Here is a 68,795-nt window from a genome sequence, read left to right as displayed (position 1 = left end):
TTTACCAGTATAAACAGCAGCCAAAAGGAAAAAAAAAACTGTTTGAAAGCAAAGATTGATGTGATGTGTCACACGGGGTATAAGGCTGGGAATAAGTCTTCTGTTGGGCTGTAAATGATAGCATAACCAGAGGAAATGGTGTATTGATGTTCACATAATACAAGCCACTGACCCCCTGGACAAAAGAGAGGCTTTTTGTTTTTTTTCAAAGGTTCTCAAGGTCAAATCCGTAACAACTATAACACCGCAGGGCTTTTGTTCACCAGGATATTTTATGGTGGTCTCAGAAAGCAGGAAATGTGCAGAATGTTGGAACTTTTATTTGCACTACACTTGATACTGTGCTGTTCTCTACACTTAATGACACCTATACCTTACCCTAAATATAACAAAGTTCCATGTTACCGCAGGTTGCTGTACTCAATGGCGCACGCATCAAATACGTAGATTAAAGTTTCTTTGTCTTGCTAAATGACAACAAACAAGCTTCCATTTAGCATTTAAACATATTTTCAATCCATACACATTAGAAAGTGCAATGTTAACCTTAAATTAATATAGTAAAGTGTACTGTCCCAAATCACCATTTCTTTTTGACAAAGAAAAACTCCAGAACGATGATTTATTTTGTTTGTTTGTCCCCATAACATGTAGCTGCTATTTACCTTTTATCATCCACTTTCTTATGTCATCACAATTAACACTGCTGTTACATAGCGGTTGCACATGTGTCATGTTAATTATGTTTTAACACAAACATAATACAACAAAAGTGTTAAAAAAAAAAAAAAAAAGATTTTGTCACCATTATCACCATAATCACTTTACTTCATTGTGGTTACATAACATTTGTTGCCTTTAGCCTGCCTTTTATGACATGTTGTATTTATGGCCACTTCAGGTCAACAGTGTTGGATCAGCAGGTCAGGGTCCAATAAGAGAGTTTATATTATACTGTTGCACTGTAAAATGCTCAACGTGGCATGGTTTCAACCACTGAAAACGCTTTGGTTGCACGCTGTGTCCTTTGTTGTATATCTTGAGAAAAATAAAACAAATATTATATTGCATGCACTACTTGAACTCAGAATAATAATCATGATTGTCTTAGTTCAAACATTCTTCCACCAAAGTTACATTGTGCACCTTTAACTTGATTGATATAATTAAGCATTACTTAAGAATGGAAAATATATCAGTGATTAAGAGCTTTTCCCTCATTGAATCAGCCCCATTGAAGCGAGCTCAAAACAAGACAAAATCCATTGAAACAATCAAAACCAGTCTAATTCCAAAGAAAAAGTGTTACCACTGAATTTAAGAGGAATATTCATAACATTTGCTTCATCATTTTAACTTCTGTGCTGTTTTTAAGTCCATAAATCATCGGCAGACTCATTCTAATCATTTCTGCCGTCAAATCCTGATCATTACAACTGTGTGGCTGCATTAGCATGTGGCTGCATTAGCATGTCGGTACTCAAGAGCATGTTTAAAGGCCAATAACAATACAAATAATGCATCATATGTGTCCTTTTAAGATAAGGTACTTGACATTTATTTATTTAAATTAGGATATTTTGTGGTTTTCCCCAAAGAGTATACTGTATTGTAATAGCTAGACTTTGTGACTAAAAAGAGAATGCAGTGCGCTGTCTGCATATAAAAATGAGCATTTTATTAAGAATTTTATTTACGTCACCGTCTAAAAATGTGCACTTGCTTAAAGTTAACGGGCTTGAGTTAAGAACTAATTGATCTCAGTATCCCAGTAGATTGAAATCCAATTTAACATTTAATCATGCCCAAAAAAGGCACAAACCATTTCAATACAAGATTAACTTTCCCAAGAGAATAATTTTACTTCTTTAACTGGGTACTTTTTTCTTTTTTTTTTAGTCTGATACAAAAATAAAAGTACATGATGAAGTCTTTTATTTATCAAAGTTTTTCAAGTGTCAATATTATACAAGATAAGCAATTTTATTAATAAATGCATGTTTTGTACTACGTTAGCATACTCTGCTCACAGTCAGATCCGGATAAATTGCCTTTCACGTGTTTCAAACGTCGCCGTGTCATCGGCGGTGCAGCAAAGATGTGGCATTTGTAATATTTAATTGCTAATATGAAAACCACCTACACGAACCCCAGCGTTTATTTGCACACGACGGCTTCTGCTCAACACGGTGACACGTTTCATATTACGCCGTGGCACCTCTCACAGATGTCCTAATAAATCGTGACAGAGTTCAACAAAATGTCACGGAGCATTCGTCGCCCCACACTTCAGGCGCCTCGCTCACTTCTGGACCACGGCAAAAATATGCAAAGATTCAGTTGTGTTTATGTCACGCAGAAAAACCTCTGGAGCTGTGCGCAGTGCGGGTCGGGTCAGGGCAACGCTGTTTCCGCTGATGTGAAGAAGGGGAACGGGCAGTGAAAATGGCTAAACACGCACTCAATATGTACAACAAATTTACTCGTTTATATTTATTTTTTAACACAATTTTAGTTGCATTTTAACTCAGTCTAGTTATTTGTTCAAAGCGTCATGTATTAAATAGTTTAAAGCTCAATTTTGAACCACATTCAACCCCCTCGGAGCAGGTGAGACAGTGGTAAGACGGACGTGCTTAGGGAAATATATGGTAATGCAAATAGTTTTAAATGTAGTAGAGTAACAGAATTGTACTCAAATACAAGTACATGTTTAAAATCTACAAATATAGTCAATTGATTAGTAATTGACAGCTATTTGGAAGGCTTAGATGTTACTTGAATGTGTAGAGATTGTCATTTTATCCATTTTTTTACTTTATGATTTGCAACTTTCCACCCCTGCTATTGTATTACGTACATCTAAATCAGGATGTACATACTAAAACTCACCGAATGATATTATTACAACATAACCTTATGAACGCATTATTAGGGCAGGGCAGTGTGGGCATAAAAGTCAAATCATGGTCTCATTACGGTGACAATCTGCTACAAATGTTCTCGTGAATGCAGCTTAAAGATCTCTAGATTTAACCAACTGCATTTCAATGTGACCTTTCTGACAAAGAAGAGTCATGATGACATCGAAATCGTGATCTGGCTGCAGGAAAATTCTGATATATCAATTTTTTTGGCATATCGTTGCCATAATAACAATCAACAATTCAATACACAATATGTTATCTTTTGAATAGTGAAAAGTACTGGAATCAGCTCTTTTATACAAGAAGCTGAACCCCATAAATTTTAGGATTATAACGATATGCAAATCTGTCACTACACTATTATCACGATATACATCTTATGGTACAATATCTATTGCGATATTGTTGAGAGGCTACTAAAGACAGTTGAAATGCTACTTTTTCCTTTAAACATGCCTTGACAAGCGAATCATTACTGTCATTTTACAAATAATTAAGATATAAAAGTATTGTCTGCACTGAAATGTGGCAAAGGATCATGGTCTGTGTTGTTCCTCATGATTTATTTTTAGCTGTTTCTGCATCAAAACAATGAATATAAATAAAGAAGCTTATAATTATTATTGATGATTATTGTGTGATGTTTGATGATACAATATCATGATATTTTGGCTATCGTTACACTTATCATAGACTGATTGTTACGCTGACTATACAGGTTTTTTTTTGCGTTCCAGTATTAGCAGCTAGTATTTTTTGAGTTCCATGAATTGTTTTTGGCAGAGAAAACCCATGACAACAGCCACTGGGGAACATGCCAACCAAACATGCAAAGAGCTGTAAGAAAACCTTTTCACGGTGACAGGTTTGACATTGCCAACAACAATTGTTACCTAAAATAATTTAACTTGCACGCCCACTCGAAACAACAATGTCCAACACATTGCTTGCCCAAATGTTAGCTTTAAGTGAATATCTTTACATTGTAAATACCTCTGGCGGGCCCCTGATGGACTCTCATTCAGGACGGCTGTGAGACTGTCCAACCTGGGAGCGGGGCCAGTGTTTGTTTTACTTTGCTGCGATGTTTCTTCTCTGCTCTTTTTTCTGTTTTTAGAAATGCACCCGGGTCCTTTTTGTGTTAATCGCCCGGCAACAGGCACATCACTATTTGTGCGTCCTTTCAGTGGGAGCGGAAACAACGCATCCAGCTCTTTCTTTTGGACGGGTCTCGGAGCATCCTACCTGACTGACTTACCAATGAACCCCCCTAAGCCCCTCTCACTCCCCCCTCTTCTCTGCATCTATCTCTCCCTTCTGCCTCCCTTTCTCTCCTCTGCTTCAGATGTCACAAACCCGAAACAACAGCCCTCACATCACGTGCAGCGCTGACACTATTAGCTCACACTTGGACATGAGCACATTTGGTGTAAAGGGGGCTGCATCTGATTTTGACTGGTGTAAAAATGTGAAAAATAATATATTTCTCACTTTCCTAAACCTAATCCTAATTATTTACTTTATGAGCATTTGTTCCAAAATTTCAGAGGCCAGAGCAAAGTTTTGCCACCACAGTAATGCTAACAACGGCTAGGACAGCACACTTCCTGGTTCTCAGATGATAAAACATCTTATAATTTAATGCAAACAGCACACAGTGGTCTCATTTTGATTCTTTGAGCTGATTTTACAATATATCTGTACTGGGTCATGACACGTTTTGCTCAACATGGACAAAAATTGGGTGCAGCCATTTTAAGATGGAGTGAATTGAATCATATTTCTTTCTGATAGGGTTTATATTTTGGAGTGAATAACTAAATTTTCCCACTACAATTAGACTGTTTAATGCACAAAGTTAGTATTCAGCATGTGTGGGTAAATGAAAGTAGGGTTGTTATGATGACAATGCACTGCTGCAACAAAATGATTTACTTATTTTCATTTATTTAACTATCATTTATGAGAAATACAGTCATCACATTTGTGTTTTTTTGGCAGACCTGTATGTGTTTGTAGTGGTTAGGGGCAGTGATTTTATCCCACGGTTGTGCCCACCGTTCTAATTTACTCTTCCCCTGAAATACTTCATTTCCACTTTGACAAATAAACAGTGATTCTCATGTCCTCCTCGTGTTGCAGTCGGTTGTACTTGTGTCACCATTTTGTCTCCTTCAGTCAAGCGCTGATCTGCTGGAGCGGGGTGTTGTGCCGGTGGGACGGGGGGGACGGGGGGGGGGGGGGGGGACAGGGGGGGGGCACTGTCTGCTCTGTTACCACCTCCTCCTGCTGTAATTACAAGCCTGAGTGAACACGGCCACACCATCAGGTGCAGGGCGTCTTACCACCACACCACTACTCTCACTCGCCCCTTGCTCTTTCTCCACTCTATCTCTTTCTGTTTTGCTTCTCCTCTTTCTCCTGTTTTTCTCCTCTCTTCCTCTCTCTCCTCCCTTCCTCCTTTCTGTTTCTTTCTTTCCCCCTTTCTCTTTCTAATCTCACTCTTCTCTGCCCCTCTCTCTTCATTTTTTCATCTCTGTTTTAGCCCATCTCTCTTCACTCTTTCTTTATCTTCTCTCTTCTCTATCCATCTCTTTCTGCACTCTCTATGTTCTCTATATGTTCTCTCCATACTCCCCTTCCTCTGTCTTCTTCTTTCTCGCTATCTCTCTCACGCACTTTTATTCCACTCCTCTTTACTATCCTTTCTTTCTCTTCCTTTTGCCTATGCTCTATGCTTCTATGTTCACCCTCTCACCCAAACTCCCTTTTATTTGTCTATAAAATCTCTCTCTCTCTCTTTGTTCATTCTCCTCCCTTTTTCTCTCTCTCTCTCTCTCTCTCAATTTTACTCAATTTCCTCAGATAAGATAAGATATTCCTTTATTGTCTCACATGGGATTATATTGGACTCTTTACTGAATCTGCCCTCACTCCCCCAATAACCTTCCTCTTTCTGTCTCTTCCCTTTTATTTTCTCCATTCTCCTCCCTCTCTTTCTCTCTCCCTCTCTCACCCATACCTCCTTTATCTATCTTCAGTCTTCCAACTGTCTCTCTTAAATCCCTCTCACACCTTTATTCCACTGTCCCTCAATTTCCTTCTTTGTTTTTCTTTTATTCTCGCTCTGGCTCTCTCTCTCTCTCTCTCTCTCTCTCTCTCTCTCTCTCTCTCTCTCTCTCTCTCTCTCTCTCTCTCTCTCTGTGTCTATCTCTCTCTTTCTCTCTCTCTCTCTCTCTCTCTCTCTCTCTGTCTCTGTCTCTCTCTCTCTCTCTCTCTCTCTGGCTCTCCCTCTCTCTTTCTCTCTGGCTCTCTCCCATACTGCGAACCTGCAGGCCAATCAGCCTGCTTGGATCTGAAATGCTACCTTTGGTTTTAGTATCAGTAGAAGGTTAGCTCACCACTCATTGGTTTTCCGTCTGGGCAGGAGCTTGTCTCCCTCTGTGATTCGCCCCTGTTTTTTTGTTCTCTGGATACGATCAGAGCCTATAGAGAAAGGACATAAAGATGCAGTGATTCAGACGGCTGAGCACAGAGGGAGGTGGAGAGATGTGGGCTTTGAACGATAATGGGAAAAAATTAAACTGATTTTGAATCACTTGGTATTGCGTCACTGAAAATGTGAAAGGGGAAAGAAATGTCTCAACACAGACACTTTCTATTTCACTAAAACACTGATATTTTTTTCATATGCTAAATCTTTATTTTTTTTTCCATTCTTGTCTCTTTCCCCCCTGCAACTAAATATTCTACTCCCGACCTGCAGGGAAGACCTATTTAATCCATTTGAGAAGTCATACGTCTTGTTATAACATGTCAAGAGTTGAAAAGCAAAACCAATGTGAGCTTTATCTACAGCCGGACCCTTTCTGACCAGCTGATGTCACGCTAATACTACAATATGGTAATAAATGATCTCGCTTTTTGATTCTGTTGTACTTTTTTTGGCAAAAACAAAATATTTAACATAAACATAAATAATACAGACTTTCAATCATTGCCATTTAACACTAAATATAACACAATTTCTTCCTCCAAAGTCTGAACTCTGCGCCGAACCTCATACTTTTACTGGAGGAAAAATATAGACTCTAAATACACATACATTCTAGTTTATATCTAAGTAAGTCTTGTTGTTGTTAAATGCATTTATATACAATTTTCTTACATAGAGTATGTTAAACACGCTTTAATCCTCACACCAACTCAGAAACTTCTCCTGTGAGACTCTTGAAATGATCTGCAGAGGGTGGAAGAGGGTGTCTGTGCTAAGACGGCTCATTTGGGATGTTCACAAGAGTTTTTCATTTTGGAGGGATGGAGAAGCTAAGCAGATTATAAAGCACAGTTTTCATTTCATCTCTCATTCGCCTGACGTCCCTGTTTGATTGGCTGGGACGTCCTTATCATGTTTGTACAGGAGCTGAGCAGACAGGACATGTGCCTGTTTCGCCGAGGGAGACAGGGAGGACACGCAAAAAAAAGATGGAGGGTCATTACAAATAGTTTCACAGTTCTCGCAGTTGTAAATATGTGTGTCAAATATACAGTACAACTTTTCAGATTATCTCTTTACTTTTTGTATCGATATTAGATATTGTTTTAAAAAAAGTACTGTAGGAGGTAGAGCGTTTAGCTACCAAGCTCCTGTGTTATGGAATCAGCTCCCGACCCATGTTAAATATGCTGACACAGTCTCTTCATTTAAGTCCAGGCTTAAAACGTTCCTCTTCGAAATCGCTTATGGTCAGAGTAGTTAGGAACAGAAAGATAAACCCACAGCTTCAGCTACGCTACCCTAGGAGTAACTATGCTGGGGAAGTATGACAGCTTGAGCACTATCCTCTTTTTCTTCTGACTACTTATGCTATCAAACAATATTTATTTTTTGATTCCACTTGCAAACTGTTCACCGCCTTCTTTTCTTTCTCTCACTCCTGAGGACCTGTGGACCCAGATGCCCCTCCCCTGGTGAAGTGGTCCCTGCCCTGTGTGGACGGTCCCTCATCTGCCTGAAGAGTGGCTCCAGTTCGCCTCAGTCGGTCCCTCATCTGCCTGAAGAGTGGGTCCAGCTCGACTCAGACGGTCCCTCATCTGCCTGAAGAGTGGGTCCAGTTCGCCTCAGTCGGTCCCTCATCTGCCTGAAGAGTGGGTCCAGCTCGACTCAGACGGTCCCTCATCTGCCTGAAGAGTGGGTCCAGTTCGCCTCAGTCGGTCCCTCATCTGCCTGAAGAGTGGGTCCAGCTCGACTCAGACGGTCCCTCATCTGCCTGAAGAGTGGCTCCAGTTCGCCTCAGTCGGTCCCTCATCTGCCTGAAGAGTGGGTCCAGCTCGACTCAGACGGTCCCTCATCTGCCTGAAGAGTGGGTCCAGCTCCAGTCTCCTCGTGTCCGTCCGTCTGTCTGTGAGAGTCGGATCTCTCCTTCACTGGAACTCCTCCAGGTTTCTACGCTTTTTTCCCAAAGAGGTTTTTTTTGTAGTTTTTCCTGGCCGAGAAGGAGAGTCTAAGGACAGAGGACCCTGGGACATCGTCCCTCGCCACCACAGACATTGTCTGACTTCATCGCCACCACAGACATTGTTGATTCATTTCTCCCTGTGGCCCTCAGAGGCAACTGTTGTTGTGATTTTGGGCCTTACAAAAATAAATTGATTTGATTTGATTTGATTTGATCTTGATTGTCTAAATCCAAAACATAAAAGCAAGATTTAAAAAAAAAATCAGCCATTCATGTTATCATGGATCATTTTGTTGCACTGAAATACCTTGAAATACCTTGCATCTTTACAGTGCAGAAGAATGAAATAAATGCCGGAAATTTCTTCTACAAACTCAACAGATCCAAAGCTTAACTGATAACGTGAGTCCAGCAGGGGCAGCGTCATATTTGGGGCCTGGTTGAGATCCACCACAGTCCTCTTCATGAATTAGTCATGGTTTCTGAAGAGTAACTCAATTACAGGAGGAACAGGTGTGGAACAAAAGGAGCCCACTTAAAGGAAGTTGTCCAAGTCATTGAGCCTCATTGAGAGTGACCCGCACTGGTCCATAATAGGCGTCATTGAAGTAGCTCAAAATGCCAGAGTGAGAGAGGGAGGAACGGCAGAAGTTGCTGATGTAAAAAAAATCTTCATGAGAAAGCATATAAAACCTGCAGACAAGAGGATGCGACTCTCCCGAAGCCGCTGGCGCTCAGTGGTGGGAATGCTGGAGTTGGGGAGGATCGACTTTGAGGTGACATTGACGCTATAGATGAGCGCAAGCATCGTGCGCTCCTCGTTACGTCCCGCTCACTCCAGCGCAGACGGCGGCAGCTCCTTTCCCGTCTTCCTCTCTGCCCCCTCTCTTTCAGCACCACCGCTTTAAGGACAGCACCTCGCTCTCCGCGCGCACTCCGCCTGTGGATCATATCGTTTTGTGGCTCGTTCGCTTTTTGCAAACTTTAATTTTTTTCCCCCCATCGAAATCTGCACAGGAAGTAACTTTTTAAACACATTTTCACTGGGAGTAAATCTGGCAGAGAAAAGTACAGAGCTGTAAGTATGTGGGAAAAGACGCGCATTCTTCTCTCGGCTGAAAGGCATTGACTGGAGTTCACTAAGGAACAGGAGCGGAATTCTGAAAATTCTTTGGCATTACGCACGGCGCGGAGCTTTATGCCAACGCACAAGACGCACTGGGATAATTACCACATTTTTCAATTATTGAAACAGTTTTACTGGTAACCAAAATAATTGAAAAAAAAATGAAAAAGGTTCAATTTTACGCTCTAAAATACTTCAAACTCCACGTGAATAAAAGAGAGGATCGGCATGTTGTATTGTATTTAGGGTGTTTACTTTCCAAATGGATAAATTGGATGATAGATTACGGGGTGATTCAGCTAAACTGATGATGAAATGCAATTCAATTTTACTCATAAAGCACCCATAATCTTATGTGGGGCGTAACGTGCGCGTGCGTGAATTAAATATACATGGTACATTAGGCAGATAAAACATACATTATAGATTGTATACTGATAAATACGATAACAGTAATTAAAGTAAAACACCTCAAAAATTGGCATTTAGTTTGGAGCCAGGTTGAGGCAGTAAAGGCCAGTGACTTATGAGTGATTAATGAAACGTCGTGGTCGCGTCTGACTCTAAATGTGTTTAATTGCTCGGCTCTTGTCGCGCGGCAGCGGGAAGTGGGCCATTGAATTTAGAGCAGAATGAATCAAGGACAAGAGCAGCCTCTAAATTCCAGCCACAGCTTCCACTCGAGGCGCTTCACAGTGACTCCTATTGAGCTTTGTGTGGTCTAGAGTTCACCGCTTTACTGCTCTCTGCATGAACGAAATATTACTGTTTGTCTTTCCTTAATAAAGGTCAAAATGATTTGAATCAATGCAGTAAACTGACCTGATCTTTATTTTTATGAATTGTATTATTTGCTATTTTCATTTAGCTTAAAAATATGCACAACATATTCAGTAACTTATTTTACTTTAATTAAAGATAGACGCAGTTGACAATGCCTTTGGCCCTCTTTGTCTTCTAACGGCCCTCTCTCGTTGCCAGGGTGATCTTGTCATTCATCTGACCTGAAGTTTCCGGGACGGAGCCGCTGTCCCTCTTCTCACGAGGTCAGGGCTACTTGTTGCACACGCACTCTGACCATGGCGACGAACGGAACCAAAGCCGCGGATGGACACGTCTTAACGGAGACGGTGACCGACGCACCTGACGCCACCAACACCAGCAGCAGCACGCCAAACGACAAACCGAAAACACTGGTGGTCAAAGTGCAGAAGACGAAATCGGATCTACCGGAGAGGGAAAAGTGGGGTGGAAAATTGGATTTTCTGCTCTCTTGTGTGGGATACGCAATCGGACTGGGAAATGTCTGGAGATTTCCGTATTTATGTGGAAAGAACGGAGGAGGTAATCAGGAATATTTGCCATTTTCAAACAAGTGCAATGAGCTTTTCAATTTGATCATGGATAAGAACAACTACCACGTGGCCCGTTACAACAGGCCTAAATCCAATTTTGTCCCGTGCGTATTTACGCACAGGCCTCGCTTTTGGAGCGCCCCGGTCCATTGTTTCCATTTAAGATATGTGTGGATCCCGTTCTTTGTTCTCTTACACGCCTTTACCTCTGATCTCTCGTTTAGGGGCCTTCTTGATTCCATACTTTTTGACCCTCGTATTTGCTGGCATGCCCCTGTTCTTTCTGGAAACGGCCCTTGGGCAGTACACGTCCATTGGAGGGCTTGGTGTGTGGAAATTGGCCCCTGTGTTCAAAGGTAATGCATGGTTCACTCTCTATGAGCTAAACAACACAAATGCAGCATTATTAAAAAAAGAAAAAAAAAAAAACGCCACCTATTTTTCAGGTGTGGGTCTGGCAGCTGCTGTCCTCTCCTTTTGGCTCAATATCTATTACATTGTTATCATTTCCTGGGCAATTTACTATCTGTACAACTCCTTCACCACTGTGAGTATGCCATAAATATTGCTTCTCTTGTCTGGGAAATCCTTCTCACCACCTTAGTGTCCATAAAATGTCTGTGTTGTATTTTTTAACATAGTAACCTTTTGTCTCATGTGGCAGGCGTCTTTCTTTCCCAGCACTTGTTACATAACAGACATTTATTACTTCCTTTCCCACATAATTAGCGCTTTACAAGAGGTATTGATAAATGCATTTGGCGATGAGGCATTCAGTCGACTAAGAGAGCATGAAATCCCAATGTCCCGAATGAGCATTGTGGACTTGGCCGGTGGACAGACACGCAGAATGGGACTTAGCTGTGGGAGAACGCTTTTGCTAAAAAGGATCTTGATTTTTTTCCCCCTCCTTTTTCTTAAATTTTTAGGACCTGCCATGGCAGAGCTGTGGCAATCCCTGGAACACAGATCGCTGCTACACCAACTACAGCATCACGGACACAGGCAATCTGACCAGTGCAGTGGTGGAGTTCTGGGAGTAAGATCTCTAAAGTCTGCATATATATTCAGATTGGATGTTTCAGATTCAGCAATGTGATGATCTCACAGCCATTATTCCTGCATCATAAGTAATACACAAAACCATTATATTAGTGACAAAATATTATACCAGTACATTAGTGACCCAAATTTAATGAGTCATACAAGCCTAAATGTAAATAATTTGAAACCTAGAAATGTGGTATTTTTCAGAGAAATCAAAGGTAAAGTGAAATCAAAATCTCAGGGCGTGAGCAGAAGTCCATTATCCTGCAATAACCGGACCCAAAAATCTGCATATTAACAACTAACACCTCCCCACACTCACCCACAATCTCAATTTAAATGTGATGTCATCTGAAATAAACCAATCCAATTTCACAATAGTGGTAAAATGTTTGAGTCCATGCATGGGTTGGTTTGCGTGACTAGCTGTGACGGTTTACTACAAAAACCTTGGGATAATATTGCTGAATCTGAATATTTGTACATGCATGCATGCCACTGCTTATCATGGAATATCAGCTAAAGCCCCATAGCATGCAGTAATGTGCCACTGGTGTGTGCCCACAGACGTAACATGCACCAGCTGACCGATGGCCTGGAGAAGCCCGGAGAGATCAGGGTCCCTTTGGCCATCACACTGGCCATTGCATGGGTGCTGGTCTACTTCTGCATCTGGAAGGGGGTAGGCTGGACTGGAAAAGTAAGTCTCAAACCACACAGAGTAGATAAAGCAGATCAAGTGTTCTTATAATGGCATTTAATGGTGGCGAGCACAATTATATTGTAATTCTAGTATTATGATTTAAAAAGTTTTGTTACATTAGTAACAATTTAATGCAGTAATTCTGTTACCAAACCAGAGCAAATGTCTAGAAACCTTGTAATTATGTTGGAGATCATTTTGTTTGACATTTGTTTCTTTGGAAGACTTAGATCAGGGGTGTCAAAACTCATTTTGGGCCACAGGCCAAATCTCGACACTCAGGCTGGGTCGCAGGCTGAACAAAACCTAAAAAATAAACCAATAAAAATTTAAAAGAGATAAATAACTTTATAAAGCCCAGTAATAGTTAAATGATAGTTATATGTGGACACTGTTGCAGCAGGTGATATACTCCATATTCATGCATCAGCAGCAAGAACAGGAACATGGACTTGTGATATGATTTTGATATTAAATTTTCATATCACAGACCTTGATGGAGAGGTATCTCCGGACTGTGTGGACTGTAAGGTGCTGGTTCAGGTGTGTAGCTGTCACTGCTTGGTGTGCCGGCCAGAGTACTACCAGTACTAGGCCCGGATTGATATCCAGATAGTTTGGGAGAATGAGGAGACACAGGGACGGGCTTTTGGAGCTTTATTGAACCTCACAGGTGCACATAGATTGCTTTCTGATTCTCTGATGATCGCTCGCTCGCTCGTGTGTCTGGATAGGCCAACTGGATGATAGCTTAATTGCCCGATTCGCCAACTGGTACCGCTGCTGATACATCTCTATCTTCAAAGCACAAGTTCACGGTGGAAGCTTGCTCAAGAGTCGATCCACATGGGAGCCACACCGGCTTTCAATCCCGCCGTCCGGGACTAGGGTCTTTATGATGCCCACGAGTGATTGGATTTGGAGGGCAAATTGTGCGAGTGCCGCCACATCCCCTCGTCGAATGTCAGGGTTAGGGTTAGGTTAGGTTAGGTTTAAACTGTCCGTACGGAAGTCTCAAGTGATCTGTTTCTTCAATGGGCATAGGGACGTCTCCCTTCGACTGCATGGGCAGGTGCTCGAACAGGTCAGGGAGGTGAGGTTCTTGGGGGTCACCTTTGACGAGAGGCTTAGTTGGCGTCAGCACATTGATGAGGTGAGTGGTAAATGCAAAAGGGTGAATAACTTGCTTCGTTGTCTATCCGGCCAGGACTGGGGGGCCAGCAGAAGGTCGCTCCTGGGTATTTATCGGGCCGTCATGAGGGCGGCTATTGATTATGGCTGTATAGCCTACATGTCTGCGGCTGAGACTAACTTAAAGAAGCTTGATGTGGAGCAAGCCCAGGCCTTGCGCATCTGCTGTAGGGCTTTTAGGACCTCCCCTGTCTCGGCGCTGCAGGTTGAGTTGGGGGAATTGCCGTTACGGCTCCGGAGGCTAGAACTTCTGTTGGCTTACTGGGTGAATGTGCAAGGTCATACGAGCTCTCACCCGGTGAGGGACTTTCTCAGGGTTGATGGGGGGCAGAGTGAGGCTGGCGGTATGGTTTTTAGCCAGGTAGGAAATGCGAAGGCGCGGCTTGCGGGGGTTGGTGATCTGCGTGTGAGCCCGTCGGTGGCTTTGTCTGCCATAGCTCCGTGGAAGTTTGTCCCGGCTCCTGTTGATGTTAGCTTGCATGGCAAGCTTAGAGGAGTCGCTGGGAGGGCACCGCAGTTTGCCGTTCAAGCGCTCATCGATAAGCACTCAGGTGATGTGTTTATTTATACCGACGGGTCTAGGGATCCTGAGAGTGGGCGTACTGGCGCCGCTTATTTTGTGCCTGACCTAGGGCTCGCGGTCAAGAAGGGGTTGACAGATCGCCTTTCTGTTTTCACGTCGGAACTCATAGCGATACGGTTGGCATTGGAAAGGGCGGAATCTGCTTTGCAGTGTTGCGGCATTGTGGTGGCCTCTGACAGCCTTTCTGCATTGCAAAGCATTAAATCTGGGAAATCGGATTGCAGACAGGATGTGTTGAATGGCATCTTCTGTCTGATGCTCTCCCTGTCCAGGAAGGATGTGAGGGTTTCCTTCTTTTGGGTCCCTGCGCATGTGGGGGTGGATGGTAACGAAATGGCTGATGCACTGGCTAAACGTTCCCTTGGGCGGCCATCAATTGATGTGGCGGTTGAGTTAAGCAAATCTGAAATCAAGCCCGTTATCAAGAGTCATGTGGTCGGCCTTTGACAGGAATTTTGAAGCCACTGTGTTACTGGACGGCATCTCTATCACGTACAGGGTAGTGTGGGTCCTTGCGGGTCTATGGGCAGGAACGCGTGGGAGGAAAGGGCCTTCGCCCGCATGAGGATTGGCCATACTGGACTCAATTGGTCACTGAGTAGGATAGGCAAACACCCGACCGGTCTGTGTGGTCACTGTCGGGTGCCAGAGACTGTCGAGCATGTGCTGATTTGCTGTGAGGCTTATGATAGAGAAAGGGCCGGGTTGGCCTTGTGGTTTCGGAATAATGGGCGGGAGTTCAATCTGCGGAACGTTCTGGCGATTCAGTCACAGGGTTTGTGTCAGGCTGTGGTTGCTTACTTATGTAGCACAGGGCTGGGTAAACGTTTATAGAGGTGGGAGGTGTTGGAGACTGAGCCGAGGATGAGGAGCAAGAGGATGTTCTAACGCGCTTTGACTTCATGGGCCTAGAAACACCAAAGTGATGGAAGAAGGACTTCTAAAGGATAAAACGACAAAGACGTCCCATGACCTCATGGGCTTTGTAAAACAACAAAGACGTCCCATGACCTCATGGGCTTTGTACTTCCAAAGCACCGAACGTCAAAGAGGGAGAGGAAGATGAAGAAGAGTCTCCCTGGAATAAAGCCGGTCACAAAGACATATCATGACCTCATGGGCTTTGTAACACCAAAGCAATGGAAGGAGTACTTTTACGGACTACGACAGTCTGAGGACTACGAAAAGTCTGAGGAATAAAGTCTGGCGGTATTGCAACAATTGGCTGCCAACCGCCATAAAACAACAACAACAACAACAACAACGAGTGTCCTTAGAGATGGCTCGCTGCTGGTCGTGTGCAAGGACGCGGCTCAGCAACGGAAGGCGATTGGAACTAAACGTCTGGGTGGAAAGAACATTCTTGTGTCTGATGCTGAAAGAAACACGGTCAGAGGAGTTATCGTAGGTGTCCCTACGGCGACGTCTGTGGATGAAGTTAAGGAGAATTTGACTGGAGCTACGGTGGTGGACGCTAGGCGGTTGAAGGTGACCCGGTCTGGGGTAAGATGTGACAGCTTGTCGGTAATGGTAACGCTTGAAGGGAGGTGCCTGCCTAGTAAGGTGTTCATTGGGTTCATGTGCCATGACGTTAGGCCATATGTTCCACCGCCCCTGCGTTGCTTTAAGTGCCAGCGCTTTGGGCATATTGCAGCGGTCTGTAGAGGGAGGCAAAGATGTGGTAAATGTGCAGGAGATCACGAGTATGGGAAGTGTGACGTGGGAGCAAAACTGAAGTGCTGTAACTGTGGGGAAGAACATAGCTCTGCCTACGGGGATGCAGGTTTAGCAAAAGAGCTGCTGAGGTGCAGAAAATGAAGGTCTCTCAAGGTATATCCTATGCAGATGCAGTCAAGAAAGTTTCAAGTAACAGGTTTAGAGTAAATACAGAGAGAGGAGCCAGCGCTGCTCCCAGCCAGGGCGAAATGAGAGAGGCCAGCGTGGCTCCCAAGAAGTGTGAAGGTTTCAAGAGTGGAGGTCCCAAGTGTGCAGGTTCCAGAATTAATGAGAATACCCTGGTTGTGGATAGAGAGGATTTTGTACTCTTTATGGTGGATGTTGTAAACTGTGCTGCTCAGACTCAAAGCAGAACTGAAAGGATCAGGATCATTGCTAAAGCTGCAGGGAGATTCCTTGGAACAAAGGAGCTTGATTGGACAGATATAGAAAACAGGCTAAAGGCGCTAAATGGGAGTCGGAGTGATGGGGGTCTGCTTTTGGGGAGTCAGAGTGATCAGAGTGACGAGATGGGGGTGGGGGTGGTCTCCTGTCCTCGCCCAGTCTCGTAGACGCACGGCTACCAAGCGGCGACATCAGTGGGCATATTAAAGCCTATAGAATGAAGCCTAAAGAATAAAGCTGTACGGTGGAAGCACCGAACGTCAAAGAAGGAGAGGAAGATGAAGAAGAGTCTCCCTGGAATAAAGCCGGTTGGTCTCTGAAACAACAACAACTATTCTAGTCACAAAGACATCATGACCTCATGGGCTTTGTAACACCAAAGCAATGGAAGGAGTACTTTTACGGACTACGACAGTCTGAGGACTACGACAAAGTCTGAGGAATAAAGTCTGGCGGTAATGCAACACTTGGATGCCAACCGCCATAAAACAACAACAACAACAATAAAGTCTGGCGGTAATGCAACAATTGGATGCCAACCGCCATAAAACAACAACAACAACAACAACAACAACATATATAATATATATATATATATATATATATATATATATATATATATATATATATATATATATCTCAAATTAATAGTATAGATTAGAATTGTTTTGCAGGCCGGATTAAAACCTTTGGGGGGCCGGATGTTTGACACCCTACTTAGGCAATATTGCCTACATATACAAGAGTTCCCAAACTTTTCTGGTTGGGACCCCCAAAATAACCATGAAACTGACCACTAACGCAAAATGAAATAGATTTCTGTATAATAGTAATAATGAATAATTTGAAGTTTCAAACCATTCAATACTAGGTTTAATTGTATTTATTTTAGTAGTTTATTGTATTATCAGACCCACTAAAACGGACTGTTTTAATTAAAATAAATTAAATGCAGTGTCATAATTTTAACACGGCATCTTGAAATAAACTCCGGGGGGTCCCAACCCTCACTTTGGGAACCACTGGTCTACACCACTAGAAAGGAAAAAGGAGGTGGAGCGTCATCCATGTCAATCACCAAACCATGCAGATGATTGGTTGCTGATAATATGTGCCATTTTGTAAGCAAGTTAGCAATACTGATGGCACAGTCTGTGTTCAACCTGTTTTTCCCTGAAGTAAAACTATTTTATAACCTAAACACCCTTTTATTTATAATGTATGATTTATTTTGTATTGATGATGTTGCAATTAATATTCATTGTAAACAAATTCTAGTATGACTGCATTTATAATAAATAAAACAAATGGAAATCTCTGTAGGCCACTGCTTGGCCACTCCGCTGATGCTCTCTCTTTAATTGGGAATATTTGACTGTGCCATTGTACAATCTGTGCCGCTACAAAATCATTACGAGCCCGCTTTTTCTCCCCTGATCTGATTCTCGCTGACTTTGATAGCAAATGTGTAAAATTAGTCACAATAAGGCGAGAACCATGCAAAGGGAGTGTGCTGAACCCAAGCGTAGTGGGGTCAGCGTGCCTTGAGGGAGTAGCGGACTAGGTCACTACAAGTGCGCTACTCATGCATGAAGCGAACAACTCTTCCTTTTGTCTATCTTGTTTTTTATGCCTTTGAGGAAAATTGTATCATTTCAGTTCATTATGTCATGTTGTTTGTCTGTGCAGGTGGTGTACTTCTCAGCCACCTATCCTTACTTCATGCTCGCAATCCTGTTCTTTCGCGGCATCACTCTTCCAGGAGCGATAGACGGAATCAAATTCTACATCACGCCCGAGTTTAGCAAACTTAAGGAGTCTGAGGTAAGCTGATGTTTTTGGCAAACACAGGCATCCATACATATCTAGCCTGTCTACAAGAGTTTCAGTAACAAGCTTGCTTCCTGTAATAAACGCTACATTTTCTAATCCGGCAGGTGTGGCTCGATGCTGCCACGCAGATTTTCTTCTCCTACGGTTTGGGATTAGGCTCGCTGATTGCTCTTGGCAGCTATAATACCTTCAATAACAACGTCTACAGGTGAGCAATCAGAAATATGATGACATTTAAAGCTGTTACCTAAATACACATTGCAGTTTACAAAAATGCAAAATCCTCCAACAATTTGACCTTTCTACTTAGAGATCATACATTTAGAAAATATAAAACCCAGAATTAATCTATGGCTAAAATGTTATTCAAATATGAGATGCAATATACAAAGTACACAATGATTTCAGATTTTCTATGAATTTTCCTGGACCTATCAACCACTTTCTAATCTGAATACAGTGTTCACAACTGGAGCACCGCTTTTACAAACACGTGTAGACTATTTATGTTTGTTGTGCCAAGAGAAATGTACAGAGTAGCATTAGGAAGGGAATCTGGTGTAAGACTTTTACCATCGAAATACAATTAACGAGTTAGGATGCATATTTTTCTGCAACAATTTGTATTTTTCATCTCTAAACGTCATTCAGTTGAACCTAAATATGCAACTTGACCTACATATGTACAGAGAATTATAATATTTAGATTGCAGTATAATGCATTTCATATTATGTAAATGTATTCTTCATGGATTACAGTTTTGGTATGTTGCCAACATGGTGTCTAGTCTATAATGTGTAACCAAATGAACAAAGAACAACATATTTGAATAATCTTTTCTTTGTCAATTTAAAAATGCATATACAATACAATATAATACAATACAATATACTTCATTGTCTCTTGAAATGAAATTGGTCTTGAACTCATACTGTAGTGCTCTAGTTTTCTCTTCTTGCCACATTAAATCTCCTTAGTAAGTACTGACGTTGGTACACGTAGGTTGTACTCCAGATGCCCTACCCGGTCCCACCTTTTTTATATAGTTTAAGACTGGTAATGCAATAGTGTTTTTCAAATGTTGTAACTTGATAGATTCCCTCTCTCCGATGGGCCAATATTCCTGTTTTTATGAAGAAATACCCTCAAAATATCTCAAAATGTTCCACTTGATCATGTATTTTGGTGCATTCACTCTGGTCCTTGTCTGGTCCTGGTTTGAGCTATGTTTTGCCCTGCAGAAGAAGTGGTTTAGTCCTGGTTTAGCCATGGCCCAGCCCAGGTTGAGCTCCAGATTTAGTTCAAGGTTTAGTCCCATTTTAGTCCCACTTTTTGATATGGTGTTGGTGATCTATTGGTTATCTCACCTTAAGTATTCAACCACATCCCCAGATCAACATATTGGACATAGATTGACTTGACACAGTAAAGAATACACCAGTTGCATAATAACAATTACAAAAGGCAAAAAATAAATAGTATTGAGACTCTAAATACAAAATTAAGTAGCGGGTCAAATGTACAAGTAAAATAAAATGATGAATTTTGCTTTGACCTGTCTCAATTAAAGAACCAACCTATAGATACCCCAGCAACAGAATGATACTCTTCAACATAAAAACACTACACTTGTCGAAACGATTGTAATTGATGTAAAAATAAACCTCTTGTAGTCTTAATGCATTCAGACTGGTGTGCTGGATTCAAAATGGCGTCCGCCTCCCTCTCCCTCCCTCCCTCCTCCTTCCTGCCCTTCACCAATGTGTGACCGACTGATAAGACGTTGATACCGGAGTGACAATGGCGGCTTGTGTCCCCTACAGAGACTCCATCATTGTGTGCTGCATCAACTCCTTCACCAGCATGTTCGCCGGCTTAGTCATCTTCTCCATTGTGGGATTCATGGCCCACGTGACAAAGAAAGAAATTGCAGACGTGGCCGCCTCAGGTACCGTAATTGCAATCAATGTTCAGCTCGATGGCGCCGCGAGGACACACAAAGGAGGCATTTGGATGAGTGCAAGGAGTCATTTTTGTGAAGAGGGAGATAATGTTCTATATTCAAGTTAAGTTCAAGCTTTTGTGTTTGTTTGAGGAGTGGTTCACAAATAGTAAGTGACAAAGTGGACCATAGTACAGTTGTTTTGATATAAAAGAGACTTATTTATATATCCAAAGAAGAATAGTTTCTTAGTCATGAAGATGAGGGCCACGTTCATAAAGTTTACATGGTCTGGTAGTTACATTCTTCTATAAAAAAAAAAGGGAATTAAAAATGTATATTTTCATACTAATAAAGGACCTTTACCTGATTTTCATTTATTCTAGTCAAGATAAAGGCTCTTTACATCATGCATTGTATGATAAAAGCAGCTAAATAAGCTGCTAAATAAGCCAATAATAAACCATTGAGACTATAATATATGATATAGACATTTAACAAAGTTTTTTGAGATTCTGGTGACAGGGTCACCTCTTTTCATCCAATCAGACACATTGTTTACTATCATCACTATTATATTCCAGACCGGTTGATTCCCACTCATGGTGCATCAAGTGTGACACAAAAGTAAAAAGTATGCAGCGATTGGAGAACTGTCGCGGAATCATTGTAACAAAAAAAGTGTGCCATAACTCAAACATTGGTCATTTGGTTCTGCCTGTAGTGGCATATTAGTTCAATTATACTGATTCTGATACTCTTGAATGTAAATCTATCTACAACCAGACCAATGTCAGCGTTAAAGTCTCCTCTTGCTGTGTCTAAATGGTTCAATATTGTAACATGTCCCTTGTGTAGGTCCTGGATTGGCGTTTTTGGCGTACCCCGAGGCAGTGACGCAGCTGCCTATCTCCCCTCTGTGGGCCATCCTGTTCTTCTCCATGCTGCTCATGTTGGGGATTGACAGCCAGGTAACAACCATTTGGGCCTTGGGGTACAGTTTATGAACATGTTCTAAAAGCCTCTGTTTCCCTCCCAATTTAGTGATTGACAGCTTTCTTTTCTTATCTTAATTTTGAGCTTGGGGCATTCAATTCATTACAATGTATTTTTTAAAACATGCAACTACAACAACAAAGAAATATGTTGAAAAATACAATATACATAATATCCGAATATATATTGTATATTTGTTAGTTTCCCTTCACACATTTGGAGGTTTAGGTAGGTTTTTATCCCTCATATTTCAGGCGAAGTATATTTTTATTTCAAGCAGGGCCGCTGCTAGCCCAAAGCAGAGATGTTCACTGGTGCCCCCATGCCCCCAGCCCAATAATGCATGGGGGATTGATGTACAGTATGTAATACAACCTCAAGTTTCTAAAATAAATTAAATGTTATCGATAATGCATGAATCACAATCTTAAGTGTGGTTTGGGGAAAGAAGTTTTCAACAAAAATTATACAAATACAAATACAAATTTCTTTGCTCCGCCCCTGCTCCGCCCCTGCTCCAGCCTCACTTTGAGCCCTTCTGCTCTTCTGTAGAGCAGATCAAGGCTCTAGAAAACATTACAGGATGAAAACTATTGACGCTTTCTGTTGCATTAATGAAAACATGATTTATCTGTAAGTAGTTGAACCCCTTTTTGTTTGCGTGTGCCGCGGTTTCAGCCCGTCTTGTTTCAGTCTCGCTTTTCACACAGTTTCAAATTGAATACGAGCCCAATCTTCATCACCTGAAGACCATTTGCTCCTTATGGTTTGTAGAATACTTATGCAGATCAAACTTGCTGTAGAGAGAGAGAGCGGCAACACTCGAGTCCTATTTTGATTTGAACTTATAAAAACTACTGTAGCCTCCCAGTTGATTTGCAAAAGGAACAGTGTAGCTGCCGCACAAATAGTCTATTGTGTCAATCAATCCAAACTCCCTGGTCAGGTTTGTGCCCCTAGCACTGTGCGTTATGTGCGTAATGGGAGTAGAGACACGGTTTTCAAGATGAATTGTATGATGTTCTTGCATATTGCCTTTTGTCTGTTGTGAATAAAGATATATGAAATATGACATTAGGCCAACAGTAATAAAACACATTACATTCTTCTTCTTTTCCAGTTCTGTACAGTGGAGGGCTTCATCACAGCGCTGGTGGACGAGTTTCCCCGACTGCTCCGAAAACGCAGAGAGATCTTCATCGCTGTGGTCTGCTTCATTTCCTACATCATTGGACTGTCCAACATCACACAGGTAAGATTGACATTGATTTTCACGCGGGATTGGATAGGAGCTGAAAAAGGGGAGAGAGAGTCCATTTACAGTATATTATTTGATTGAGAGGCGAAGGTGGAATGCTGTGACAGCGACAGATAAGTGACAATTAGTAGGAAATACAGGTTAGATGTTTGCTGTTACATTGTTAAGTATTGTCTAGATTATAAATTTACAGCTAGGATGCACTGGGTCTCAGCGTTGCCGGGACTTATTGTCACATTAAAAATCAAACCAACCCGGGGCCCTATGTAAAAAGAGCCCCCCCTAGTGCTATTTCTGTAGTCACATCATCACAGAGATGGAAAAACAAAATGCGAGTCAGGCCCAATCTGAGAAATGTGATTCATATTCCCTGTGAAAAGATAAAGCCCAGTCTCACTGAAACTAGTCTGAAACTTGCTGTGCTAAATGTCAGATCCTTATGTAACAAATCTCTCTTAATTAATAATTTTATTTCTTCTTATAATCTTGATTTTATGTTTTTAACTGAAACATGGCTCGACAAAAACACAGGAAATGTAGTTCTGATAGAATCTGCTCCACCCAACTTTAAGTTTGAATCTGAAACACGAGAAAACAAAAAAGGGGGTGGAGTCTGTGCTGTCTTTAGAGATGAAATAATTACCCGCAGGTTGTCTTTTGGGGTGTTTTCATCATTTGAGTATGTATCCTTTAAAATGGAGCTAAAACGGTCTCCATCCATTCTCTTCATTGTTTTATACAAGCCTCCCCAGCACTGCCAAAGTTTTATTGATGATTTTACTGAGATGCTTTCAGTCATATGCACAGACTTTGATGGTTTGGTCATTACAGGTGATTTCAATGTGCATGTTGATAATATTTGTGACAGAAACGCTAAAGAGCTTGATGCTGTCCTTGAAACCTTCAGTCTTACTCAGCATGTGAGAGGCCCCACCCACAGCAAAGGACACACTCTAGATCTCATAATTACAAAGGGGGTAAATATTTCAAATGTTAATGTGATCGATGTTGCTCTGTCTGATCATTTCTGTGTCTTCTTTGACCTGTCTGTTTCTCCCAAACCTCCGGTTGGTCCTGCAGTTGTTCAGAGGAGACACATAAGTGATGGCACAGGTGCACTGTTTATGGAAATGATAAACTTTGAAAATGTCTCATGTTCTAATGTAAATGATTTGTTGAACTCTGTTACATCTAGTGTTTTGAATGTTCTGGACACCATCGCCCCTATAAAGGCTAAAATGGTTAAAAATAAGCAGAAGGCGCCGTGGAGAAATGATGATTCGGTCAGGGCACAGAAAAGGGAGTGCCGCAGGGCCGAACGGAAATGGCGCAAGTCAAAGCTCCAGGTTCAAAAAGAGATTTACAAAGAAAAGCTGAATATGTACAACCTAATCTTATGTAGAACTAGGGAAAGATATTTTTCTGAAATAATTGGAAGCTGCAGTAACAACTCGCGTGTCCTGTTTGCCACAGTAAACAGATTAACAAACCCTCCAGCTCAGCTGCCGTTAGAACTCATTTCCACATCCAAGTGTAATGAGTTTGCATTATTCTTTAATGACAAAGTTCAGGGCATTAAAAATGCTATAAATCCCACAATGCAAAAAATTACCCTAAAACCACCAAGACACTTAAGAGCTGACTCACTTTGCACCAGTAACTGACAAAACTGTCCATGAGATCATCACCAGTCTGAGTTCATCTACATGCTGCCTTGATGTGTTACCCACCAAATTTCTAAAGTCTGTGCTGAACAGTTTGTTAGCACCACTCACTCACATAGTTAACATGTCGCTTCAATCTGGAACATTCCCAATGTCTTTGAAAACTGCGGTCATAAAGCCTCTCCTAAAGAAGAGCAGTCTTGATGCCGCAGTACTGAGTCATTACCGGCCCATCTCTAATCTGCCATTTTGGGGCAAAGTCCTTGAAAAGGTTGTTTACCAACAGCTCACAGATTTCCTCTTAATAAACAACTCATTTGATGTTTTTCAGTCAGGTTTTAGACCTCATCACAGCACTGAGACTGCTCTTGTCAAGGTGACAAATGACATCCGCCTGAACACTGACACGGGCAAAGCCTCAGTCTTAATTCTGTTAGATCTGAGTGCTGCTTTTGACACTGTCGATCATGGGATCCTCTTACAGAGACTAGAGGACTGGGTGGGCATCACTGGCACTGCCCTAAACTGGTTAAGGTCCTATCTGGAAGACAGGAAGTACTTTGTTGAAATTGGTAGCTGTGTCTCAGACCACATGACCCTGACCTGTGGAGTGCCCCAAGGGTCAGTCCTGGGTCCCCTTCTGTTCAACCTCTACATGCTGCCGTTGGGTCAGTTGATACGCAGTGAAAATGTGTCCTATCACAATTATGCAGACGACACTCAGATCTATGTTTCACTATCGGCAGGTGAATATGGACCAGTAGATTCACTCTGTCACTGCATCCAACAGATCAGTTTGTGGATGCAAAACAACTTTCTCCAGCTGAACTCAGACAAGACTGAAATAATCGTTTTTGGCCCACAGAAACAAAGAGAAAGTGTTAGCGGTCACCTCCAGAGTCTCGCTCTAAAACCTACAAACCAAATTAGAAATCTGGGGGTAATAATGGACTCAGACTTGAACTTTAATAGCCACGTCAAATCAATAACATCAGCAGCTTTTTACCATCTAAAAAACATTGCCAAAATCAAAAATATAGTGTCAAAACCAGATTTAGAGAGACTTATCCACGCGTTTGTCTCCAGTAGATTAGACTACTGTAACGGCCTGCTCACTGGTCTCTCCAAACGAGCTGTAAAACAGCTGCAGTACATCCAGAACGCTGCTGCTCGGGTCCTGACTAGAACCAGGAAGTATGATCACATTAGTCCTGTTCTCAGGTCTCTGCACTGGCTCCTGTGGCTCAGAGAATAGACTTTAAAGCAGCTCTGCTTGTGTACAAGTCTCTCCATGGCCTAGCACCAAAGTACATCTTGGATATGTTAGTGCCATATGAACCATCTCGGACTCTGAGGACCTCAGGGACCGGCCTCCTGCTGGTGCCCAGAGTCAGAACAAAACATGGGGAATCTGCGTTTCAGTTTTATGCAGCTAAAATCTGGAACAGTCTTCCTGAAGATGTGAGACAGGCTTCTACTCTGACAATGTTCAAATCTAAGCTAAAAACTGTTTTGTTTAGCTGCGCATATGACTAAAAGGATTTTTTCTTTGCACTCTTCTCTTTTGTTTGTGATTTTATTAGTTTAGAAAATCAGTTGGATTGATAATTTTTAATTTAGTTAATTTTATTGTATTTCTGTAATTTCTTTGTGATTTGAATGCATTTTTCCTGCTGTGAAGCACTTTGAATTGCCTTGTGTATGAAATGTGCTCTACAAATAAACTTGCCTTGCCTTGCCTACATTAAAAAAGAGTAGTTGTTAGACTGGTACATGAGCAAAATATCATTTGTGCAGTAATGTAGTTAACTGTACTCTTGGGTAAAAGTCCATATACAATTATTTCAGATTGCTCCATTGCTCCTTCAGATAAGATTTAATGTTTGTGTCTATCCTTTGGAAATACCAGAACATGTGCAATATTTTGTCATGTTATGTTTTATAATGCAAAAAAATACCTTGGCTCATTGGCCTTGTGTGAAAGTCTTATTTTCGAAGCTGTTATGTCATAATTCAGGCCAGTGTTACAGTAGAATCATTATCTCCTCTCCTCCTCATTTTGATTGACACAGATTCCCTTAATCTGTAATAGAAACCTGCAAAAGTAGGTCTTTGGTGGTGTCTTACGTAAGCTCATTATGTTATTAGGCCATATTTCAGTGTGGTAATATTCTTTCACAGTTTCTTAGATAGCCTATAAGTCTACAAAGATATGCATGTATTAAGATGTTTAATGCCATATTCTAATATTATCTACACAGGTAGAAAAGTCAGACAATTTACAATTTTCTATCATAATAAGTTATGGATCAGGTCCAGGTCTAGGTACTGGATATTCACCATGGCGATATTGATCTGTTGTGTAGATACTGGTGAATATATATTTTTTTGCCATCTCAGACTTTCTTTACCTGAGAGTCCTTAATCCTTTCCAGTGACATTTTAAGATACACTATGTATGTTTTCTGGTTGAGGGTCTGTCACCTGCTTGTCTCATAAAAATGTTATAATACAGTTTGCCTGGAATGGAACTATCTTAGTTTATTTTATGGACCATTTAGGCAAAAGAACGTCTCCATGAAGAAAATCCGGAAAATCGGTCCTAAACACCTAAACACAAACCAAATTGTATTTATTTTGCATTGACCACACTTGCATATTTCAATCAATTTCACCATCATTTGAGCCCCAAAGCCTGTGGCGTGTATATAAACTTGCAATAATTGTTCATGAGCCAGCAGTTGCATAAGCATGTAGGCCAAGGTCATATTTGTCCTGGCACGACGACGCAGCTAATCTAATCTCTGCTGCAGGCCAAAGGAGGGAGATCACAGAAGATATACTCTCCACGCCGCCATTCTACGCATCCACATAATAACAGGCGAAACGTGGACTTCATCGTCTCATTTCAATCATGAAGTCTATACTCTTTGCACAGTTAAAAGCAAACTCATTTCAACATGACATTTTACAGCTGCAGTTAGTTTCTGTGTCGTCACATAGTCTGGAGTTTGGTGTATACTTATCGTAGAAATATCTATCAAATTAAGGTTGTCATCTAGACAATGTTTAAATGTTAAAAATCAAGACGTTTTTGACTGTCATCCGAAAGTAATTGTCAATCTAAGGAGCTGGTCTGAGAAACTTGACTTTATACTGTTTATACTTGCATTTATTTATTTTTTCATGGGTAAAAATACTTGGCTTTGCTGGGCCATTGTCATGTAGTTTAATACGTTTTGTGTCATTTTGTGGAACATTCCTGGTGAAATTATAACATCTTCATGGAAAAAAGGTGACTTGGTTTGCACCTGTACTAGTCTTGTCCAGTCTCGATTTATTTCCAGTTTTAGTTCTAGGTTGTTAGGTTTAGTGCCAGTTTTGATTTTTTCGCAGTGAGTCTAATGAGTCAGTTTAGAACATGCAGAATTGGCTTGGAAATTATATCTTTCTTTCAATGTGCTAAATTCCTTGCAGTTTAGTGTTGAGATCTTTGGGTTCATTTAAAGGAATCATTAAAAAACTCTTTTAAAAGTCTTTTTTTTTTCTAAAAACTTTGCACTGGGAAAAACTTTATGAAGGACTTGATTCAAATCTTCAAACCTTAAGGTGGAACCGCATTTACTTTTTGAAGAAATGTCTCATCTTAATACGACTTAAACTTACAATAAAACATCAAACAAACTCGTGACTACCTCTATAAAAAGTACTCTCAAAGCTCTCTCTTGCGTAGCCGAAATCTGTTTCCAGACTGTTCCATGAGTTTGTTTCGGTAATCGTTCATATAAAGGGATTTGGTCACGATCGTCACATCTTCATAATTGCGTTCATATTCTCTTGTGTGTGTGTGATCTGTGCAGGGCGGGCTGTACGTTTTCAAACTCTTCGATTATTACTCGGCCAGTGGGATGTCTCTGCTGTTCCTCGTCTTCTTCGAGTGCATCTCAATCTCATGGTTTTATGGTTAGTTTTCATATATCTCAATATCTATCTCTCATTCTGAGCATTGCAAGCATTTTTTCCCACTTTGACTTGCAGGTGTGAACAAGTTCTATGACAACATTGAGGAGATGATTGGGTATCGGCCCTGTATGTGGTGGAAGGCCTGCTGGTGCGTCTTTACTCCTCTCATTGTGGCTGTAAGTTTGATACTTATTTCAGACATCAATATTTATTTATTTAACCCTTTACTTTTACTAATAACCTGTGTGTGTTTGTTCTCCAGGGTGTGTTCCTGTTCAGTGCTATTCAGATGGTTCCTCTTACCATGGGAGAGTACGTGTTCCCGGCCTGGGGGCAGGGAGTGGGCTGGTTGATGGCGATGTCCTCAATGATGCTCATCCCAGGATACATGGGCTATATGTTCCTCTGCCTTAAGGGCACGTACAAAGAGGTGAGACTCACTTTATTCACCTCCACTTTGGACTGCTCATTTTGACATTTTCCGGCCAATCCCATACGATTTGACAATACTTTGCAAAGACAATTGGGTCTGTGATTTTATCCTGTCATGCCTGATATCTGATGGGCGTGACTTACAGGTGGATTAACCAATCAAAGAAATGCATGGTCCATCTAAACAAACATGGCGGCGTACAAGTAGAAAAGGGGGAAGATAAGAGATCTATAGTGGCCGTGGTTGGACTGTCCCAAGTTAGATTTTTGTTTTGGCGCCCTTTATGATTCCAAACCTTTCTGCATTCGAACAATCCATTCCATTTTGCTCCAATAGCTTTTAGTCCTTGCACTGGAAAGTTACCCCTCTATATCTGTCTTGTGCAGACGACATAATAATGCCCATAATATCTCCATTAACATTAAGAGCGACTTGATAAGTTGAATGGCCTTCTCCTATGCGCACGCTCTTTATGACAGATATAGCTGTTGAGGCGGCAAAGGCAGAGTAAATGGGCCATAATTACAGCCGGGGCAGAGAGCTGTCGGGCCGATGTGCAGGTGTCAGTTCCTGCTGCGTCGCTCTCCACTGATCGTCTAATTGTAGCAATCAGAGGCTGATTAGGCCGTGACAGATTTAAACCAGAGCCCACAGCGCCAGTCCACCACCAACGTAATGTAGTCGCTATATGTTGAATCATTTTTATCAATTTCAGCAAACTTAATGAAGGGCTGCAAGATATTTCACAGTCAAACTGAAATCGCAGTTTGAATGGTCGCAATTAGCAAATCTGAGTCATTAATTAGCTAACATTATATCTTTAGCAAAAAATGAAACATCTAAATGAAATCTTTATCGTTTCGACCTCTCCAATTGCGTGGACATGGGATTCTTGTATTATTCTAATATATGAATGCTCTTGGACAACTGGTAAAAGAAAATATTGTTCAGCTCAACATTACATTATGTTATTATTATTATATTAGTATATGAAATTAAATCATGATAGTTCTTATTATTTCGTGTATAATCCCAGAAAAGGTTACATGTCGTCAGAGTGAGTCCCATGAATGAATAAAACTAAAATACCAATAAAATGGTACTAAAGAATGGAAGGAAAGGTAGAAATAATATGTATATGATGATGATGATACTTTTTAAGAAGTCAATTAGGTTTAAAGGTTCTTTGCAGTTCTGCCAAAATCTGAAGAGCAAACTTGTCCCAAAGCCCCAACCTTAACCAGATTACCCATTCTTATAGCTAACTCTAACTGTAACCTGATTTCTAAATAATATATGGCCTAAAATAAACATTTACGAGCATAGCGATCAAAGCAAAGTGACTGTTGTGTGGCCTAAATGGATTGGGTAAAACATTTTGCAGTTATTGTCACCTCGTTTGAGTCCCGGGCTTCACCTTTTGCCCAATGTCTCTCCTCTCTCATCCCCAATTTCACGCTACACTGCCCTGTCCAATAAAGCCTATGGGCCGAGAAATCTGGACACCCCTGTACGCTAGTAAACAGATTTTTTTTTTGTATCGCTCAGGTACTAGACAAAGTAAAACAACTGTTTACTAGTACAAGGACGTTCACATTGTTTTGTCTCTCTCCTCATTTCATGTTATGGCTATCCTGCCCAATAAATCCTTCAGGCTGTCAATCAAACTGACCATTCTAGAGATGCATTAACTAATTTACCGTTGGTGTATACATTTTTGGATCAATGGATGCAAAAAATATTAAAGGTGTACAATGTAATCTGGTGGGTGGTCCTCAACCTGCTTGTCTCCTAATGTTCTACAGTAGGATATTGAATAACATTCTAAGAGCAGACTCGCCACTCCACAGATCTGGCATTTAACGGTGCCTTTTGCTGCCAGCTTCTTCTGTCTTGGAGGCAAAATTTAAATGCCATACTATAGAATATTCTATAGTATGGCATTTAAATTTTGCACCTGTGAGTATTGGAAGAGGCAGGTTTCTGAGTGTGAACGCGCTGGTGATGTGAGCGTTCATGCAGCACTCATTTCTACATCTTTAGCAGCTGTCATTTCATATTTCAGTCATATATCAAGCTCTGTAGACTCATCAAACCATAAATCACACAGTACAAAAGATACAAGTGTAGTGTGTCAGAGGCACTCGTGGCCCCGGGCCCACCATCCGTCTCCACTGTGTGCAGCTGGTGTTTACGCCTATAGCTTTACCGTTTGACAACACACTTTCAGCTGTGACACTGAGAAACTGGCTCCAATTCATTTACACCTCAGAGAGCAGCTTCAGAGGCTGGGAAGAGAAAGTCCCAACAGAAAAAGATGGGGCTATATCTGTTCACAACTAGAAAATATATTGAAGGTATACTACACCAACTTACATTCATATGCAACTCTGTCTCATGAACTCTGTTATAAAAAGTACTCCGGCGGGAGGGAGAGGGGTTAATGTTTGTCCTGTCTGTGTATTGTAAATTGTGTAAGTACTGTATACTGTCTATTGTATTGTATGTGTAACGATGTCTTTGTCTTCGACCACCTCGAAAATGAGATAGCACATCTCAAGGGGCTTTCCACTAAGAAAATAAATGTAAATACAAAGACCCTAGAGCTTGACACACGGAGCATAGAGCCTGGTACACGGAGCCTAGAGCCTGACACACGGAGCCTAGAGCCTGACACACGGAGCCTAGAGCCTGACACACGGAGCCTAGAGCCTGACACACGGAGCCTAGAGCCTGACACACGGAGCCTAGAGCCTGACACATGGAGCCTAGAGCCTGGTACATGGAGCCTAGAGCCTGACACACGGAGCCTAGAGCCTGACACATGGAGCCTAGAGGCTGACACATGGAGCCTAGAGCCTGGTACATGGAGCCTAGAGCCTGACACACGGAGCCTAGAGCCTGACACATGGAGCCTAGAGCCTGGTACACGGAGCCTAGAGCCTGACACACGGAGCCTAGAGCCTGGTACATGGAGCCTAGAGCCTGACACACGGAGCCTAGAGCCTGGTACATGGAGCCTAGAGCCTGACACACGGAGCCTAGAGCCTGACACATGGAGCCTAGAGGCTGACACATGGAGCCTAGAGCCTGGTACATGGAGCCTAGAGCCTAGAGCCTGACACACGGAGCCTAGAGCCTGACACATGGAGCCTAGAGGCTGACACATGGAGCCTAGAGCCTGGTACATGGAGCCTAGAGCCTAGAGCCTGACACACGGAGCCTAGAGCCTGACACATGGAGCCTAGAGGCTGACACATGGAGCCTAGAGCCTGACACATGGAGCCTAGAGGCTGACACACGGAGCCTAGAGCCTGACACACGGAGCCTAGAGCCTGACACATGGAGCCTAGAGCCTGAAACACGGAGCCTAGAGCCTGAAACACGGAGCCTAGAGGCTGACACACGGAGCCTAGAGCCTGACACACGGAGCCTAGAGCCTGGTACACGGAGCCTAGAGGCTGACACATGGAGCCTAGAGCCTGGTACACGGAGCCTAGAGCCTGGTACACAGAGCCTAGAGGCTGGTACACGGAGCCTAGAGCCTGAAACACGGAGCCTAGAGCCTGACACACGGAGCCTAGAGCCTGGTACACGGAGCCTAGAGGCTGACACATGGAGCCTAGAGCCTGGTACACGGAGCCTAGAGCCTGGTACACAGAGCCTAGAGGCTGACACATGGAGCCTAGAGCCTGAAACACGGAGCCTAGAGCCTGACACACAGACCCTTGAGAGGGCCTCAGCTGCCTGTTTAGTTGCCATTTTGAGCACTTTTCACCATTATATTGCTAACATATTTTGGTTGTTAATTGTTAATTGCAATGACAATGGTGAAAATGCTTCATCACTTTGAAACCCATGGATGCAGTATCAGAAGTACTCTCGTGTATTCGTGTGTACTCTTGTGTGTTCTGCTGCTCGTTGACTTCATGAGTTCTGGTTTAAATGCCGTTCCCGTCTCTTCCTCAGCGTCTGCGGCAGATGATCAAACCAGTGGTGCTGTCTCGGTCTCAGGAGAACGGTCCAGAACAGCAGCCGGACCAGAGCCAGAACCCGCCCACTGAAGAGGCCTACATCTAAGCCCCACCCCCTGTCTCTGAGACCACGGCAACACGCTCAGCTTCTGTGATCCAGGTTGGAGCGACCACCAGACTGCCACGTCTGCTTTCATTCACCTACCTCCTGGGGACACGTGAGACCAACCTGATTACAGTTTCAATGTGTATTTGTAAAATACAGATCTATAAAAGCTATGAGGAAAAAGTAAACTACCCAGCAGAGTTGTTATGTGATTTTATCAATTTCATTATGCAAAACGTCTTTAGGAATGAAAATGTCACTTAGGAAATTACTGTATATTCGAAATATAATTTAAAGTGCAGGCCCATTCAATAGTATTGTGCTACTTTAAGGATATTAACCTACTAAACTATATTTACTGTACAAAGAAACTGTATGGTTGCATTTGCTTGTTCATGAGATAAACTCTTTACAATGAATGCAGTGTAATATATGAAGAATTTAAAGGGAAATTTGATACAGAAAGGTTTATGGGAATGTGCAAAAGGTAAAGGCCAAATCTGCCCTGGTGTATTGTTTATCATTCAGTCATAAAGATGTTTACCGACTTTGGAGAAGCACAAGTAGATGCACAGTGTGTCTTTGTCTTTTTAAACCTGTGACCGCAGCAAAAATACCTTTTAGAGATTTAGAGGACATTAGGGTGGAGAGGTCACGACAACAAACGACAAAGCACAGCAACTTCAAACCTCAAAAAAATGCATATAAAACATACTGAAAAATTCTAAATTCTGGGGTAGAAAAATCGGAAATAGAATTATTGAATATAAAATTATAGTTTTGTCTTGCTAATGTTTGGTTATGATTCACATAATCCCAGGAACTATTGGGAAAAAATAGAAAATATTGTAATCCAGATTTATGTAGACCCAATCAAAGATAAGCATGAAAGTGATCAATTTATGGACTGAAGTTCTTTGTATTTGCTGTTGTGACTTGCCAGTAGCTCCACCTGGTTGTTACATAGCAAGAGACTGTTATATTGTTTCTTCGTTTTTCTAAAGCTCTTTGTACGTTGCCGAATATTTTTTGTAGAACCATTTGTAGCTCATTTTGTATATGTGAGCATGACAAGGACCAAAATTATAACATGAACAAAATCAATCAAGCAACCACCCCCTTTTTTCACAACAGGGTTCCTTCAGTTACAAGCACAATTTACACGATCCTATACACAAATCCCACATTTTGCACTGTGCGTTTTGCCTACAAGAATCAACTACAACTGCATGGGTTTAAAGCAGGTTAGGCTAGTTTCAGGGTTGCATGAAGTTTAATTGTAGCAATATTCTACAACGCTATAGTAGTACATATATGAGGAATAGAACGAGGTTATAGTATGGCTGGGAATATATCATAAAGCTGTCGCATTACAGTCAGGAATTTAACTGTTTAGTAAATATAGACAGTAGAAGAAAAGTGGACCATGGGATCGGCCATTTTAGGTCAGCCGTGAGGCAATGACAAGGTTTTGTACAGCTATTTACACTAGGCCTGTATTCTTTCTTAAATGTTCTTTTTTAAATCAACCATTTTACAAAACATTTCTGCATGATTAGCGAGTAACACGTGTGATATCAGCTTATTTTCTTGCCAAGTCGTGCTCTACTATGACTGTTAGCTTGACTCTATCCGGTTCAAGGTGCAGGGCGGACTTAATTGTAAATAGATGAAGCTTGTTTTTGCTTTAAGCCCGAGGTCGATGTGTGACCGGTTGGCGGCTGCTCTGCTCTGTACTTTTGTGGCTGTGACTATATATCTTACACGAGAAAGACAAAATATTGACTGCGTTTGGATGAGATTTTGAGGAAAAAGAACCTTAACCAGCCAAGTAAAAATAGTTCCGGATCACTGTTTTATCAGATCGTGTCGTTTCGCTTGATATAGGGCTAATTTTGTCGCTACATACGCCAGTTTATGAGCAGCTTTCTTTATCGCCACGACTAAATTGCAATGACTGTTAGCGTTGTGCTAGTTCCTCGCTGTCAAAGGTTTAGGTCATCGTTTAGGTTACTCAGGTGCAGAGGCCGTAGAGCTTTGAGGAGTGTGAACTGTTCATGAGCTGGGTGGGATGGGTCCTTCAAATGTCTTTTTTTTCCAGCTCCAAACATAATTCCTGTGGCTGTAGATATCAGCTGTTTCATTGGAGCGTCGTCAATGAACTGGTCGTTACGTTTACCATGAACTATAAGGGCTCGCGGCTCGATGGACAGAGCATTTACCCCTTAACTAGAAGCTCCTGGGATCTGGGTTTTACTGTATATCTTTATCATTGCGAGAGTTGTCGTTTACAAATAGCGTTGTCATTGTTGAGTTTTGCAGTTTTTATAATAGTCCTTTGGTCCAGTGCCCTCTTCTACTGTCTATGTGCGTAATCCATGTCTCAGGAACAAAGGTGGAAGTGACCAAACTGTACACACTAAATCTACAATTATTACATTTTAAAAAAGCACACCAAACATTAAACAAAACTTACCACACGTTTACTAAATCGCATATCAAACTCCTTAACATTTTACATCACCTTTTACAAATAACCTGGGCTCGGTGTCACAAAACATTGACTAAAGGCCAACAGAATGTTGCCAGACGCTATATGCAGGGCCAACACCGCTAAACTACCCTTTAGAGGGAACAGAAAAACCTATTATGACATATCAAGAAGAAAGAACGTTATTGCTAATGTTAAGAAAGCTGCTGTTATATTGACAGAGCTCAAAATGATTACATGGATTCTGTGGCAGCTCTTCGCGACAAAAAACTGGACTTTTATGTGAATTCAAAAGTGTGCAATGACCTAGGTTGCTGGGTGAATTTTTGTATAGTACCATTCTGCAGTTTCTCTTCGAAAATGTTGTACATGTACTTGTGAATGTCCGTACCACCTGAAATCATCTTTATTGTTTTCTTTTGTCTAAATGTTTGAACAAAAAGTGATATATTATTTGCTGTTTATTGCAATAATAATATCTCAGACACTAAAGCACATATCTCTATCAACTATGAAGAATATAATAACCTTAGAGTAATAATAAAGAGGATGATTATAATAATACTGTAATAGAGATGTCTAGTCAGAGCATATTGTTTTGTATATTTCTAGCTGTTTCTTGGGCCTAATGTAAAATATTCTATGTAAAAAATATAATAAATGTCTTTAGATGGTGTTCTATGAAAAAGCATGATTGCAATATATGTTATCTGCAAAAATAAAGACTTATAGTTTATATCATTGTGTCACGTTATTATTGAATTGAACTAATGTGATTATTGACTGCTGATAATAGCATTGATGTTAACTAATCTTGTGTACATTCATTATATGTGACTTTTAGTGTTATATGTCTGTATTTCGCTTCATTTAGAGAGAGTACATTCCAGCACTCAAAAAACAGTCCCTCTGCGTCAGAACTGAAGAAGCTACTTGGATGGGTGGCAAACTGTATTCAGTCTGTAAAACATAATCCAGTTTAACCTTCTTTTGATTTAGTGTGTTATAAATGTACAAGATGAGATACGCTACATGCATTCAGTTGCACAAACACATTAAAACTGGGGCTAATATTGGATCTAAACATGACAAGGCCATGGACTAAACTAGGACTAGAACAGGACCAAACCAAGTCTACATCAGGACTAAACTAGGACTAGAACAGGACCAAACCAAGTCTACATCAGGACTAAACTAGGACTAGAACAGGACCAAACCAAGTCCACATCAGGACTAAACTAGGACAAGAACAGGACCAAACCAAGTCCACATCAGGACTAAACTAGGACTAGAACAGGACCAAACCAAGTCTACATCAGGACTAAACTAGGACAAGAACAGGACCAAACCAAGTCCACATCAGGACTAAACTAGGACTAGAACAGGACCAAACCAAGTCTACATCAGGACTAAACTAGGACTAGAACAGGACTAAACCAAGTCCACATCAGGACTAAACTAGGCTCAAACCAGGTATAAGTGTCCTGATCAAAAAAGCATCATAAGGTATTAAATATTTTGGTAATTATTTCTGAAAAGGCACAGAAACCCGTCCAGTGATCAAGGCTGCTCCAACCATTTTAATGTCTCTTCCAACTCTTCCCATTTTATGTTTGCATCAGTCCTGTCCAGCTGAACAACATCTTTGATAATACATTGATGTCTGCTGTGCTAGTATTGTATTTATAAATCTAGACAGTTGTACATAATTCAGAAATGTAAATCAATATGTGTATCATTTCATACAGTAATCATCTGACTTAGCTTCCCATACATCTAACCAGGGCCGGCCCAGCCTATAAGCGAACTAAGCAGCCGCGTAGGGCCCCGAGGCGTTAATAGGGCCCCCAATCTGGCAACCCGTCTTATAACCCGTCTTATGCGAAGTGCAAGCGCAGCGTGTGCCACTAGTGTAGTAGCGCTGCTGGCGCGGCAGCGCACACAGCGGTAACATATAACGCACAAACCGCATTTATTTGTAATGACATTCTGGCAACCAAACCTGCGCTGATTGGTCAACTTCATTGTGCGCGAGGAGCTCGAGAGCAAAACATAAACACAACACAACGTGGTCCTCATGTCCAGAGGAATATATCCCCCCGATGCCGAAAAACGAAAGAAGAAACTTCTTGACGATGTAAAGAAACTGCAAACTCAACAACACTCTCCAGGTATTGAACTTCTCTTACAAAGAGACGGTTAATGCTGCTGTTTGAAACAACACGATTCTGTCACGTTAGTTCGCTCAGGCTGGAGGCGACGAGAGCTCTGCCCCGCGCACAATATGTGTCTGAATGAAAGATAATAAGCTTAACATTTACACCAGCCCGGTAGTGTGAGCTGCAGGTGAGGCCGGTGAGGGGCCTCTATGGTCCGGGTCACTAAGAGGCGGAGATCCGGTCCGGACGAGCGCCGTCTCGTCCAGAACCTCTGACGTGAAACTTTGGAGTGAACAGTGTGCGGCCCCTGTCCCGGGCCCCTGTCCCCTGTCCCGGGCCCCTGTCCCGGGCCCCTGTGCAGCCTCAGTTAGAGATGAGCGGGTTTGAGTTTGCGTCCCTCTCTCACATCACCATGTGTGAGATCAATCGTGACTCGTGATGTCTGTTTTACTTTGACTTCTTAAAGTGCAATGAGAGGAACGTAAAGGTTTATGCACGTAAGGTCCATCAGCCAATCACATCGCAGCATTGTGTCATGCAGAGGAGTCCAGTGTGTGGTGTTCTGATCAGAACAAACATTTATATTGTAATTCACTTTTAATAGAGCAATAAAACATTTAAATTTATTTAAAAAGCATCATTAGACTATTTGTTATAAATTATAATAAATTGATAGTGAAACATAACCAGACATATTAAAATTACATCTGTTATAGAATAATACTATATATTTTTATACAAAAGTGGCAAAGTTGCAGAAACACAGTCTCTTCACTAAAGCGAGGTTTGGACCTTCACTTCTCGTTCTGTTCATTCTCTGGGAATAACATGTTTGTTTTATCAGTGTTAATTGTTAATCAAGCAATGCTTATGCCATTTGTTTAATTTAATATAACTTGTTTTGTCACTTTGGCAAGAAGGAACAGTTGGGAGCTGTAAAAGATAAATTAGTAAGGATAACTATTACTTTTACATTTTCAGTTAAAATGAATCAATTTGACCATAATTATTTTTCATAGCCGATATTGTATTAAGTAATTAAGTACTAATGTATTAATAACTGGCTTTAGTCATTTTCTCCTGGCACAGTTTCATCACATCATCATTTTATAGCATTACAACCTCAACATTTTACTCTTACTTTAGCCGGCTGGACCACATTAAAATGCACCAGAAGACCCAAAAAATGTCTGAAAATCTCTGGGGGAGGGCCCCCAGACCCCCCCCTGTTCATTAATTTAAACTGCTAATGTGGCTGTAGACCCTTAACGCCCACAAATACACCCAAAAACATATCTGGGACGTGTGTTATTTGTACAGGGAGTCGAGGTGATGTCAGCGGAATACCAAGTTGCATTGTGGGATTTAAGTTATCAATATTTGAGCTTGTGAGGTGTTGAGAATGAACTAACTGGCAAACGGATGCCCTGGAGTTTTGGTGTGCTTTGTTTGCGTTGAAGAAAGTTCCCATATGTGAATTGTTTACTGACAATGGCAATAAAACTGATTCTGATGACGTGGTGAGGGGCCCCCAAATATGTTTTCGCTTAGGGCCCCCTGAAGGCTTGGGCTGGCCCTGCATCTAACTGTGTTAAAAAGCTGGATATGCACACGACTTTCCGCCTGATAGCCTTTAGGAGCAGCAGTAAAGTGTTATGTGTGAAACAGAAGAGCCAGCTGAGCCGCTGAAGTGGCCTGTATCACCACCAGCCCATGCACCAGTCACATCTGCTCTGCATAACTCAGCAGGGACTGTTCAGTGGAATTCAACTGAGATAATGACATTGCACAGTATGGCACGCATTTAAAGTATGATGCAAATAAAAGCTGGACTTCCTGTCTGTTTCTTGGATTTAATAGCGCTTTTTTGGATCCTCAAGAAGCTTTACGTTGGCTTATAGAAGATCCTGTATCAAATTTCTAACCAGAATAAAGATCAGACAGTTGCTTCCTCATGGTTCTCATCCAACAATGTGTCTAATCTGATTTAAATATGGCTTCATATCCGGTTATTATAGTTTTCATCATGTAAAATGCATATTTAAATAGGTATGGGACAGCTAATTAGTCCCTTATACAGCTGCCTTTGCAACACTATTTAATAAAAAAGGTCCTGTGAGAGTAGGGCTGTGAAATGTATCGAATCGAGGGTTCAGCTTGGTTGTATTGATTGAGAGACGTGGAGCTAATCCTCTGTCAGTTAAAGCATATAAGCAAATATGATAAGAACCTTTCAGTATTTCTTGTATTTTCAACAAATTTGGGTTTGTTTTTAGCGTTATTCCAATTTCTTTATTGTAAATGTATCGCAAACTGCTCATGTTCTCATGGTCATTCTATTTATCAGTTCTACTCTACTATTACAAGTACGACTTTGGATATTTTCCCAAGAGAGTGCGTTCTCTGCGTTTAGGTTCTGACCCTGTGTCTTCGTGCCAAGGGGTGAATGATGACAAACAAGATTCCCCTTTACCCCGGCAACAGATATCCTGATATCAGCTCTCTGCAGACACACACACACACACACACACACATTCTGCCCTTATCGCTGATGGCCACACGCGGGATTACTGGCCTCGCTGCTCTGACAAAAAAAGCATTAATATACACTTTTAATTCCCACAGCCACCGATTTGCTAACCACTGCCCCATCATTCCCATCATTCCCATCATTCCCATCATTCCCATCATTCCCATCATTCCCATCATTCACACCCGATGTAGCATGAACAAACGGTAGAAGTGTGTAACCGAACACATTAAAGAGAAAGGTGAAGATATGAAAGAGCTAAAAAGCATCATGAGAAAGGTGAGTTATCTTGTTTTCAACGCATAATGAAGCTTGTTCTCCCATTCGTTTTGATTTTATAATTTGTTGAGACTGATCAAATCTATTTTGTCCAGGTACCACTTTCTTGCGGTTGGTTTAAGAGTCGTGCTAATCAAGTCTGTACTGATAGTACTCGAGTACTCTGGACCTTGTGTTGGCTCCGTCTACTTGTTTTCACTGTCACAATACTATAAAATTGCTCTTTCTGTGATGAATTCTAGAAACGGTGATGTACTATCTGTGTGATCATGATTTATTATAATTAAGCCAGACTTTGACCTGTTTCTTTCTCGTCTTTCTGCGTCTCATTTGTCCTCACACAGGAGTTTGGTTTGATCCTGAGCCTCACGTGTGTCTGAGCGTGGATCACTTCCTGGTCACTTCCTGGTTTTGTTCCGCTCTCTGGTCCGTTACGTTCACAATTCAGACGAATCGCGCCACAGTTTGTTTCAATTGGACCAAGACCAACTTTCGCAACCAGACCAGAGTTCACTTCTTTGGCCCGGATCAGAGTTCAATTGCCAAAATTACCAAAATGAACCTAACCAGCCAGGCAAACGAATCCTGATTCCAATCCATGTGTTATTGTGAATGTCTTCACCTAAAAGGCATATTCCAGATTCAAACCGGGTCTAAAGCTGAGTCAAACCATAACTAAAGCAGGGCTAAACTATCACCCTAATGTACTACAGCATTTAAAAGAGTGCAGGAGCAGACCACCACCACAGCAGCCGTTCTAATCAGCTGATTGACAAACAAGATAATTGATTAATTTGGCTTTTACTTGCAACCGCAGTGGAATCAATACTGAAATAAATTACCACGTGCTAGAGAGCGCTAATAGCTTTTTAAGAGACCCGGACAGCAGAGTAGACCTGATTATCATTATGTAGCATCATAAGCGGTGAGTGTTTAAAGGTGGGCTGACAAATGTAACAACAAATTTGACAGATATTAGATATAGAAATAACAAAAAAATATTGACAATGGATAATAAAAGATGCCTTTACATATTGTACAGTTAATCATTAAAATGTACATCTTTTGTAAAGCCTCTTATTCTCCAATGTATGAGACATAAACAGCTTTAGTTTTGTTTGATGAATGCCCAATGCACGGACTAGAAAAAATATGTCATAAAGTTGGGCGTGTCTCCTTTTCAAACACAATTCTTAGTTTGTATTTCAATTCCTTCATTTGCTTCCTTGTTTTCTTTCCTTTCTCTACGTCTCCTGTGTGTGTGGTTGGACTTAGTGAGTGATTGCTGTGCCACATCCTCTCCGTCTTGTCTCTGGGCTCGCTCGCCACGCCACATTTATCACCAAATGTAGCAGGAGCTGGAGAGGGGCGCATGGCTGAGTTTATGGGGCGCCCTCCTGCCTCTGTGCCTCTTCCAACACGCCATACAGCTCTTTTATGGGAAATGTGCCCAGGCTGGTGGTATATAGGGAAACAGATCGTGGGTTTCTCTAGAGAAGGTGATGTAATGCAAACTTCCTATTAATTATGTAGATACAGTGATTGGAAAAATGCTGAGGTTGTAGTGAAAAAGATGCATTTCATTCACAGCAAAAGACAAAAAACACCAATTGATTGAAATACATTTGTGGGTAAGAATGGAGATTTTGCTGTTCCTTTTTACACCAGAACTAGTAAAGAAAAGATTTGGCTTCCAGAGTACCACCAGAATACAACATTACAGTACGCGGTAGTTTTACCTAAGAAATTACTCAAGGAGGAACTGAAGAGGTGTTTGCGCACCACCTAAAGTAATTTGCATACCACTTGTGTTACATGTACCACAGATTGAGAAACGCTGCCTTACCTTATACCTTAACAAAACTAAAATAACTAAATGCAAGCTAAATGGCACAGTGCGGAGCAGGAACAGCCATGATGTCTCCATGGAGAAAAAATATTTGATTCCCCCTGCAACCTAAAATGTATGATTTATGATAAATAAAATAAACTTAAATATCATTTATTTTCTGCTATCTCATTACCACACCAACAGAAGAATGAGGACTGGAAAATAAAGTGTACATTTACCCATTCAAATGCCAAATATATTCGGAATAGTTCTTAAAACTTGCTAAAACCTCTTGATGGTCACAGATAACAGCTCTGTGCTAACTCGTGTAATTGAAAGGGTTTTAATGAGTTTTCCATTAAAGTCCTCCAGCTCAGGTCGAACCTCGCGTCTCGACAGGAGCACTCCAACACTGCACTTGACACCAATTTCAGCTGAGTGCCTCCCACGTACCCGGCAAAAGCCTCTAACTCAGACAGTCCAGTTTGAAAAGAGAACAGGACAAAGTTATACAGGTTTTGAACTGCTGTGGGTCATCTGAAATACACAAAGGTGAATTGTCTTGACTTTAAAGACGTTCCTGATTTTCAAACTGTAAACGGTGGAAGTGATAAGTAAATAAAAGTATCTTTTAGCAAACTTAGCTCTCACTAACCAGTAATATTCACATGCAGGGATTTTTGGATACGTGCACAGCTATCGAACAGCTTTTTCAAGGGACAAAACAGAGGTCCCATCCCAAATCGCAGAATTGCTTTGTAAACGACCCTTTATTCCTGAGTATCATAAAAAATGTTTTACAATCAAATGCGGACACCTGACTTTGGCACAAAGCGCTGCTCTTTGGGGAAATCAAATATTTTTTTCTGTTTATATATTTGGACCTCAAGAACTCCTGCCATGGACACAATAACTGAACCAACAATCAAAGACTAGATCGAAATTGTAGCTGACGGAAATTGTAAAAACTTTAAATTCAGACTTAATTTGATGACTGACCTTTTTGACAGACTTTGGACCAATGGGATTGACTCTCTTGACAAAATGTTCTGTCATTTCATTGGATGTCTTGTGTTACATGTGTTTTTGCTCACTATCTTTCTGTGTTGTGTTAATGTGTGTAGATTAAATCAGATATTAAAACATTTACAAGATAAAAACTAAATGTGAACCTTTAAAAAAACATACACAGTAAGGATCACATGTTCGTTAAGGTCGAAAGTACAGATTCTCAAGTAAATCTCCATGAAGACGACAGAGAACACTGCAAACTAAATAAGGTCTTTGGTGTTTGCTAATTGTGAACATTCAAATCGCAATTTTGTTTTGACTGCAATTAATCCTGCAGCCCGTCTCTCTGCATGCTTGATGGTAGATGATTGGCCGTGACAACCCCAGATGTATAAAATACAAAATGGAGGAAGCTGTAAGGCGGAATATGAAGCTATTAATTCCGACTTGTGTGACTAATTGATATGTGTGCACTGGATAAATGACAGGACCTGCACTGCACTCCATAATTAATGCGTCTTAAGATAGAGCACCTTCCCCACCTTCTTCAAACGTGTTCAGACTGGAGAAGACACAAAATCATTTCAAAGAGACACAGAGAGATATGGAGGGAAATAAATGATATGGTTCATGTGGGGCCTTGGTACATAGCATCATATGTCAAACTGCCACGATCCTTTACACGAGAAGAGCTGCGGGTCTGTGCCATGATGATATTTACAGTATAATCACCCACAGTGACAGTTCAAATGCAAGGCCATCATTCAACATTATCAGCCCACTGAGCTGAAACAGGCTATGTATATGTATATATATATATATATATATATATATATATATATATATATATATATACATATAGATGGATAGATAGATATACAACACTTATATGGCTTTCATTATAGAGGATTTGCACTGATCAGAAACGTACGCTGTGGTGTTGAGGCGTTTGTTGACTGGTTCTAACCCTGTCTCCTGGGCATCATATGGTTTGATACCACTTTATCATAACTGCAAAATTAAATTTAAATCTTTATTAGCCTCAATTATTCTGGCCTAACTAATTAGTTGAGGAGTGGCCTGAATCAACTCTTTGTTCACCGTGAATATTAAGACTACTAAAAGTGTAAGAATGAGGGGTCACACTGGGTTGCTAATAACAGTGTAGTTATTCTAGCGTTACACAAGGTTTTGTTTTATTGTCACATTGGAATAAAGAAGGCAGTATACTATGGAATGACATGTTTGTTTATTAGTGGGTCATATTTTCTCTGTGGAGCCTTTTTTTATTTATTTACAGGCACAGTTAACGTTAGTTCTTCTCAGGACCCCTGGTCTCATCCCATCACGCCAGATTGATATGCTGTATTCTAAGTTCTACACCCAAATCATTCTGGAGAGGCTCGAACTGAAATCGATCGGGACAACTCAACTCCAGTTGAGGGAAAGGCACAGATGTACAAAGGGCCTCTGTATACACCTTTTGGGGAAAAAATAAATAAATTGCGTATTTATGTTAAAATATTCTATCCGTCAGCACCGCTATCTTTGTTTTGGTTGGGTTGTTTTGGCTTCCGCCCACAATGCTGCGCTGCGATTGGTGCAGTTCCATGTATTTTCAAGAGTTTGTAACTCACAAAATGCGCAAAATTTCATCGCAACATTTGAAAATTGCTGCATAACAAATCCACAGTAACAGTAATACTTTATGGTAAGTTTCATATTTTATATGTAAGAATCACAGCATAAATTATTTTCCTGACAAAAAAAGGAGGAGAGAATATCCAATGCTTCAAACCAACATTCTTTTGACGGATCCACCGCTGGTGCGGTCTTGAAGTAATGCAATGACAATGTTATTGGATGAAACACAAATGCTCTTCCCGCATGCCTGTAGAGTGCCCTGCATGGTGGCACAGACATATTAGCCGCAGAAATGGCAGAGACAGATTACAGATTAAGCGTGCCTGCCCCTCCGCGCCTCTCCTTTCTCATGGTAAACGCTGCTTTGCCACAGTGGGAAACAGTGAGTCAGACTGGAGCGGGGAGCACACAGCGGACTGTTAATGTGCCGGTTTACCATCTGAATGAGTGAAGGCTTGGGAAGGTGGAGAGGTCCGCGCACAAAGAGCCGCTTCACACAGCCGTGCACTCAGCCTCACTTCCACATGTCTAAATATTTGCTCCGCACCAAACAATGTGTGCAGCCAAAGTTTAGACGTTACACCGTGACAGCGGCTACAGAGCAGGGACAGGCTGTTACACCAAACACAACCAGAAAGTCACATGAACAGTGCAACTCTTGAAATAAACAAAACAAAATAACTTTACCTTTTTATCCTTGACTGTTCTGGAGTTCATGTGGTGGTCAAATTAGTTGGTAGCCAATGGAGAAATTGGCCTGTGTTTACTGTCTACCGGTCGGGGAGTGGCCCAATAACAATATTCAGGCGATATAGTCCAACAGAAATGCACTAGGTACAGTAGCCTATTTGGCCCTGTGCACAATAGTTGGACATACCCAAATGCCATTGCTTTTTAAAAGAGGATCTTACAGCCCACATGCTGGTGTGATGCATCATTAGAAAGCTTAGGCCTTCTAGGCCTTCTTCTGCAAATGTGCTATGATACTGTCAGGGCTTCAGAACTTACACTACAGAAGTCTAAACATACAAAATACATCCTTTTTTTAGTCTCGCCTGAATATTGTCAATTTGTAAAGCCTAAGCAAGACATACTTCATTGTGTGCTCATGCTATTCTACTGTACTTACTGTTTATCTGGTTGACAACAACTGTAAAGTTTCAAATCTCTAGGAATAGGCATTTCACCTTGGAGAGACTCAGACAAACACAGAAAGGACCGTTTAGCAAGCTTTATCACGAACGTTACTTGACGCTCAGACCCCGGCGGAAGACATTGCGATTATGGGCACTCCATAATCTAATTGTATTAGAAGTCTCCCCCCAGGGCTTGAAGACTGGTGGTGGTAGATGTGGTGAGAAGGTAGAGAGGATGATTAGGATGAGAGGAATGCATAGGAGGAGGAGGAGGTGGTGGAGGAGGTGGTGGGTCGCAGTACGGTCTGAAACGGCCGAGCCGACTGCCTGAGGGTTTAAATGGGACCGGCTGTGCGCTGATTGGGAGCAGAGGAGGTGCACCGTGCCACGGGGAGGAGTGACTTGGGTGCGTTGATTGAGGATGGGGGAGCAGGTGCGAGGGGCGATGTCCCGGGAGTCCCCTGTCCTTAGACCTTCCTTCTCGGCCAGGAAAAACTACAAAACCTCCTTGGGAAAAAGAAGAAACCTGGAGGAGTTCCGCATGAAGGAGGAATCTGACTCTCACAGGTGGACGCCCGGCTTGGGTGCGTTGATAGAGGCTGGGGAGAGGTGCCCCTGGCATGGCTGTCCATGCAGATGGAGTTAGGTCTTCCAGGTGAACTTACGCAGGCTTCATTTTTGTGCTGTGGACCTTTTTGTATCAACAAGTATATTACAAAATAGTGGATATTGTTTTCTGTGTATTATTACGGACATAATGAGTACAGCTACTGATGGAACCCTTGAACCCTGTTGAGTCTGTCAGAACCAGAATTTTTATCACAAACTATTGGTAATTGCTCATTGGGGCATTGTATTTCAGTGCAAATCAATGACACATTCGTTTTGTTGAGAAAATAATCTTGATTGAATGATCTATAGCTTGTTGAAATTCACAATTAAAATAAGAGTTATGATTAAAATCCGGTTTTAGCCTATGCGGGGGCTGGTTGGTCTGAAGAACTTTTAATTATGAGACAAATGTGTAATGTAATAAAAAGTGTAGACCTTATGACTTTATACCCTTATTAGAAAGTTTTCAGCATTTTTATCTTTAATCAGTTCATTATGTTGGATTTTACCATAAAACAGCCAACGTTTAATGTTCCAAGCCTTATTAAAGGTGTGGTGTGTCATCAAAACTACAAATTCAAAATGTTTAAGGATGAATTTAATTGTCATGTAGTCTGTGTTCCCTGTATCTGTCCAAATGCTTCAAAATGTGTCAGCGCCTCAGTGAAAACATGTACACCCCTGCTAACAATAACAGCCTTCTCAATATTATCTACATTTCGATATATTGCCCACCTCTAATTTGAATATATGGACTTTTCTTCAACCTTAGACTGATCTTTCACCCGTCCCTCAGGGCAGCAGGACCACAATGCAGCGCTCTGGGACCCATCTTGAATTATAGGATCTCGGTAGCTTTGCGGGATGTTTGGGGGAAGACCAGAGCGTTCAAAGGAAACACAGAAATGGGTGCAAAGTTGACAAAGAGATGCCCTGGTCCGAGTATCAAAACCTTTCTTGCTGTGAGACGAGATTGACAGTAAAGTCTTCAAATGACTAACTTCTCATCTTCTGATTCTTCTACACAAACATTTACTGTTTACTGCGCAACGGATTGCCATTCCAGAAAACCTTTTACTTCAGACTCACTCATTTTTTATTATTGAAATACAAGTGATTATATCAGTTTATGTAGAGCAACCTCTTCTGACATTTTGGATTCAATGATTTTACACCTCTGATAAGCCTTTTGTGAATGATCTGTAACTATTTCAGTAAATATGGCCTTTTGTAAATGTGAACATAATTAGTATTAGTTTATAATGGCAGTTTAAAGGTGCCACCTGTTTGTGCCTTTGGAGAGATGTCTGGCATTTAACTTAATATTGTATTTATACAGTTACAGCTGTTTTTATTGCTCAAAAATAGCTTGAAAAACATACATTCTTACCATGAGCAGGATTGTCTTTCCACAGATTAGACCTGTAAATTGGCCTGATGGCATCACACCAAGGAGATGACTTAAATGCCATATTGTGGTACATGCAAAACATCTCCATGGAGACAAGCAGGTGGCATATAGAAAAATCCCATAGTGCACCTTGAATGGACATGCTTGATGATAGTGTTAATGTTGTAAACTACAAGGAAATACTTTGTTGTTACTTTGCATGTTTAATAATTAGAAAATTAACCGCATCATTGGGTGAAATTCCCAAAGGGCCGAGTTTAGTTTGAGGCTGTTTCAAAGACCCAAGTGGCATTAGTCAGATAAATGAATGCGCTAAAGTCAACACCATTGCCCCAGTGCACCGCCGCTCATGTGGGACTCTAAAGCCCAAACTGTTAATTACATCAGCGGCCAGAGTTCAGCCCACAGCAACAGGACACGACCAAACAGGCGTCCTTGAATGGAATTGTGGTTGTTATTTGTGATTGTGCGCAGTGGGGAGTCTGATTGCAGAGTGATGGAGAGGCTTCACTCTCTTCAGTGCTCACCTTCAACCAAACCTCAACGACTGATTACAATTACAGTACAAAGAGTTTTAAGAATGAGCTAGTTATTTATAGGATTAAAGTACTTATGTTGACAAAGGGTTTGTGAGAGTTAGACAGAAACCTATTTCCTCCTTTCGCTGTGTGAAAATCAGGTATTCCAGCTTTTCCAGTAACAATTACATTGTATTAACATTTAAAACATGTCCAAAAAAATGTACTAAGTTGTCATACATAACAAACTCATTATTTTAAAAAAATACATGAATTGACTAATAAATAAATAAATTAAGATTGACTATAACATACATTTATTTTCGCAGTATAAACATTATTCTATTTAGATGTTGATTATTTGTATTACAAGGGAAGTCTGCAGCAAGGAGATTGTGGGTTCAAACCTTAGAGCCATTTGCTATTTAAAAAAATCTCTGGATGCCATGTGAATGTCTTATTATTGTAGACACGAATGCTCCTTGGGTGGCTCCAGTAGACTATATATGCAAGGTTTATAGATCGCTCTAAATGCATCATAATGAATGAATGTGAGAGTGAATGGTAGCCAGACGCCTGTCACTGTCACTCACAAACCCCAACAAAAATGAATAAACTAATTAATCAACTAACGGTGTCTTCATTCATTAACTCTCTGGAAACCTCGAACTGTAGCATTTTTGCGCCCACTTCCAAAAATCTCCAAGCAATTTGTCAATGCGTTTCCTACAAATCAAAAGTTTGATGCCAATGCTTTCAAAACCGGGATTAATACATAACAGATCTGCATGAGCCGTGGCAGAAACACTGTAGCACTGGCAGCGTGCGCTAATGGCCCAATTAATCATACAGGGTCCAAATCGTCAAAAACATGCCACCGATTCTGCCTCTCGCCGGCCCTGGCTGCCTCCCTGCTTCCTCCTCTACAGCAGAAACATCTCCAGGCAGCTCGACAATCCCCCCCGAGCGAAACACGCCGTGGCAAGCTTTGACAAATGTAGTTTTGACTGAGCACGAGGCATTATGTTCGCCATCAGATTTAAATACAGCCTATTTATCCCGGCCAGAAAAGCACAGCAACAGGACCAGGGAGGGAGAATGTCTGAGAGATTGAGACTTTGAGAGGAGGAGGAGTGAGCGAGCTGGAGGGCTGTGGCAACAACGCGGCGAAATCGTACCATGACAACTGGGCCGGCGCGGTGTTCAGAAGTCACATAGCGAGTTGAAGTGTGGAGCAGGAGAGAGAGGAGGAGTCATGACATAGAGCACCTTTTCTCATGCAAATGTGGGCGGCAGAAAGGAGCTAGTCGGGCTGAATGACACAAACTGACATCATGCAAAAGGTACATTGGGTATGTGAGCCCATGATTGAAACGTGCATAGTGTGTGGTCATTGGGCCGGTTCAAAGCCCGGTGCTGCCCGGTTTCGAGTGGTTAAGGCATCAGCACATGTACGCCAGGCTCCAAGTGCAGCCGGCCGCAGCGTTCCAATCCCGATTCTGACAATGTACTGCATGTCCTGCCTTCACTCTCATCCCTCATTTCATGCTCACCTTTTCTATCTAATAAAGCTTTTGAGCCAAAAAAATATTTTTTAAAAAGGGGGCATTGTTAAGCCTCCTGTTATGTGTTTGACTGCTATTGTAACTTCCCAACATGGCTGCATTGGGTCCGTGTCTATGATCTGAGGCCCTTAACATCTTTGTTCCTAGTTGGGTGCTGCTGTCTGGTTCCTTAATTGGCTCACCACACCTGGGGACACATGTTGCACTTGTTGAGGGCGGCTCCTTAGTGGCTAGTTTGCCATTTTGTGTCTCTAGTTTATCGGGGCTGTGGGTGCAGCGCCTGAATATGTCTATTTTAAGACACTTGTTTGTTTGTTATGTGTCTCCTTTTAAGCTTGCATTTTACAAGCATTTAACTTGTTATTATGTTCTCTTCGTCATATATGTGTTTTGGTTAATTTTCCTTAACATTCCTGTTAGCTAACCCTGATATGTTGCGAAATAGTGAAATATGTGTGAGCGCTCATAGAAAGAGGACCTTGTAAACAGGCACAATGAAACAAATTTAAATGAAGCAAAATACAACTCCAGAGCTGTTTTTGAGGAGGGAACAACATTGTTACATAAAAAAGAACATTTTGCCTGAAATGGTTTAATTCATGTTAGCAATAGCAATTTGGTCATTCATCATTTCCTGATCGGCATAATGCTAGTTTAGAAGTATATGAACATCACTTTTTTTCTCATGGTAACAACGTATCCATTCCCAAAAATCCAACAACTTGTGAGGCTTTCAATAAGATGCAGCCTCGTTTTTTAACACTGATAAAATTGCAGGCATCATAAGTATCCACTATACAAAGCTCCTTTAGTGTTAGCTGGAGGCATTTGCTGCTACAGATATGGGTGGAGCCGCATTAGGCTTTATCCTGCGAAAGTAATTACCTCATTTATGATAATCAGTGTGTTTTTTACTGCTAAAGTTGAGCAGCCGTGCTCCAAATATAGTCTGCCTATGCAAAAGTGACATTTGGACCAGAGCTAATCTTGATTCTTTTATCTTGTGTTTTCACTGTGTCAGAGCATAAAGCATCGCAGCTAAAGGCCAACGACATGTGAAAGAGCGTATTGAAACGGGAAAATCAAAAGTGTTTTACAGTGCAGCGCTGCGGGCATTGATTCGTGGCCCCGTTTTTTAAAGTTGGTGAATGCCCTCGGAGCTGGTGGGAGAAAGGCGGAGGAATCGGCCGTATTGTAATCTGCTGATCCATGATGCCTTTGTGCTGGTAGCTCTTTTTCCATCGCCTCCTCTCGCCTCAGCTCCTTATCTCCCACTCTGGCTTCTTAGTCTTCATCAACTACTGTTTTGCAATGGCTGCGACTTGTAGAATTGGGTGGGTAAGCTTTACTGTTACTCGCTCTTCAGGAGTAGCATGATTACTGCATTAAGAAGCTAAACGGTAGGGTATTTAAAACAGGTTTAGTATGTAGTGGTATTTAGTGTGTGTGTGTGTGTGTGTGTGTGTACACCAAATGTGAAAGTAATGTTTTCTGTCATAATTAAAATCAACTAAACTCAATCAAATTAAAAACAGAGCTTGCATTAACCTGGCTAAGTTATTTACCAATTAGGATTTCGTCAGGATTGTTCCACAGTATGCCGTTAAATTAATTTCATTCATTTTCGTTTTAAATGCATCCAATTACAGGGTTTTTTATTGCTAAAACCAACAACAAAAACACCTGGTGTGTCACCTGCTGTTCTCCATGCAGATACATAACTGTAATGCCAGGCTATCAAACATTCCAGGAATAGTAATAACATCTCTTTGGGGGTCGAACTAAATCTACATGCATATGGTTTTCATAGTAGATTAACTCCAGATTAGGAGGACTACATAGAATCTGACTGTCTTGTCCTTGTTCCACTGGTATTTGCGTCAAAGGCATGAACAGGTCGGATCTTGGACAAGGACATTTTGACCTGCTTATGTTTTTAACAATCAGCTTCCCCCAAAATATTGTCCACTATTACATTTATACAGTCATGAACAGCATAGACAGATGTGTTCACAGTAAAAAATCTGGTAAAACAGATTAGAGTGTTCACTTCAGGTTCCCTTGACATCTGAGTTTCTGAAAATACAGTCCAAAGCGGTATTATTTCTCCCTGTGGCACTGTGTGAAACTTCCATTCCTCAAATAGTAGGAATGGATAGTAAAGTAGACAGTTTTGTTTATTCCCAGCCTCCCAATGGCCCTACCGTACTGACTGAGAATGATTTAAATGCACCAGAGAAAATATATAGTGTTCATCGGTGCAACAAATCAACAATCACACATCTATTTTTCAACCACCTCCAAAATATCTCCAAAACTCTGTCCATTCTTGACCCGTTCCGATGGACTTTTCCCTGGGATCTCCACCAAAAACATCCATAACTGCATAATATTCTGCTCTGCTGCACCGGGACAAACCTGGTTGATTATATTGCGGATTTAACTTCTGTAATTGTTTTTAGATTATTGATTGCTTTGACTGTAGCATTCAGAGATTCCCTGAAAGGAAAAGTGCATAATCAAATCTACTATTATTATTATTATTATTACTACAGCATCATGCACAGTAGGGCGCAACTACTATTATTTTACTGTAGTCGATGAGCCAGTTATTCATTTTTAGTCAAATCATTATTCATATTGACAATTGAGGCTTGTGAAATGCATTTATAGCCAGACTAAGGTAAACATATGCCGACTGGAGGCTTTTAAATAGAGAATATTCCCCAAAAAAGTGATAAAAAAAATATCCACATGTTTTCTTTTGCTGTTTTGATTTAATAATGTTTCGGGTACTTTCATACTTTATTTGGTCCAAAATTGAGCTGATTTTAGTCCTGATGTGGACTTGGTTTGGTCCTGTTCTCATCCTTGTTTAGTCCTGATCTAGTCCAGGTTTAGTTCCGAGTTTAGTCCTGGTTTTCTCATAATTTTTATGTGTGAATGGGCAAGATTCAGCGCGCCCTTAGAATCTGTGCAGCCCAGTTAACAATGACCAATTATTGAAATAGTAAACAATTATTTTAGTTGTTTATCAGTCACTTCATGCACATATGTATATTCTTAAATACAGTTCATTTTGGAGTCTGCTGCTTTTGAACCTCCCTCTCATGTCGACTGTGCCCTTTATGGATATTAACTTATTGGGACGCTATTAAACAGTTCACCCTCCCCCGTTTTCACTTCCATTCACTGCAGCGTTACCCTCGGGGCTTTGGGGTTTAGTATTTCACATTTATAGTTTGTCATGAGCTCTTTTACTACTGCGCAGACTATAGCGTTGATAAGAGGGGTTTATCGTGTTCGCCTCGCCAAAACCATTCAACGTAGCATCTCTGAAAATGGGTTCACTTCTTATGAAACCCACTAAACACGATTGTATTTGGGGAAAATGCCAGTTGACATTTCAAAGGGTTTTTCTTAAGACTCAAAAGCCTGCCGATCCTCATATGACCTAAATGACAGAAAGAGGGAGAAGAAATATGGTTCAACAACTGCAAGTATAACACGTCAACTAATTTAGAGACAAAGAAGTGAGGTACAATCAATGATTTGACAGATTTATATGGAAAATCTTATTTATCTTTTTGGGATAAATCTAGTTTATTGTGGCATTTCCTGAAATTGTAGCTCTTGTGAGGTGTTTCCAGTGTGTGCAGGGCAGTGGTGGAAAGTAACACAGTCGAAAAGTAAAATGTTTCTGTTCTTTACAAGTACATTTTACTGGAGATACTTTTACTTCACTAGGTTTTGAGAGCGGGTATCTGTATTTTTTACTCCACTTTATTTGTGAAAAGGACTGACACGTAAGAAGAACTTTTCTAACCAAAATGGCAAAAAAAAATGCTCTCGAACCAACAAAAGTGGTGATAAATTACTTTAGCTGGTTGATGTTTTTTTTGTTGCATACAGAGATATGTTCACAAATAATAACATTGTGACAACCAAATAATGGCAAGTGGTTCTCCTGAAGTGCATGTATTTTAGTTTACAAGAGGCAGATTGCTTGAAAATAGTTTTGTTTCTTGAGGACAAATCTATCAAGTCATGCACCATTTTCCAGAATTCTCCACAATACACCCAACTCTGTTTTACTTAATAGTTTTGGTCCCATGGGGCGAACAGAGACACATAATTAATTTACTTTCCATTATGACAAAACACTATCAAAATTGACAATTATGTTTGCTCTAATACACTATGGAGAGACATTAAATTCAAATGAAATCACCAAATGTGACTCCGACTGCCACAGGGCGCACGCTGCTTTAATGATCCTCTGCTGGAGTGCACCCGCTACTGTCATTACTGCTCCTGGCTGTAGGGCTGTATGCAAAAAGTGACTGCCAACTACATACAACGATTTCCTTTGCATCTTTTCATCCCTTTGTTTTTTCTTTATTTTTTTTGCTGCAGCTAGAAGTACATTACACAGGTATCCATCTATCCTTTCTATTGTTGGAGTTTTACATTCGGGATACATATTTTTTAAAGTTAAATGGGATTTCAGTGTTGAAGACAGTTTGCTTTGATAGTGATGAGCAAGAAAGTTATATTTCTACCACGACCAGTATTTCCCTGTGATAGACACACATTACATTTTCACACTTCAGCTCTTGCATGAGATTTTGTGGTTCCTCACTGTAAATTGCTCATATATTCCCATTCTTCATCAGTTATAACACAATTTCTGTCTGATTCTGGTATTTTATGATGAAGTACCTGACATTATTCTAGTTAGTTCCCCCATTGGTTATGTTGTAATCTACGCTCTGTTTGCATCTTATTGTAAAACATTTTATTGCGCCAAACAGTTTCAATACCAACTTCCTCCTTTCACGGTTTGAAAATGAGGTGGGATTTACTCATCTACATGGTAGAAACGTTGTCCTACTATCAAAATTGCATACTGGTATTGTGTCCTTGAGCACGCATATACACAGGTTTCTGGCATAGTGTGTAGTCTTTTGCATCTTTAGACTTTGTTTGTGTTGTTTTTAATCCAGTCCTTATTTTTCACATGGTTTAGTGCTGATTTCGACCTGGTGCTGCAATAATTTTGACCTCGTAATGTCCTAATACAAACCTGGTTCATCAAATATTTTCTTAGTTGTATTTAAGACTTTAAGAACCATTGTAGAAGAGCCATGCATTGAATGTAGAGCAACAACATCCTTTTATGTCATTCTGTATTGACCTATTCTTTGATCAAGGACACACACTGATGCTTGCGTGTTTATGTGCTCTTGTTACATCCTTATACCGTTATAATATCACATATCTGATATCATGTAATGTCAAGGACCATCTGCATCTGCCTGTCTGCACATAGCCTCCAGTCTCACGAAAGCAGCCCCAGCTACAAGGAGAAAATCTGCTCTGTTCTGTCGTATATCGTCGCCAGTGATCTTCTACAGTGAGTAAACACTTTGTATGTACATTTGTATTCTCCAGGGGCCCAGGGAATCGCCCGCAGTCAGATTTCATCACTATTTGTGCTTCATCTTCTGTCTCACACGATGATATTACAGAAGGATTGAAGTGGTGTGTTGTTTGTTTTTTTTGCCAGAGAATCTTTGTAGGAGAACTCGAAATGACACATTGTGTTGGGTTAAGTTACCACCAGGAGCATTTGGAGCTTCTTTTTCCTCATTTCTAAATGAATACACTTTAATAATAATAATAATAATAATAATAATAATAATAATAATAATAATAATAATAATAATAATAATAATAATAATAATGATAATAATACATTTTAATTCTACATGTTCTTTATCTAAAAGTGTTCAATCACCATTTTTTACCTTTTCTTGTTTAGTATTTAAAAAGTCTCTAGACTAGTAAAATTTGTCCATTCCTAAGGCTGCAGTTATTTTACTACTTGGTTTACGGATTTTTAAATGAAATATGTTGAACAGGCGGGCGAAATATAAATATAATTTCAATTTCAAATAATTTTTTCTTCCTTGTTTACCCAAAACGCACCATGGGAGGGGGTGTAACAGTAGATTTAGCGTGTTTTGCATCGGTAGAACAGACGCTTCTAAGTGTGCACTCTTAGTCACGGCAAAACGCGCTGGAGAAAATGTGGTTAACAGATTTAAAATGTGTATTTGCGATATAAAGGAGTTAGCGCTGCACCTAGCAGACAAGGAAACGGGCGCGCGCGTCTTCTCATGCTCTCCCGGGACCGCGCGCAGGGACGGAGCCGCTTCGTCCCTGACTCACGCAGGATTTTGACGAAAAATTGCTTCACGCACTCTTATCTTTTGACTTAATACCGCTTTTTATTTTTCATTTAATGCTATTTTGCGTTGTCGGCGGTTCTTTATAAAAAAAAAAAAAGATAATAATTAATTTTATTTATATTATAGAAATCAATCATCTAAGTGCGGCGGATCCGTAAAACAAGTAATAAAATAACTAAGGCCTAAGTTAAGTTAATTGATACAGTTTTAAAGTGGATACAGTTGTGGTGTGCTAGTTACAGATCTGGTTCCTTATTTAGTTTCACTTTTTTCTACTATAGCATTTTATTCTACTATGGATAGTCCTTTAAAGGTTATTATTTTCTTGAACACGGCCGTCTGATACCCGCTGCCCGTTGCCCGCTGGCCCGCTGCCCGCTGGTGTACACGACAAGCATGTGTCCCTGCTGATGGTGCTGTGGTGACGCCAGGGCAGAGTGCGTGTCCACTGGAGCAGAGGGCCGAGGATGGACTGAGCCTGTCTGATTCACGCTGACCCGCAGACAGTCTGGAGGGGGGGGCACAGCTGCGCACAGCTGACCCGCAGTCTCCCCACTCGCCCATGCGGCACTAACGGGACACTCTAACCTGCTTGTTTAACACACATTAGCATCAGAGCTCTTCTCAGCTGGAATCTGCCCTCACCAGAGTCACAACAGCAGCAGCACGGGGGTCAGAGATGTTACATAATGGACCGCGAGAAGGATTCGTCCGGCAGTGGAGTCATTATGCTTTACTGTTTGCACGCTGCTTTGTGAGTGAAAAAACCATGATGCATGTTAGAAATCACTTGGAATAGCTTGGTTTCTTCATATATCTTCATGTAAAGTCCAGTACTCTCTGAAGTATTTTAATCAAACATCCATGAGTGACTGAGATGTTACACCAATAAAATAACTCTAAATTAGGGCTGTAACGAATAATAATTAATAAATTTATTTTAACTAGTCGACTATAAAAAAGAAGAAAAAAAAGTCATATTTTGATCATCAGAACTCTTATCTGGACTCTAAAACACATACGAAAGGCATAACAACGACGGCGGCATTATTAAATACAAATGTCAAAACAGAAAAAAGAAGCTCAATTTATCAATATTTTTTCTCTAGAAGCCTTCAGCCTTCACAATTCAACTGTCATTTGATCGATAATGTATTTAAAACGTCACAATGTACAATAGAAATGATTGTATGAACTAGTGGAAACAATATTCACTATCTTTGTCACTTTTTTTGACGTATAACAAACATGTTTTTTATGCTTCTTTCTAATGGTTCCCGATCAAGTAGCACTCATCTCAGCACTCAGTTCCACCAAATGTTTTCTCTGAATAGTCTGTCAATGTTTTGCCAAATATTTAAAGGACAAAATTAAACCGTGCACAGACCACTTGTGCTAAATTCCACTGCAACAACAAAATGGTTATGGACTACTTAAAGTTGAAAGGGTTTTAACCAAGAGTTAAGTGTTTTCATTCCGGTAGTCGTAATCAGAATGGTCTGAATAGTATTTTTCCTCTTAATCCTGAGCACTGTTGATCTGCACACAAAACTGTCATGCACAAAAAGCTCAAACAAACAATTCAATCAACAATAAACACATTTTTGGATGTGTAATTTCTCTTGTGGATCAAAAAAAGTTTGAAAATGAATGAAGACTGATGTTGTAGAGTTGTAAATACTACTGTAAGTGCACATCAAATAAGGACTAGAACTGAAGAAAGTACCAGGAACTCTGCAAGGTTCCTACAGTGCAAAAAGCCCTTATATAATGGATATAAATGAAGATAAGTCTGTTATCTTAAGTTCGGGAGCAGGACCACAACCCCTTCCACGTCCCTTCCGGCGGCCACAGTATTTAAACAGGCCAATCAATTACACCTGCGTTCGTTACTTCATGCGTTGCAAGATTTACCCTCTGAAGCGCCAAAACGAACTTTCGACTCACCATGGATCTACTGAGCCTTCTTCCTTCCGACGAGGACCTGATCAGCCCATCCCAGGCTTCGCCTCCACCATCCCAGGAGACCTCCACCGGGGCGCATTTCGGGCTACCACCTCGCCGCCCTCGGTCCCGGAGCCGTTCACCCAGGCGCAGTTCTCGTTTACGTTCCGTTATTGCTTTTCCCGTTTCGCCTTCCTCTCCTTTGTCCCAACCCAGTAGATTCATTACCAGACTCAATCCTCGTTCAAAAGGCAAAGCACCAGCCAGTAGACGGGCGTCCCGACACGGATCCCCACCTACCAGCACCTACTCCAGATCCCTCCGCTCTCCCGGGTCCTCCACGCGGCCTCGCCGCTCTCCGGAGGCCCTTATCCGGCCCCGATCCTCGCCCCAAACACGTCCAATACGGACTCGGCGCTCCTCTCCGCCTAGACCATCCGAATGGACAGTGGCAGGTCTCCAGCGAGCGCTCAAAAATAAGGGCATCATATTCCACCGCACCGACAACAAGAGCACGCTATTTAACCTGCTCTTTGACCAGCACAACACTCCAGCGCACGCCCGCTCTAACCGCGCCGTTCCGAGGTCAGGAAGCGGTGCGCGCTCCGCTCCTCCAACTCACGGCAAAGGTGCCGCAGGTTCTTCCAGAAGAGTGAGTCTTTCTTTCACGTTTGCTTGTCCTGCACCGGGCTGCGCTTCAAAGTTCTATACTTTCCTTCATAGTTTAATAGTTCAACAATTTACTTTTCACCGTGCTCACTTCTAAAAGCACTAGTTGCCCGATCACCAATTTCTTATTTTTCTGCCCCGGGCACTCCTCTAAGGACACGTTTAATAATGGGTACTCGTCAATCGATCATATTAATATACCACACACGCATAATTGACGAGATTCCTCAACAAATAATAAAAAAAAATAATAATAAAATAAATAAATAAATAATAAAATAAAAAAAAAAATAAATAAAAAAAAAATTCTAATATATAAATAAATATTAAACTCCTCCCCTTTCCCCCTCATTCCTTTTCAACCCCGTCCTTTACCCTGGCTCTCGCTCACCGGCGCTCTCTATCTCCCCCTCCCTCCTTCTCCCTCCCTCTCGCTGGGTTCATGCGAGGCCCCACTCTTATCCAGCGAAAGGTTGCAATTTTCTCTTCCTGGATCACTAGGCCTCACTTTCTCTCATTTATTCCTAAACAAGTAAGTATGTCTCTTCTTCATGCCCCCTCTTTCTTGCTCGCTCTCTACCCCCTCATGCTCTCTCCCCCAGGCACCGGGATGCCAGATCTCCTCCTCGTCCCCCCCCTAACCGTGAACTCTACATTTACTAAATACCTCTCCCTCAGGCACCGGGATGCCAGATCTCCTCTTCGCCCTTCCCCCTAACAATGAACACTACCTTTTACTAAACATCTCTCTACCTCATGCCAGTTCTCCTATTTCCCCCATCTCTAATCCCCCCCTCGGCACCGGGATGCCAGGTCTACCTTCTTTCCCCCCTCGGCACCGGGATGCCAGGTCTACTTTCTTTCCCCCCTCGGCACCGGGATGCCAGGTCTACTTTCTTTCCCCCCTCGGCACCGGGATGCCAGGTCTACTTTCTTTCCCCCCCTCGGCACCGGGATGCCAGGTCTAACTTCTTTCCCCCCTCGGCACCGGGATGCCAGGTCTAACTTCTTTCCCCCCTCGGCACCGGGATGCCAGGTCTACTTTCTTTCCCCCCTCGGCACCGGGATGCCAGGTCTACTTTCTTTTCCCCCTCGGCACCGGGATGCCAGGTCTACCTTCTTTCCCCCCTCGGCACCGGGATGCCAAATCTACTTTCTTTCCCCCCTCGGCACCGGGATGCCAGGTCTACTTTCTTTCCCCCCTCGGCACCGGGATGCCAGGTCTACTTTCTTTCCCCCCTCGGCACCGGGATGCCAGGTCTACTTTCTTTCCCCCCTCGGCACCGGGATGCCAGGTCTACTTTCTTTCCCCCCGCGGCACCGGGATGCCAGGTCTACTTTCTTTCCCCCTTCGGCACCGGGATGCCAGGTCTACTTCATTTCCCCCTTCGGCACCGGGATGCCAGGTCTACTTCATTTCCCCCTTCGGCACCGGGATGCCAGTTCTACTTCTTTCCCCCTTCGGCACCGGGATGCCAGTTCTACTTCTTTCCCCCTTCGGCACCGGGATGCCAGTTCTACTTTCTTTCCCCCCTCGGCACCGGGATGCCAGTTCTACTTTCTTCCCCCCTCGGCACCGGGATGCCATGTCTCCTCCTTCCTTCCCCCCACCCCATCCCCGGGCACCGAGATGCCAGCTCCCACACTTCCCTCCGGGCACCGGGACGTCCAATTCCTTTCATCCTTCCTAAACACCACCACGTCTCATTCGCAGACGCCCCACGCCCGTTCCTCAGGGAAGTCCGTCGCTCCAGACTCACCTACGCGAAATCGCTTTCCCGCTGGGACATCTACTTCCAGGAGGCCACCTTCCCATCCCCATGGTTCGAGTAGCCAGCCAGGAGTGGTTCCATTCCAACCTTCCCCGGCTCACGCTAAAAGTTCCCAAGAGCCTCTCATTCATCAGCATTCCACTTCCGGTACCATAGATTCCTCAGTGGTCCCAACTTCCCAACCCCCCGCGCCGGGTGCCCTACCCTCCGTGGCCGCGCCACAAACCACGTCATTTCCGGCTTGGGCTTTGCCCTCCGTGTCCGACGTCGTCAGCCCGGCCCCACAGCACAGCCCAGGTCTCAGCTACGGTGTCGATCCCACCTTCGCAGCTAGCAAACTCATTCATGCCCCAGGTCAGCCACCAGCAAGCAACGCTCTCCTCTACATTTCCAAACCCCAGCTATCCCTTTCAGGGACTGATCGGCGCGGTTCCCGGTCCAGCCCAATTCACTCTGGCATCAGCCATTCCTCCGACCTCCGTTCCAGCACTGAAACCTCCATCCATCCCCAGCAACATCAGACAGCATATCATTGCAGGTAAATACGTGGACCTGGCTGAACTCCTTCGTCCTCCCTCCCTCAGGGCTGGCATGCCCCGCGTCATCGAAAGCCACGACGGGCTCTACGTCATGCGCGACCCTATCCCCTCGCGTTCGAAAGAACTCACCCCCCTCGAATTCGCGTTTGCTTTCAGCCTGTTTAGAGACATAATCTGCTCCATGTATCCCAATCGCCGTGAAGAATTCGACTCTTACATGACCCTGATCCTAGATCTGGCCATCAGATTCAGTGGCCCAGGGTTCTATCAGTATCACATCCTTTTCTCCTCCAAAGCCGCTGCCCGACTTCAGCAATTCAATCAAAACACATTCTGGGGGAGTCTTGATCAGGAACTTTATTGCAGGATTTTTGCATCTCGAGCTTCAGTTTGCTGCAGCTTCTGCGGCGCCCTATCCCACCCGGCCACCGCCTGCGTCTTCCCAGCCAGAAGGCCTCCAACCCAGGCTCAGGCCCCGGCTCCGGTCCGTCCAGCCACTCAACCAGTTCCGATCCCACCAATGTCTGCAAAAATTCCAATTCCCCAAGGCGTTGACAAGAGAGGCCGTCCCATCATGCTTCAGGGCGGCAAAGCGATATGCAACAATTTCAACGCCTTTCGTTGCACCCTATCCCAATGCAGATTCCTGCATACCTGCTCCTTCTGTGGCGGAGGGCACTCTCGTTCGGCGTGCCCCCACAACCCAACATCATGACTATGCAAAGTTTCCACACCCATTCAGATTCCCGCCTTGTCCAAGGCACTATAGGATCATCCAGACCCAGAATTCGTCAGATTCCTCATCACCGGATTCTCCGAGGGTTTCCGGCCTGGGCTTATTTCTCTTCCATCCACTTCCTTCACCTGCAAAAACCTGCAGTCAGCCCTGAAGGAACCAGGAGTCGTGGATTCTCTCCTCGCTAAAGAGGTAAAAGATGGCCACATGATTGGCCCCTTTACAAATCCTCCATTCTCACCCTTCAGGATCAGTCCCATCGGCATAGCAACTAGAAAATACTCTGGCAAAAAACGCTTAATAATTGATCTCTCAGCTCCCCACGGCTGTTACATCCCCAGCATCAATAGCCTCATTCCAAGCGATGAGTTTGCACTCAAGTACGCCACTATCGACCACGCCATATCTCTAATAAAACTGGCCGGCCACGCTGCCTGGCTATCCAAGGCCGACATCACAAACGCTTTCAAAGTGCTCCCCATCCACCCAGATTTCTGGCGTTTCTTCGGCGTCTGCTGGAAAGGTGCCTTTTACTTTGCTGTCCGTCTCGCCTTCGGATGTAAAAGCAGCCCCAAACTGTTCGACTGCCTATCCGAAGCCCTCTGCTGGATCCTCCTTAACAAACATGATGTACCATTCCTGGGTCACCTTCTCGACAACTTTCTGCTCGTCTCGCCAATCTCGTCCCCTCCGGCACGCGACCTGTTGACTCTAAAAAACGTCTTCTCGTCCCTCGGGGTTCCCCTGTCGGAAGAGAAGACCCTGGGTCCTTCCACCTCCCTAGAGTTCCTCGGCATTACCCTCGACACAGTCAAATACCAAGCTTCCCTCCCAACAGAGAAGCTGAACCGGATCTCCCTCCTCCTCAGTAACTTCCTCGTCGCCATTTCATGCTCGAAACGGCAGCTCCTCTCACTCCTTGGTCATCTCAACTTCGCCATGCGCATCATTCCTCAAGGACGAGCATTCATTTCCCACCTGTTGACACTAGCATCTTCCGTTAAATCCCTCCACAGCGTAATCATCCTAAGCAAGTCGGTCAAGTCAGAGCTTCGATTCTGGCACTTGCTACTTTCCAACTGGAATGGTATCACGCTCTTCTATCGGGACATCATTTCAGCCCCATTAGATGCTGCACCATCAGCAGGCTTTGGGGGTTATTACCTGGGCAGGTGGTTCTCAGCCCCTGGCCCAATGAGTTTCTCGATTTCATTCATAAGTCCGGTCCATCCTCCTCCGCCTTATTCGAGATCTATCCCGTTGTCATTGCCACTCTTCTCTGGGGCCACGAGTGGACTTCTACGTGCGTGGCTATTCAATCCGACAATCTCGCAGTCGTTGACATCATCAACAAAGGCAGAAGCAATGCACTTCCCATCATGCCTTTCGTCCGCCGCCTCACCTGGTTGTCCATCAAGCACCAATTCATCCTCAGAGCGAAATACATTCCCGGTTACCTTAATTCTGTTGCCGATTCTCTCTCCCGTTTTGCTTTTCAGAAATTCAGGACATTGGCTCCCGAGGCAGACCCCCTACCGATTCCTGTCCCTCCATTTTCAGCCACCACATTCCACACATGAACCCCGCTCTGGCCGACCTCCTCTTCATCTCCCGATCTGCTATCCTGCACAGCTTCACTCCCAGAACGTTGTCTTCCTACTGGACCGCCTGGAACAGCTTCCGTTCCTTTCACAGCCACTTTAACCTGCCTTTCCCCTCTCTTGACATTCTCTCATTAACCAATTACATCTCGTTTGCTTTCACCTATCTTACTCTAACCCCTGGTACCATCAAAGCTTACCTGAGCGGCATCAACTTCTTCTCCAGGTTGCTCTCAGGCTGCTCTCTTCCCGTTCTGGTTTTCACACAAGCCACGATGGTCATCAAAGGCTTGCAAAGGCAGAGTCGCCCAATGATCCGCAGGATGCTCCCCCTCACGTCAGATCTCCTTCTTCGATGTCTCGTCACCATCAGATCCAATCTCCTGCACCCTCACATCACCCGCACCCTAGAAGCGATGTTCCTTCTCGCTTTCTTTGGTTTTCTCCGTTGCTCAGAGTTCGCACCCTCTACCTCAATCCACGATCCTTCTCGTCACCCTTGCATCAAGGATCTCCAACTAGCATCCAGCGACTGCTTAGTTTTCCACCTCAAACAGAGCAAGACCAACCACAGCGGTAACTCAACCCCAATTTTCCTATTTAAACTCAACTCCGTCTTGAGCCCCTTCGAAGTCCTTCTAGACTTCATCTCGTACCGGTCTACGCACGGCGCCTCTCCTCACGACCTGCTCTTCACAACCGAACTTGGCCAAATCGCGACCAGGTCTTGGTTCATTCCATTCTTCAAACTTATTCTTACTAGGTCCAACATCTGCCCCAACTTCTTTTCCGGACATTCATTCCGCATCGGTGCTGCTACTTCTGCCTCCAGTCGCGGAGTTCCCGACCGCTTCATCAAAACCATGGGACGTTGGTCCTCCACGGCGTTCGAAATCTACACCAGACATAACCTCAGCGACCTTCAGTCCGCTCAATCAGCGCTTCTTAGGCTTCTTTTGGGGTTCAAAGGCCCGGGAGCCTACAGCCCTCATCTACCGAAGCCCCAAAACGGCATCCATTGCTTATACATACTTATTATTAATTTTCGTTCTTCAATAAATCTGTTGCATCAAACATGGGGTTGTGGTCCTTGCTAGTGAAATGAAGATAAGTCTGTTATCTTAAGTTCGGGAGCAGGACCACACCCCCTTCCACGTCCCTTCCGGCGGCCACAGTATTTAAACAGGCCAATCAATTACACCTGCGTTCGTTACTTCATGCCCCTCCCTCCCACCCCTTCTAAATCTTCTGCTTATCTTTCAGACAGGGGGTTCAAAGGCCTGGGAGCCTACAGCCCTCATCTACCGAAGCCCCAAAACGGCATCCATTGCTTATACATACTTATTATTCATTTTCGTTCTTCAATAAATCTGTTGCATCAAACATGGGGTTGTGGTCCTTGCTAGTAAATGGATTATGATACAGAGTCTATCTTCTCTTCTTCTCGTTGCTGAGGTCATAATAAAAAGTATACATCTTTATGCAATTACCCTTCCTCTAAAGCTGTGCACTGATGTAGCGCTCGGTCTCCTCATTGTGTATCTATTAACAATCAATATCCATTTACCGAGGGCAGAATAAAATGAAATGGTTGGCGCTGACTTCATTCATTTGTGAAGAGGCGGGTGGGAACAGAGACGTCCTGCTGCGCTGCTGTTCTGCTCCGAGTCGTAACCATGTTAGTTTATATTAGCGCTATCACATTTGCACTGAGGGCATTTGCAGAGTTACACGGAGACACTCAACACAAGAGCTGATGCTGGATTGGGAAATTAACTCGATTTAAAATATACAATGTTATTAAAAGTGGTGCACATCAGCAAAGGAAAGAAAAGTACAAACTGTGTCAAATCGGTAAGCAATTTGCACACACTAGCAGAGATGTTTTGCTAAATACTAAATCAAATAGATATTAGACCAATCATAAAGACAGAGTAGTAGAAAAAACAAAGTTTGTGTAATTTTAAATGGCATAATTCACAATCTGCATGGCTAAGGTTACAAAATTATGACTTTGTCCAGACCCAAGCCCAAATCACTGCACGAGATAAAGAGGAAAAACAGGGTCATACTTTTCTGTCAGATGCCCATCCTTTTCATATAACCCAGATCCTGAAAAGTGGGTAGAAATATGCTAAGTGATTATCTAACCCTTTTTTTTTACTATGGGAAGAGTTTTTGACCATGTTAAAATAGTTTTCTTTTCTCATTCGCCCATTTTACCCTCAAGTTCAGAGTGATTCATGTTGGATTGTTGAATCTTTATTCTTTTGCATTCAAGACGCCATGTTCCGAAAATACACATTTTCACCAACCCTTAGTCTCAGTGGTACATTCAGCCACATCCTGTAGCCATTTTGCCTCAAATGATAAAAACATCGCTGCTCATTGACATGATCTGCAGCTCTGCATCTGTCAACATGGTCCGGCAGTGCAGCGTTTGTCGTGACGACGTTTACCCTGTCAGCTGACTGGTTTCTTTTATTAACCTATTATCATGCTGAATGTAAAACATATACAATTATTAGAAATAAGATAAACCTTTATTGTCTCCTCTTAGAGAGCTGTGTCCTGGGCAACATGGTTTATCAGAAAACACATCAACAACATCGTCAGCACATCCGGCCATCTAAGTTCTGTTTTAAAGACTGTGAAATATAATGGAATGACTGGCAGGTCCCCTGATTGTGTATTTTAAATAGCTATTTTAGATGCTATGTATATGTCATGTGTATCTGATCATTGTAATTTATGAATTTATTATTATGTGTTTCATTATATTTCCTATTTCCATACACATTATTTCCCATAAATTACAGCTTATTTATTGCCTTATAAACCTCATGCAGGGCTGTGTTTTTGTGCTCCCTCTGCTTGCATTTGATTAATTTGAAGGGCAAGGACACCATGGTGCATTCAGGGCCCGGCAAAAAACCCACAAAAAAACAGTAATTAATCTGTCAATTTCCAAACAGCGTCTTTGTGAGAGCGAGTGGGGCACCACCAGTCCCACACACCGGTCCCTGTGGTCTATGAGGTTACCTTGCACACTACTGCTGTTCTATTATGTCTATTATGGTCTGTTTTGGTGTGTTATTGAAGGTGACGTCCCCTGGTAACCCCGCTCAATGCGCCCCTGCCGTTCTGAGCAGGTTGCAGTATCGGCTCGTAGGAAATGATTAATGGTTTAGCGCCGGAAATCTAGGTCACCAATGACAGCGTTATTATAACCTGATGTGAAGAGATGGCGGTGACTTAGTTTAAGGAAATAAGTTGTCATTGTGGGAGAGCGCGGCGCGGCGGAAACAGACCGTTCACAGTCTGTCACGGTGTAATCGAAAGACAAATGGGGCCAAGTGTTAGAGCTATCAGTCATTTAGGGGACACAATACTGTATTATGAGAGCTGCTTGTGTAGGTAATTAAGAGGGCTGCGACAATATATCGTTCTGCAACAAACGTGTGTCACAATGCTTTAATGACATCTTGTTTTTAATAAAGCTACAGTGACATGAATTCTGCAGGAGGAAAGATTGCAACTAACTACATGATCATATTATTGTAAAATTGACTTTTATGTGGTATGTACTGTTTTGCCATAATCAGTGTGGTGCTGATTGATTAAACACGGGAGGAAAGCATGAATGTATGTAATGTATTTGCACTTTTACATCTGCTGGACTGATTTACAGTTAGTTTATCACATTTACTAAACTTGTGCATTCTGTTTAATACATTAAGCAAAGTATTGCAGTTCCTAATAATCCTGAACCATAATACTTAGTGTACTGCAATGCAAACCAATCAATCGATAAAATATATAATTTTTTCATTTATTACCGGTATGTGAAAAGTATTGAATTGATATGGAATCACAATATATCATGTATCACAATGTATTGAATTCACATTACACATCGTCTCAGGCCCTATGTATCGTGACAAAAGTATATCGTTCCAGTTCCAGTCATTAAGTCTTTTGTACTGCATTCTTTCAGCTTTGTTTATCCCATTGAATAAAATGGAGTTACAAATAGTTCAAGCTATTATTTCATTACATCTATCAACAGACGGTTATGTGCCAGTGGACCGTAAAAGCTTGAATATGAGTATAAATAAAAGTAAATAGAGCTCGGAGGGATCTGGCATAAAAATCTATACCAAATGAATTAACTAACAATGTAAGCGGAGCACAGGAGTGGAAGAGAACAGAAATGTTACGGCTCAATCCTCAGAACGTCAGTACAGTTTTAATCAGTGGTGGAAGAAGTACTCAATTGTGTTCCTTACCGGTGAGTAAAAGTGCACAAAGTCACGCAAGTATCACAATCACATGTAAAAATGAACTTAAGTAAAATTATTGAAGGACCTGTTTTTGCGCAGACTTTCAGTAGATATTGAGAGTGAAATGTGGTGATCTTGACTCTCAGTATGTTTCTGTATTTATATTTTGTTTTCCCAAAGCCAAGATTTGAACTCACTAACTTCAGTCAGAATGTCACGGTGCCACGGGTGTGGACTTGGACTCCAATCAGACCTGAGTCACTAATTTGATGATTTGTGACTTGACTCAGTAAGATGGACTAAGACTTGGACTCGACTTGGACTTGGAGGATTGGAGTCGTCTGACTTGCAACAACTTGATGCTTCTCCTCAAAGAAAAAAACGTTTTTTTTTACAGTCTTTACAGTCGATACTTAGATCTGAACAGGACTTTTTTTTTTTTTTTTAAAGAACCACAAAAAAAAATTGCATCAACTGAAACAATATGTTTTCTGTAATTTGGTATAATGACTTGAAAGGACTTGAAAGTAAAAGACTTGGACTTGTGGACCATTGACTTAAAGGAGGATTTTTCACCTATTCGAGAACTCAAACAACTGTTAGTCCCTTTTTTTAAATGCGCATGATCACACTCACCCCCCACCCTCCTGTTCTTTCCAAGAGGCCAGCTACAATCAAATCTTGTGCAGAAGAAAGCAACAGGCCCGCTGCTACATATGCGTTTGTTTATTAGCACGACGGATTCCATCACATCTCTCGTCTCCGCAGATTTCCGTCTCTTCTGAGCAGCTCGAACACAGTCTTTCTCTGTCGTTCCTCAGCCATTTTTGCACTTGGCGGTCCAAAGTGTGGAGGAACTCGCTGCTCACTTTGCTAAACACACACCGGCATATCAACCACGCGTGCGCAGCCAGGGAAGCGTGCTGCGATCCTGGGAACAAGGCTGCAGGTGTGCACTAGCACGCAGGGAATGATTGACATGTGGGAGAAATACTCGGCTGTCCACGCCACGAGGAAATCAGACTTTGATTGATCACAAAAACCTCAATTCAACCTTTAATACCTGACTTGGACTTGTGGCCCATTGACTAGAGACGTTTTTGAGACCTCGTGAATGTGCTTAAAATA

At 42.1% G+C, this 68,795-nt stretch overlaps 1 protein-coding gene across 2 annotated transcripts; it reads left to right on the top strand.

Annotated features, from left to right (window-relative positions):
• The first annotated feature begins 9,084 nt into the window (after nucleotides 1-9,084).
• On the top strand, nucleotides 9,085-35,909 carry slc6a1b (solute carrier family 6 member 1b). Of its 2 annotated transcripts, XM_072452672.1 has the most exons (15): nucleotides 9,087-9,464; nucleotides 10,494-10,856; nucleotides 11,092-11,223; nucleotides 11,314-11,414; nucleotides 11,797-11,906; nucleotides 12,482-12,614; nucleotides 18,202-18,336; nucleotides 18,450-18,553; nucleotides 20,170-20,294; nucleotides 21,147-21,259; nucleotides 22,405-22,536; nucleotides 28,067-28,169; nucleotides 28,245-28,345; nucleotides 28,432-28,599; nucleotides 32,572-35,909. In XM_072452672.1, exons 2-15 carry the CDS (start codon nucleotides 10,592-10,594, stop codon nucleotides 32,680-32,682), a joined length of 1,833 nt encoding a protein of 610 aa, XP_072308773.1. In that variant the 5' UTR covers nucleotides 9,087-9,464; nucleotides 10,494-10,591; the 3' UTR covers nucleotides 32,683-35,909. The 2 variants fall into 2 exon arrangements, with proteins under 2 accessions (XP_072308769.1, XP_072308773.1); XM_072452668.1 differs by having other exon boundaries at nucleotides 9,085-9,464; nucleotides 11,092-11,414.
• The last annotated feature ends 32,886 nt before the right edge of the window (nucleotides 35,910-68,795 follow it).

This window comes from Eucyclogobius newberryi, unplaced genomic scaffold, assembly GCF_026437365.1.
Source record: "Eucyclogobius newberryi isolate DKJ021-1_F unplaced genomic scaffold, fEucNew1.0.hap1 SCAF_19, whole genome shotgun sequence".
Lineage (NCBI taxonomy): Eukaryota > Metazoa > Chordata > Actinopteri > Gobiiformes > Gobiidae > Eucyclogobius > Eucyclogobius newberryi.
Note: the sequence above shows the minus strand (reverse complement) of the source record. Positions and strands in the feature narration are given on the sequence as shown.

What these genes read in the sequence shown, in the direction of transcription:
- slc6a1b (XM_072452668.1), top strand. Translation starts at nt 10,592, where the DNA reads ATGGCGACGAACGGAACCAAAGCCGCGGATGGACACGTCTTAACGGAG. An exon ending in GCAGTGGTGGAGTTCTGGGA is followed by an intron (nt 11,907 to 12,481) that starts GTAAGATCTCTA and finishes GTGTGCCCACAG; the next exon opens with ACGTAACATGCACCAGCTGA. An exon ending in TTCAATAACAACGTCTACAG is followed by an intron (nt 18,554 to 20,169) that starts GTGAGCAATCAG and finishes TGTCCCCTACAG; the next exon opens with AGACTCCATCATTGTGTGCT.